The sequence below is a fragment of the Polypterus senegalus genome, chromosome 7 (assembly GCF_016835505.1).
Source record: "Polypterus senegalus isolate Bchr_013 chromosome 7, ASM1683550v1, whole genome shotgun sequence".
NCBI classification, from domain to species: domain Eukaryota; kingdom Metazoa; phylum Chordata; class Cladistia; order Polypteriformes; family Polypteridae; genus Polypterus; species Polypterus senegalus.
In genome coordinates, this window is record NC_053160.1 from 31,951,124 (window position 1) to 32,023,212 (window position 72,089).

Here is a 72,089-nt window from a genome sequence, read left to right on the forward strand (position 1 = left end):
AAATAATCAGAGAAGTGACCGTGTCCGGCTGGTCAAAGCCTGTCGAGCTCCAGCTGCATGATGACTGATGATGGCCGGGCTGTGTATTTGTGCTCCATCTTCAACATTATTTATTTATTGGCTATTCATTGTCACAAACAACAATGCAATCCAACACCCATAGCAACATGATAGGTAACTGACTTCTGGAATTGACTCGTGTGACCAGTTAAACACTTCTAAAACCAGATCAGGGCAGCAAAAAACAAAAATCAGCTGTGGTCAATCGAAGGCCAAGCTGGGAAAACGGGTTCCTGCTTTTGATTATGCAGCAAGCAAAGGAAGAAAAAAAAAGAGAAACAAAAAAAGAAAAACAAATGTTTAAGGAGTGCCGCTTGAATGAGGGAGAGGATCAAAAACAAAGGGAAAATTGGCTGAACTTGTAAAACTCCAAAATCCCATTTGTTTTAGTGTCAAGTAAGTTCAAGAAATTCTTTGTCTGCGCTGTATCCTGTTTGAGATAAAAACAACTGCTAAGCCTTTCTATGCCAGTCTTCAGATGAGCATTTTTAATTATTTTTCTTCATGGCTTGACCAGAAATTAATTTGCTTATGAATGGAGAGAAACGATTCACTTTTTATCTCCTCCAAATGAGCAACCCAAGCCACCCTCATACCCCATCTCAAGTATAACAAAGCCAGGAAAATAATGGTCACATTTACTTTTTTTTTTTTTGAGTCTTGTGATCCTGACCCTGATTGGGGAACACAAACATAGCGATAGGCACCCCCCATTTCCTGCTCAACTCCCCTGCTGCTCTTCAAGCAGGTTAATTATCCCCCACCCAGTCTTATAATTAGTGGCTCTTGTGGAGCGTGTCTGCCTTTGTAACGACTCCAAGGAGAAGAGATGGAAAATCCTGTTCTGGAGGGCTCCACAAAGAAACACCACTCCCTGTGCAAACAGCGCACAATGACATGTGTGTTGGGAAGACCCACTTCTTCTCCTCCTCCTCTGTTTCCGAAAATGGACTCACTGCTTATCTCTCTGTTGTTTAATTTAGCGCTTCTCCAATTCGTTATCCTTGCCTGCATCTGCCTGGGGTCTTTTGAAGTCTTCAGTGCTTTGGCTTTCAGGACCGCCTGTGATGGCTCCTGCCTCTGTATTCAAAGGCTGTTTTCTTTTGAACTGCAATTTGGTGTGCCTCGTAAAGCTTTCAGAAATTGTGCTTGCTGTAATAGGTGCTATATAACACAGAAGAGTTCACTTTATTGTTTATTACAAGTTTTAGATTTGACACAATTGTTTGTGTATTTTTTTTACAATAGGAGAACAGGCAGAGTAAATAAAAATTAACATAAGGTGGATATTGAATTGGGAACTTTGTCTGCCTTAGCTACAACATTATACTGCCTTACCATTGGGTGGCTTTGGGATATGAGGGAATACCTGAGGAAAATATCAAGCAGATACGGGGAGAACATTCAGACACTGGGCAGGCAGTAACAGAAGCAGATTCGTAACCCAATGCAGCTCATTGATCTTCAGTATCACGGTCATTTGTGAAGCCATCTCACAGGTCTAGAATCCAAGGGTTTCAAATCCTGCCCTGGTCACCATCTTTGCGGAGTTTGCACATTCTCTATGTATGTGTATGTGGGTTTTTCCCTCGGTAGTCTTGGTTCTTTTCAAAAATTCCAATGAGTCAGAATTCAAACCAGTGTAATGCATCGCTCTATTGCACCACAGTGATCTGTACCTCTGCCTTACAGCTCTAGAGTCCAAGGGTTGAGATCCTGCCCTGGGGTCTCATTTATAAAACTTTGCAATGGATTTGAGTGGGAAAATATGCGCATTGCAAAAAAACAGGGAAATGCATATGCCAGAAAAAAAATATGATTTATAAAACCTGGTGAATGCACTTTTCTACACAATTTACCCTTAATAAATCACAAACTTGTAAATATGCGTGCGTGAGTGCGTGTCGAATACCGACCTAAAACATCCATATACTGTACACTGCATCCGGAAATTATTCACAGCACATCACTTTTTCCACATTTTGTTATGTTACAGCCTTATTCCAAAATGGATTAAATTCATTTTTTTCCTCAGAAAATCCCATAATGACAACATGAAAAAAGTTTACTTAAGTTTTTTGCAAATTTATTAAAAATAAAAAAACTGAGAAATCACATGTACATAAGTATTCACAGCCTTTGCTCAATACTTTGTCGATGCACCTTTGGCAGCAATTACAGCCTCAAGTCTTTTTGGATATGATGCCACAAGCTTGGCACACCTATCCTTGGCCAGTTTCGCCCATTCCTCTTTGCAGCACCTCTCAAGCTCCATCAGGTTGGATGGGAAGCGTCGGTGCACAGCCATTTTAAGATCTCTCCAGAGATGTTCAATCGGATTCAAGTCTGGGCTCTGGCTGGGCCACTCAAGGACATTCACAGAGTTGTCCTGAAGCCACTCCTTTGATATCTTGGCTGTGTGCTTAGTGTCGTTGTCCTGCTGAAAGATGAACCGTCACCCCAGTCTGAGGTCAAGAGTGCTCTGGAGCAGGTTTTCATCCAGAATGTCTCTGTACATTGCTGCAGTCATCTTTCCCTTTATCCTGACTAGTCTCCCAGTTCCTGCCGCTAAAAACATCCCCACAGCATGATGCTGCCACCACCATGCTTCACTGTAGGGATGGTATTGGCCTGGTGATGAGCGGTGCCTGGTTTCCTCCAAACGTGACGCCTGGCATTCACACCAAAGAGTTCAATCTTTGTCTCATCAGACCAGAGAATTTTGTTTCTCATTGTCTGAGAGTCCTTCAGGTGCCTTTTGGCAAACTCCAGGTGGGCTGCCATGTGCCTTTTACTAAGAAGTGGCTTCCATCTGGCCACTCTACCATACAGGCCTGATTGGTGGATTGCTGCAGAGATGGTTGTCCTTCTGGAAGGTTCTCCTCTCTCCACAGAGGACCTCTTGGGCTCTGACAGAGTGACCATCGGGTTCTTGGTCACCACCCTGAAAAAGGCCCTTCTCCCCCGCTCGCTCAGTTGAGATGGCCGGCCAGCTCTAGGAAGAATCCTGGTGGTTTCGAACCTCTTCTACTTACGGATGATGGAGGCTATTCTGCTCATTGGTACCTTCAAAGCAGCAGAAACTTTTCTGTAACCTTCCCCAGATTTGTGCCTCGAGACAATCCTGTCTCGGAGGTCTACAGACCGTTCCTTTGACTTCATGCTTGGTTTGTGCTCTGACATGAACTGTCAACTGTGGGACCTTATATAGACAGGTGTGTGCCTTTCCAAATCATGTCCAATCAGCTGAATTTACCACAGGTGGACTCCAATTAAGCTGCAGAAACATCTCAAGGATGATCAAGGGAAACAGGATGCCCCGGAGCTCAATTTTGAGCTTCATGGCAAAGGCTATGAATACGTATGTACATGTGCTTGCTCAATTTTTTTATTTTTAATAAATTTTCAAAAACCTCAAGTAAACTTTTTTCACGTTGTCATTATGGGGTGTTGTGTGTAGAATTCTGAGGAAAAAAATGAATTTAATCCATTTTGGAATAAGGCTGTAAAATAACAAAATGTGGAAAAAGTGATGTGCTGTGAATACTTTCTGGATGCACTGTATGCAGCAGGCTAGTCAACCTCAAACATATGCAATCAGGATAATGCAGAACTTCATTGGCTGGTAGAGCAGCTTCCTCCTGACGTGTCGAGATCCTGCCACCTGCATTCAAGAGTATCGGGCTGCGCTTCCCAACTGAGAGCTTAAGATCACGAGCAGTATTATAGCACCTCACCTCTGTGCTCTGGGGGTCCTGGGGTAGCAGAAAACTACTATTACCTGGCGCATGTAATGACACAATTGCTGAGACAATAAATATCATAGGCCGTATGAAACACTGAAGGTTCAGCCAGTTACCTTACCAACAAGCCATTCAAAAGAAAAGTTTGCCTCAAAATAAACGAATCACAGGTTGACCCAGGCCACGGAGACATGACGTTTCTTATCCACATCATGGCAGCACAGATGACTCAAAGTTATTGTCTGCTTTTTCATTTTTTCATTTTTATTACTATTTAATTTAATATTGTTTCTTTGTATCAGTATACTGCTGCTGGATTATGTGAATTTCCCCTTGGGATTAATAAAGTATCTATCTATCTATCTATCTATGACTTGTGCATTAATGGAATGTCACTGATTATAGTTAACAAAATCAGCTTCATTCTCACTATGTGCCTTTATTCCAATGTGAGTGCTGTAAAATGCTCCAATTACATTAGGAGAACCAGACACTGCTGCATATCATCTTTTTATATTTGCAAAAACATGTTATATTTACTGCGCCCCGGGGTTTGTTTCCTCCCTTGCGTCCTGTGTTGTCTGGGTTGGCTCCAGCAGACCCCTGTGACTCTGTAGTTAAGATATAGCAGGTTGGATAATAGAAGGATGGATGGATGTTATATTTAATATATGTGCACAGCCAATCCATCCAAAAACTGTATATAGAGCCTTGCCTGTCAGTTTCACAGTGGGCATAATGGAGTGAAACTAGGTATTTCTGACCTATTGTTATTTCCTTGAGAAGAGAAAACAAGTGGCCAATCTAAACTCAATGCAAATATAATAATAATAATAATAATAATAATAATAATACAATTTATTTTTATAGTGTAGCACTGGCCCTCTTAAAAGAGAATTTAAATACCGTCTGTACATCATACCCAACATATCTGAGGTGTAATGTGTTTGTCACATTATAATAATGGCTTGGCAATATGTATTATATGATGGTTTGTTTGCATTTCCCTACCTGATTAACAGTGTTGTCATCAGAGGTGGCCTTAGGAGTACGCGGGGCCTTGGGCGAGTGTCATATGCGGGGCCGAGAGCCATAAGTGCTCAGGGGCTTGTCCGCCTCTAATGCTGTACGCCTTATTATTGTTAAAAAACATGGTGCCTTATTTCGAAGAAATCCACCACGTACCGTATTTCAGTCTATAACGGATTTGAATGTCTTGCAGAGCCCCCGCATATTTGTATGATGAGTTGACGGTGACAAAAGAATCTCCCATCGTGGGGCCTGGGGCGATTGCCCTAGTCGTCACCCCCAAAGGCCGCCTCTGTCGTCATTTCCCACTTTCTGCAGAATGTTGTGTATGTAGATGTCAGAGTTGCCATAAATATATGTTTTCTTTTATAAATCTCAACTTTTGTGAGGAAAGCTGCATATACACATTTTGAGCCATTTTTTATATATATATACAGTAAGAGGCCCCTAGTCACTGTCGGTGTAGAGTTTGAATGTTCCCTGTGTGTTCATGGGGATTTTTCACTCAGGACTCTCAGTTCCTTTCAAATTCCAATCAGTCATATTCAAAGTTAGTGTAATTCAATGATCTATTGCACCACAGTAATCCGTACTTCAACCTTACAGCTCCAGAGTCCAAATGTTTAAATCCTGCCAGAGTCACTGCTATACAGTATGTATGAAGTTTTTCATGTTCTGTTTGAGTTCTTAAGGATTTTACTCTGGGTCTTTTCAGATCCTGAAATTGTACATTTGGTAAAATGGTGGCTTTGAATTAGAGCAGTGTGAGTGATTGTGTGTGGAAGTGTGTCCTGCAATGGACCAGCGCCCCATTTGCTGTTGGTTGCTATCCTGTGACTGACGATTGTGAATTTTTGTCCTTTTTTGCCCTTCACTTATTACCTTATTTTTGGAATAAGTAGATTTAAACATGGACGGATTGATAGATTTTTACTATGTGTAGTACTTCCGCTTAAAAAAAGCAAAAGTAGGTTCACTGTCATATATATGCTGATTAACTGCATCTCTGTTGTTAGTCATTAGCACTAAAACATAAGTAACATGATAGTTATAATTAAATACTAACCCTTACCTATTCTGTTTCTGTTCTCGATACTCAAATGTGGCAATTGGTGCCACAGCCCACCTGCCAAGTTGTTTGCCTGCCTGTGGTAAAGTCATCCCTGATGGAGGATCACAGGAATCATGGGAAAAAGGGGTCCTTTTATCGGATTGGCTGGCCGAGCAACGTTTCAGCCTTGGAATGGCCAAATGGGGAGGCAGCTTGATGGATGAGGTCTCCAGGACTCTAAAAATATCCAAATCTTATTATGTGATATCATCTACTGTTAAATTCTGCTCCGTACTTCTAAAATTTTTATTATTATGCTGTATTAAGAATTTGTTCTGTTCTGTGTATTGTACTGTATTGTATTGACCCCCTTCTTTTTGACACCTTCTGCACACCCAACCTACCTGGAAAGGGGTCTCTCTTTGAACTGCCTTTCCCAAGGTTTCTTCCATTTTCCCTACAAGGTTTTTTGGGAGTTTTTCCTTGTCTTCTCAGAGAGTCAAGGCTGGGGGGCTGTCAAGAGGCAGGGCCTGTTAAAGCCCATTGTGGCACTTCCTGTGTGATTTTAGGCTATACAAAAATAAACTGTATTGTATTGCATTGTATTGTATATACCGTAGACCATTCATACTAAATTACTACATTTAGTAAAATTTACCTGAAAGTCTTTTTAAAAGAACACAAGCAAAATGTTGCACAACAATTTTGTTTCAGTAAGTACACTGTGCGTCTTATACACCACTTCCAGATTGGAGCACATTACAATTATTTACATGCAGTTTTACATTTGGAGTACAAGTGGGTCACGTCACTGGCTTAAGATCACCCACTGAATCAAATATGGTTACCAAATCAGAATCACTTTTATTTGCCAGAACCTAAGTACAGAAATTTAATTTGGTAGTTTTGGAGCTGCTTATAACATAACACAACAGCACATACAAATAACATAAATTAAACAACATACATTGCAAACAGTTGCAGAACACTGCACATTATCAAGGAGATGTGCAAATTATCATTAAGTGAAAGTGTGTTTGTGTATAAACACAAGTACTGACCCCTACTCTCTCTTCTGTTTCTTTTTCCGGTTTCTTTGTGGTGGTGGTCTGCGCCACCTCCACCTACTCAAAACTTGATGATGCTCCAACAATGATGGACGGATTAAAAGGCAGAAGTCTACGTGACCATCATCATCATCAAGCCCTTCCGTGAGAATCCTAAATCCAAAGAGGACTGTTTAATTTATATTAGGTAGAATGCCCAGAGGGGACTGGCCGGTCTCATGGTCTGGAATCCCTACAGATTTTATTTTTTCTCCAGCCGTCTGGAGTTTTTTTTGTTTTTTCTGTCCCCCCTGGCCATTGAACCTTACTCTTATTCGATGTTAATTAATGTTGATTTATTTTGTTTTATAATTGTGTCTTTCATTTTTCTATTCTTTAATATGTAAAGCACTTTGAGCTACTGTTTGTATGAAAATGTGCTATATAAATAAATGTTGTTGTTGTTGTTGTTGTTATAAGTGTGTATGCACACACACACACACACACACACACACACACACACACACACACGGACATTGTGAACGAACTCAAACCACAAAGAAAAAAGCCACCTGTATACTTGAAATTGGCTGTCAAAATTGGAGAGCTGGTGTTGCAAGTCTTTACAGACATCAGTCCGAAACAGAACTGGTACTGTGAACTATCAATATGAGGTCCAAAGAGCTGTCCTTGCAAGTAAAAACAGGCCATCATTAGGCTTAGAAAATGAAAAAAATTCTTTAAAGAGATGGCAGCAACACCAGGAATGGTGAAATCTACCATCTGCTACATTTTTAAAAAGAAGGAACGCACTGGTGAGCACTGCAACTGCAGAAGGACAACCAAGATGACAATTGTGCTGGATAATCACAGAATTCTGTCCCTTCACAACACTTAGCCAAACCAAGAACATTCTCCGGGGGGTCGACCAATCTTTGCCAAAGTCTACAATTAAGAGAAGAATTCATGGAAGTAAGACAGAGGGTTTACGACAAATTGCAAACCACTAGTAAACCTCAAGCATAGGAAGGACAGATTAGATTTTGCCAGAAAACATTTTTAAAAGCCTTTTAAGTTCTGGAACAATTTTCTTTGGACAAAGAAAACTAAGATCAATATGTACAATGATGGAAAGAGAAAAGTTTGGAGAACAGAAGAAACGGCTCATGATCTAATGAATACTACATCATCTGTGAAACATGGTGGAGACAGTGTTATGCATGATCATGCATGGCTGCGAATGGAGGTTGGTCAATAGTGTTTATTATATTATTCTAGCAAAATACCTGCGCTTCGCAGCGGAGAAGTAATGTGTTAAAGAAGTAAAGAAAAAGAAAAGGAAACATTTTGAAAATAACGTAACATGATTGTCAATGTAATTTTTTTGTCACTGTTATGAGTGTTGCCGTCATATATACAGTATATATATATATATATATATATATATATATATATATATATATATAGCAAAATACCCGCGCTTTGCAGCGAAGTCGTGTTAAAGAAGTTATGAAAAAGAAAAGGAAACATTTTAAAAATAACGTAACATGATTGTCAAAGTTATTGTTTTGTGTATTTGTCCGCAGCGTTACGAAGTTGTTTTCGGCAGCTGCATCAGAAAATGTACCACAACGTCTGACACGCCTCCTTTTTAGTGTTTTCTCACAGCTTGGATTGCTGCTGTCATAATCGGTTTGAGTCTACATATATATATATATATATATATATATATATATATACACATACATATCTTAATATCTATATACATATCTACATATACATACACATATATATATATACATACCTATCTACATCATATATACACACACATACATACACACACACAAATTATATATGTGTGTGTGTGTATGTATGTATGTATGTGTGTGTGTGTGTGTGTGTGTGTGTGTATATATATATATATACACACATACATACATATATATATACACATACATATACTTGTGTGTATGTTTGTATGTGTCTATATGTGTGTGTATAGCTTTGGTCACTGAGTGGAAGGGAAAAATAATAAAATGTAGTCTATAAGTTATTAAACAGTAAAACATTAACGTTTTAAGAAGTAAAGCTACATTGAGCACTACTGGAGTGTTTGCGGGTAAACTACATTTTAAAGACGGTGTAACACAGCAGGTAAATAGTACTAACAGCAGCTAAAATGTATTTGGATCATCTCTCGGTAGTTGATCCCTTTTGAAAGGCGCTACACGACGGCTGTGATATAGAAATTACATTTTCTATGTGAACGTCCAAATTTCTGCTTCTGGTAATGTTCCTTACCGGCATTTAAAGAAAATTAGTTTTGTGTCCTCTGCAGTGTTAAGAGAGAAAGGCTTTGGTTTGGGATAAAAGGAAAAAAGGTGTAAAGAAAGGAAAGTTGCCTTTTTCTTTTATATAGTGTAGAGAGATGTCTTTGCGGACGATATGAGCGCCTTTTGGGGACAGTCGCGGTGGGTCTTGTGTAGACTGGTGAGACGTCCCCGCCATTAACTGGCTGAGATGGCACTGTCGATCCTCCACTCCTGTGCGTGTGTTCATAATCCGAGGTGACGAACTCATAATCGTATACATGCAAAAGAAAGTGCGAAGGGCCTTAATATTAGTTTGCCGCGTTGTAGAAAAGGGGTCCCTTGTTTGCACTTGTCTGGGCTATAGCTGAGGTGGAGGAGGAAAAAAATTAAAAGTGCTCACTTTGACTTAAGGCAAAAGCACAGTCAGCGTCTCAATGGCCAGCACAGCTATGCGCGCGCGCCGGCTGCTCGACTTTTGCAGGGCAGGAGACGCCAGTTTTTGGAGACATGTTCACGTGATCAAAAGTCTCAACGCTCTTTGGAGGTCATTCATATATATATATATATATATATATATATAGCAAGATACCCACACTTTGCAGCGGAGAAGTAGTGTGTTAAAGAAGTAATGAAAAAGAAAAGCAAACATTTTAATAATAACGTAACATGATTGACATTGTCATTGTCATGAGTGTTGCTGTGATACATATATATACACACACACATAAACATATATAATATGCACAGTATATATACATATACATCCACATGTATATACATATATATATGTGCACAAAACCACGCTTTTATCAAGGCTTCCGTCGGGTAGTCTTTTGAAATGAAATTTTCCTCCAATCAGTTGTAGCAACGCACTTTCTTCCGACTGTTATATTTTTGTAGCTCTGATGTGTACATCAATGTAATCGGTGTACCAGGAAATCATGCATTGACAGAAGTTCCTTTGCTTGGAATGCGTTATTTTTAATACATTATGGAGCACATGCATCGAAGCTTCTCAGCTGTGCTTGTGCTAAGAAAAGGAAACATTTTAAAAATAACGTAACACGATTGTCAATGTAACCTTTTGTAAGTAGTGCCTGGAGGATTCAGAGATGTGGACAAACTATAGAGACAGCGTGTGTATTAACTTGTGGATTTTTCTGTGAGTATTTGGTGGCAGCGTGACAAAGTTGGTTCCTCAAGACTGCGTTAGCTGCAGAGCTCAGCTCACAGCGAAATGAGGTGAATGGGAGGGGAGATGATGACGTGACTCTCCCACCCGCCTTAACTGTCAATCCCCCCACAAACACAGTCTCTCAGAATTTGCATAAGCACAGCCCTTCACCAGTAATTTTAACTTAGTTACAAAGTGATCAAAACTCTCGTTTATATCCTGCGTCCTCTCATTAAACTTGTATCCCGCATGACAAACGCCAGCAGCAGTCTGTCTATGAACTTAATTTAAACTTTAGGTTTACACCGTGCTTTGTTTCCGAAGTAGCTGTACTCATGAATATGGTTGTATGTGTGACGCATAGAATTTCGAAATGAAACCTGCCCAACTTTTGTAAGTAAGCTGTAAGGAATGAGCCTGCCAAATTTCAGCCTTCCACCCACATGGGAAGTTGGAGAATTAGTGATGAGTCAGTGAGTGAGTCAGTGAGTGAGTGAGTCAGTCAGTCAGTCAGTCAGTGAGAGCTTTGCCTTTTATTAGTATAGATGACTGCTGGCAGAAGTAGTCCTGAGCCTTTAAATGGTCTCTCAGTCTGGTTCAGTAGGCCAGACAATCATGGGGAAGACTACTGACTTGACAGTTGTTCCGAATTCAGTCATTGACACCCTCCACAAGGAGGGGAAGCCACAAAAGGTCATTGCTAAAGAAGCTAGCTGTTCAGGGTGCTTAATCCAAGCATATTAATGGAAAGTTGAGTGGAAGGAAAAAATGTGTCAGAACCAACAAGGATAACTGAGGATTGTGAAGCAGGGCCCATTCAAGAATTTGGGAGAGATTCACAAGAAGTGGAGTGCAGCTGGAATCTGTGTTTCAAGAGCCACCACACACAGACGCATCTGGGACGTGGGCTACAACTGTCGCGTTTCTTGTGTCAAGCCATGCAGAAGTCAAAAGCGTCTTACTTGGGCTAAGGAGAAAACGGACTGGAGTGTTACTCAGTGGTCCAAAGTCCTTTTTTCAGATGAAAGTAAATTTTGCATTTCTTTTGGAAATCAAGGACCCAGAGTCTGGAGGAAGAATGGAGAGGCACAGAATCCAAGTTGCTTGAGGCCTAGTGTGAAGTTTCCACAGTCATGGTCCACTGTCTACCAAGAAATTTTAGAGCACTTCATGCTTCTCTCTGCTGACAAGCTTCATGGAAATGCTGATTTCATTTTCCAGGAGGACTTGGCACCTGCCCAAACTGCCAAAAGTTCCAATACCTGGTTTAATGACCATGGTGTCACTGTGTTTGATTGGTCAGTAAACTCGCCTGACATAAACCCCATACAGAATCTATGGGGTATTGTCAAGAGGAAGATGCGAGACACAACAATGCAGATGAGCTGACGGCTGCTATCAAAGCATCCTGGGCTTCCATAATGCTTCAGCAGTGCCACAGGCTGATCGCCTCCATGCCATACCGCATTGATGCAGTAATTCATGCAAAAGGAGCCCTGACCAAGTATTGAGTGCGTACATGGACATACTTTTCAGTAGACCAATATTTATGCATTAAAAATATTTTTTATTGGTCTTATGTAATATTCAAATTTTCTGAGATACTGAATTTTGAGTTTTCATTACCTGTAGGCCATAATGAGCAAAATGAAAAGGAATAAACGCTTGAAATATATCATTCTGTGCGTAATGAATCTCTATAATGAGTTTCACTTTTTGAACTGAATTAAAAAATAATTCACTTTTCGATGATATTCTAATTTATTGAGATGCACCTGTAAACCTAATGTTCATGTCAAAGTATTGCATTTAGGAGGATAAATTTGATTGTCCCTTCGTAATTGTGTTTTATGTTGACTATATACATGTACATTTCAAGGATATGTTTAAATACATTTAGAATGGTTTTGCAGCAGTCTGTCTTGTGCTGAACACTAAAAATGAAAACGAGATTGCAGTGTTTGCCATTTATTCCATCAGTGTGTAGCTGGTGTTTAGGCTGAGCTGTTCATTTCATGCTGTGTGTGTAGAATTTTAATGGAAAAATACCATTTTTGGAATATTTCAGATGGTTTTGAATAAAGTGCATGTTTTTGCAAGACATGTCTGAAATTTTTCATGTTGTGTGTACAGTTTTAAAAGAATGAGCAGCAGTTTTAAAAATCATGTGTAAGCATTCAGATAAAAAAAGACTATACTAAAGTACTTTGGGGCGGCACAGTGGCGCTGCCGCCTCGCAGTTAGGAGACCCGGGTTCACTTACTGGGTTTTCTCCCACAGTCCCAAGACATGCAGGTTAGGTGCATTGGCGATCCTAAATAGTCCCTAGTGTGTGGGTGGATGTGTGTGTGTGTGCCCTGCGGTGGGCTGGCGCCCTGCCCGGGGTTTGTTTCCTGCCTTGCGCCCTGTGTTGGCTGGGATTGGCTCCAGCAGACTCCCGTGACCCTGTAGTTAGGATATAGCGGGTTGGATAATGGATGGATGGATGAAGTACTTTGAATCAAAATGGATTTAATTTGGCTTTTATGACACTGAACAACAGAAAAGACACTTTCATGCCAAAGTGAAAACATATTAATTAATTACATATATAAAAACAAAATAATTGATCATATAAGTGCCCACTAACTTCAAGTCAGTATTTAGCAGATCTACCCTTGTTGGCTATGGCAGCCTTGAGTTTGGGTGAACAGGTCACTATCGGCTTTTGCAACTCCACAACTTTTTCCCTGTTCTTTTTCATAAAACTGTTTTAAGCTCTATCAGGTTGTGGAGATCATGAGTGAACAGCCGTTTTCAAGTCCAACCCAATTAGACTGAGATCTGGACTCTGACTTGGCCACTCCAGAACATTGACATCATTGTCTTGAAGCCATTCCTGTGTAGCTTTGGCTTTATGCCCAGCGTCGTTGTCTTACTAGAACACAAATCTTCTCCCAAGGTACAGATTTCTTGCAGACTGCATCAGATTTTCCTCCAGGATTATTTTGTATTTCATTGTATTCATTTTACCCTCACAAGCCTTCCAGGGTCAGCTGCAGAGAAGCAGATCCACAGCTACCACCATACTTTACGATGCGGAAGGTGTATTTTTGATAATGTGCAGTGTTTGTTTTTTTTGTAAATTGAAGTCAAGTGGCAGAGAATAACACAATAACTTCCAGCTTGTGACTGATTGGCTTCTCTTGGCATGAACAAAAAATTTAATTCAGCATTTAATGTCAAACTATATCCAATGTTTTTCACTAGAACACACTGAAGTGGCAGTAAAAGAGTTTGGTTATAATCACCATTTCTCCAAAAGTGTGTGCCCACTGCAAGTTACAATTAGTGACCTGTCAAAAATCACAGAACGTGGTTTGTATTGCATTTATTATATGAAGGCTAGCGTTCTTCCCTGCTTCATCTTTACAAATTTACCGCAAATCCTGACAAAACCTTGCAAACTTTGTAAATGCATTTTTCACAGATTCTTAGTAGGTTCCTTTTTAATTTTTTTTGATGTTTTTTTAATATTCACTGATTTTGCAACTAAGAATTCCTTGCCACAAGACACAAAAAGCAGATGTTACCATCCATCCATCCATTATCCTACCCACTATATCCTAACTACAGAGTCACGGGGGTCTGCTGGAGCCAATCCCAGCCAACACAGGGTGCAAGGAAGGAAACAAACCCCGGGCAGGGCACCAGCCCACCACAGGGCACACACACTGGGGACAATTTAGAATCGCCAAGGCACCTAACCTGCATGTCTTTGGACTGTGGGAGAAAACCGGAGCACCTGGAGGAAACCTACGCAGACACGGGGAGAACATGCAACTACCCACTGCACCACCGTGCTGCCCGCAGATGTTACTCCAAACTTAATTTATTACCGAAACTACCAGGCAAAGACACTAATGGATGTGACATGACCAGTAGTAGAGAAGCCAGACTTGCAGCTAAGCCGTGCATAATACCATACATTATAACATTTTCACGGGGATTCAGAAGAGAGAGTGTCTTGCTTGTGCACCTGTTTCACAAGTGCCGCTCTCATTTGTACGGTTACACAGCTGGCCGCCAGACATTTCTTGTTGGAGAGGACAATATGAATATACGATCTACACAGAGGAGATAAGAAGGGAGGCACCTGTGGGTCTGGAAGGTGGGCAAGTAGTACCAAAAACACAAAGAGGGTGCTCTGCCGTGGTTAACCATGTGGCATGGAAAGGGAGCCACAGAGGTGCTGCAACACTCCCAACTGGAAGCTGCATAACGCAACGCTTGTTACAGGTTGTGTTGCAAAGATGATTAAAATGACTGCCTGGTAATGTAAACCTGATGCGATTAACAAAGTGAGGGGCAGGGGGTTCTTTTTTTAAACAGTTTATTGAGGGAATGTTTACATTTGAATAGCAACTCATCAGAGCACAGAGCTGCCTCAATATGTACTGGACCTGCTAAAAAGCTATTGGCTAGAGATGTGTTTTATTTAAAAATTACCTTTTCCACCAGTGCATTCATTATTTATCTCAGTGAATCCACCTCAGGGTCACTGGGCAGAGCCTATATCAGCGGCATCATGCTGGAAAAATAAATGAGGGAGACAAAAATGATACAGAAAAACACAACTCTTGCAAAATCAAACAAAAGCATTGGGCCACCAAGCTAGAGATGGGCCAAACCCACCACACCATGCATTTCAGTGAAAGTGCAAACTCCAAGATACCTGCTGTTGGGATGAACATACCTGGATTCACAGAATTGATGGCAGCAAGAAATCACAAATATCTGTCTATTCATTGATTAACTCATTTGGCCAGTGTCCATTGTAAGAGATATAGACCAGCATCATGCATCAAGACTTTTCCAGCAACTTTTAGGCTACGTCCACTTTATTACATTTGCATTTAAAAACAGGAATCTCCGTCCACACTAGTGTTTTTACATTGTTTATGACAGTGTATTCATTCACGTTGAAACAACCGAAAATGCATATGACGTAGACGTACGCCTGCACTGGGCATGAGCACAATACTGTAAAAATCCCTGAATGGATGGCAATGACTACAAAAAGCATACTAACTCACAGAGAATTTGTTATGAATTAACAGACAGGGATAGATCTGCAGTGCCTGTATTTAAAATGTAGCGTTAATAACATGACAGAACTGTAACAACCGGTAAATTATTTACCATTTGCTTGTGTATGCAGCATTCAGACTGTACAAAACACAATTTAGATGTATCTAGTTAAGCAACGCAACAAGTACCATGAAAAGTAACTTTTCTATGCCCAGTATGTTGGAATATGTTTTTCTTCCATGAAGGGAGACAAATACAGAAACAAGACTTTATAGTGACCAGAATCCAATCAGGAAAGGGTAACTTAATAAGCAGAAACAAATCAGACCGTGATTAGACCCCGTATTTTTTAAAAAAATTGGCATTTTCACCCATCATTACACCACATTACAACACTGTGTTTTCAGAAGTATATGGTGTTTTCAAAAGTCTTGAACATGCCAGGATAGCGTGGATGAAAGGTAAATATTTAGTCTGTGTTTTTAAAGGAGCCTTACCACACACACTTCAAAATGGATCATCTACCTGAAGCTAAACATGTTTGGGCCCGGCCAGTACTTGGATGGGAGACCATCTAGGAAAAGCTTTGGTTGTTGCTAGAAGAGGTGTTGGTGAGGCCAGCAGGGTGCATTTACTCTGTGGTGTAAATATGGATCCCACTGTAGTAATGGGGATACTGTGCTGTATGAAGGTTGCCATCCTTCAGGTGAGATGTAAATTCGAGGTCCTGACTCTCCTTGGCCATAAAGTATCCATTGGCATTCTTCTCAAAGAGTATGGTATATATCGATATCCTGCCTAAATTGCCCTCCATGGCCTAGTCATTCTTGCCCATTAATCAACCCCTGTCTCTAATTGGCTATTTGTCTCACCACCTAACAGCTAATGTGTGATAAGCATACCATTGCAAAAATGGCTGCTGTTGCATCATTCAGGTGGATGCATTGAAGTGCTTTGAGTAGTGAGAAGAAATGTAAAGAATTACCGTATATACTCGCGGATAAGTCGGGACTTGATTTTATCGTATAATTTCTGGTATTTTATAATGTCGGTCGTATAAGTTGAATCGCTCACACTATTGGTCCAAGAGATTATGATATGCTAGCGCCCACCTGAGAGCGTAACCACAGAGCACACTGCCTTTTTTTTCTATGTGGGTGCGTCAATGCGTTGTATCAGCGTGTGCTCCTAACATCCCTCTCTCTCTCTCCATTGTGCCTACGTGACCACACAGTGATACCCGAACTATTCCGAAGCAACGTTTGCACTGATTTGTGTTTTTTGTATCTCCCACCCTCCTACACCTTTATCGTAAGAGCATCCCTTATCTACTATGGAGCGTTTAATCAGAAGAAATAATGAAGCTGGTTTTAAATTAAATGTCGTTGTAGCAGCAAAAGAAATTGGTAACTACGCTGCTGCAATAAAATTTGATGCGTCTAAGAAACTGATGTGAGATTGGAAGAGGCAAGAAGACGTAAAAAAAAAATTTAAGTCTCATATTTTTGAACGGGCTTATAAGTCGGGGTCTGATTTTATGATAGATTTTTCAGGTTTAAAGACCCGACTTATATGTGAGTATATACTATATTATTATTATTATTATTATTATTATTATTATTATTACAGTATTAATAAAGAAAAATGTACTAGTTTGGATGGGGCCTAAGTCATAGCCTTTATTTACATAAGCGTAAGAAGGATCTGAGTAAGTTGTAGACACTTATAATGCATGTCTGTTACCAGCAGTTGTATAATATGACACTCCAGCAATTCACATATAATGATCTTAACAGCCCTCACAACTTCCTGTGACTGGTTTAATTTTCCTGTAGCAAGTCATAAATGGTAGGGATGACTATTGTGTCTTTGAGAGTTAACAGTGAATGAACAAGCAACCAAGATTACAGAGCAAACAAGCACAAAAGGGGTGACGAACAATGGCGAGCTGCTGACATGCTGCCTCCTCTGACAGACTAATTATAATTCAGTGAGATGAAACATAAGTCAGGGCTAATGACAATTTAAAAAACCAGAGTATCTGTCCAATCTTTCATCTAAATGCAAAAAGGCGAAACCAAAGATCGAAGTCATAACTAGATCTTTACCTAGAGAGTCCTAACCAACAAAAAGCATGCTAGCTCACAGAAATTTTTTTAGGAATTATCAGATAGGGATAGATCTATGGTGCTGGTATTTAAAGCACATTATGGTATTTAAAGCGCATGTCATAAAGTGCGAATTCCAAGATACATTCTCTAACAACCCAGCATTGCATCCAAGCAACACGGCCTCAAGGTGGCGATGTCCAAGGAAAAAACATAAAACCGAACCGACATACTTAGTTAAAATTCAAATAATACATTCTGTGTTGTGATTGAAACTGGGGGGTCAGCGAGCCCCAAACCCCAACACAAACACACACAGAGTCCTGGGTTCAAATAAAGGGTGTGTTTATTACACAAAATACCTCCAAAAGTAGCAAGCACAAGCAGAAAACACAAGTAATTTCTCTCCTCAATTATCTCTCCTCTCACCATGGCACTATCCTCCTCCAGGCGAGTGTTGCTCTACATCCTCCCTGGACAAGGGAGTGCAGTACCTTTTATTAAGGACCTGGGAGTACCTCCGATGTCAGGGCTACTACCCAATCAAAGTACTTCCAGGTCATACGGAAATCTCATATATCATATATCTCCCTATAGTGCCCTCTTGTGGCACCCACGGACCCCAGCAGGGCTGTGCTGCCGGACTATAACTTCCAGCATTCACTGCTGGCTCCCGAATGGGCGTCGATATGGGGAGATACTGCCATCTAGTGCTTTGGTGGAATAGACAGCCCTCAGAAACAATCCTTCCCTGTCTTCTTTTATTTTGGCCAGGGAATATGTTACACATGTGTCTGGTCGGGGCACCTGTCCATCTGCTTGGGGATTCCCGTCCAGGTAAAGAATCGTCCCTTCCATTGGCTGGGATGTCTGTCCATCCCCTTGACTCAAGTAAGTCACCTTTCTCTCTCTCTCTCTCGGTCAGAATGCCTCTCCATCCAGTTGTAGCCACCCATCCAGGTAAGGAACCTTCCCTTCTCCTGGTAGGGATGTCTGTCCATCCCATGTGACACTCACAGTGTATAACAAATTCCTTGAATCCAAGAGAAAAGAATGTTAAAAGCAAGGACAGAAGAAGGGAAAAATTTGCAAAGTAGATATATCATAACAGCTGTGAGGAAAGAAGACAAGCAAGTGTTCTGGACTTTGGAAACATGATGTAAAAGATTTGGAAACATGATGTAAAATCATTAGGGACTCATGTTATCAGGTTATTAAATTATATTTGCCCAGGAGATTGCGTCATTATATCACTCTTAAACCTCCTTAATTCAACCGATGGTCATGGGGTCAGGAGCTTGGGTAACACTGGATGCAAGGTAGGAATCAACCCTGAATGGGGTGCCACACACACCGAGAGGGCCAATTTATAGTCTCCAGTTATCCTACTGTGCACATCTTTGGGAATGTGTGGGAAAAACTGGAGCAGACACAGACAGCATGTTTAAACTCCGCAGGGGCAACAAATGGGCACAGGATTCAAAGCCAGAACGCGGTAGTGCTTACCACTCTGAGGTTTTGATATTTGAAAATGTGTTTTTATGTGTTGCTATGTAATACTTTAAGTTATTTGACAAAACTATTATTTCTATTGTTTCTTCTAAAATGTCATCTCAGACATTTCAACAAAGCTTTACAGCACATGTTTTCTTTTTTTCTCCTCTGTTTCTAAGCTTGTCCTCATCTGCTTTGGCATTACCCCTTAAGGCTTGTGCCTGTAATCATCTGTGTTTTAATTAGAGATTAAGGATCAGATGTGGAGGTGACGATAAGGTTGTTGAGGCTCAGTGCTGCTGACAAAGAAATCATTCAGTTGCCATCATCCTTCTTATGGAAGACTTGAGCGGACAGGTGTAACAAATGGCCTGCCACAGCAGAGAACCATAACTATCAATTAAGTGCCCGGCCAAGGACAAATCAGTAAAAACATTTTTATGAACAAAACTAAAACCAAGTCAAACATTTCACTCAACCCTAATGTTCTGGACAATGCAATGAGTCTTTATATAGTGCCCTTCCCTTCAGAAAGATTCAAAGTACTGACCACATTCACAGTCAAGCTTAAAACATAATTCAATAAACACAAATACGCAAATTTACAGCACATCTTAAAAAATGGACTGAGCTTCATGCAGTTCTATCTATCTATCTATCTATCTATCTATCTATCTATCTATCTATCTATCTATCTATCTATCTATCTATCTACAGCACTGTGTAAAAGACGGCCACTCAAAAATATGATTTGACTGGACATGAATATTTTGCTTTCTGAACTCTTTGGGCTTATCATACAGATTTTGGCTTGCTGATCACAAAAATCACCTTTAAGAGTTCCTATAGTATCGTTTACCACTTAAATGCAATCTCCTATTTTTGTGATTTCCTCTTATTTTATAAGTATATATTTAGATAGACATGGATGGACTGGAACCCTGGCCAGAACAGAAGGGGTTGCTATACCTTTCTGTGAGGTCGCCATTATGGATGGGTAGCCATGATGCATCAACATCCCAATCAGATGGATTCTCCTCTGTATCTCAATTGGGAGGCAGGAAGAGCAGATGGACTCAGGGGATTGCCTTTTGACAGTGACTGATCAACCAGTATGCTAGGTGACATTTGTGAAGGGTGAGTAACCCGGTCAGCATTGTGGTACCTTATGAGATGACTATACAATGGATGGGCAGCAGAGGACTGCTTTTTGGGGTAATATGGTCCTTCAGTATGCTGGGTGGCAGATGTTTGCCAGCAGACATACCATGTGCACTTCAGAAAATGTCATCCACCAACCAGGAACCCTTAACAAGTTTCTAACTGTGTCCCCAACCCGTGTACTTGATGAACTAATTTTAAAATAACAGTCTCGATTCACTTCACTAATTCCCTTTATAGTTTTAAACACTTCAATCAATTAATCTTCTTTTGCTTAAACTGAAAAAGCTCAACTCTTTTAATGTTTGTCATAATTCATTCTCTGTAACAATGAAATCAGCCTAGTTGCTCTTCTCTGGATGTTTTCAAGCTCTGCTATGTCCTTTTTGTAGCTTAGAGACCAAAACTGCACACAGTACTCCAGATGATGCCAGCCATGCTAAAGATCTACCTTACATTTTAAAAAACTGGCTGCTCCAGGGAGGAAAAGAGTAGCATATAAGCCACCTGTCAACACAACAAAGTTATTTTCACCTCCTCTGCATATACATAGATACCTTGGTGGCCTCCCTAACAAGTCATCTCTCACGATCACTCCATTTTTGTGGATAGCCTGCTATAGGCTGATTTACAGCCTTGCCATACTCTTTTCCATCTCTTAATGACTGATTTAACTGGACTCCAAGGGATATTCATCTTGTGTGACACTAGTTCACAGGATAGTGCAGCTGAAAGTCTTAAATGATTACCAACTGGTGGCTCTGAATTAACACATTATGAAGACTTTAGAAAGGCTAATATTAGTTGGTTAAGAGATCTTGACTTTGCTGATGAGGCTCTGATTAGGATTCTGGAGAGGCTGAGCGAGAAGTCTAAATGTGTCTTGGCTTACAAGTGTCTTTTATAAAAAAACAAGATCCAGGCCTTTAAAGACTTCTTAGGCACAACCATCAGCAGTGTGTCTGTCTGAGAAGAGAGTGTCGACCTTATGGAGAGGTTTACTTACCTCTGGAGACTCTGCCTATGAAATCAGTAGATGGATTGAGAGAGTCAGGGGTGTCATGAGGGGTGTGTGGCAATCCCTGTATCTCTACAAAGAGGAAGAAGGTCCAAGTCTTGAATGTTCTGGTGCTCCCTGTTTTGTTCTATGGTTGTGACACATGGATGCCATCCAGTGACCTGAGATGAGGACTCCTTCTGTACTGTGTCTCTTCGTAGAATCCTTGGGTATTGCTTATTTGACTTTATGTCAAACTAGAAGTTCATTGAGTCCCAAATGAGGCACATTACCTCCATTATGAGGAAGCGTCAGTTACAGCACTATAGCCATGTGGCGCAATTCCCTGAGGGTGATCCGGCTCACAGGATCCTCATTGTTGAGGACCTGAGAAGCTGGACCAGGCCAAGGGGGTGCCCATATAACACCTGGCTGCGGCAGATAGATGGTTATTTCTAGAAAGTGGGACTGGATTGAATTTCTTCCTAGGGGCTTGCCAATCAGGATCCTGAGCTGTTTAACTTTGAGGTTGGTGCAGCAATGTGCTGTACCAGTGCATGTTCCACAACTTGACCTGACCTGAATATTGGCTCACTTGGTCAGAACAACACTGGACCTTCTGCAGGAGTACCTATGGGTGGATGATGCAATGATTCTTCAACTGAATAGAGCCTATTCCCATCTGGAAAAATGATACAGCAGAGTAAGGATCTTTTATTTTGACTTTACCTACTGCGTTCAACACCACACTGCCCAATCTCTGGTCAATGTGGGCTGATGTTACCAGAGAGTCCTGGGTATTTTTTTTTTTGGTCTCATCTTTATATATTTAAAAATTCAAACACTAGCTTCTCAAAGACTATGTACAAATTACATCATAGGAGGAAAACAGTTTCTTACATATCAATGTCACATTTTCTTCATCCTTCCAACCTTCAAGACCACATTAATCCATCAATTCCTTCCACCTCTCTATTGCGTCAGCAACACCCCATTTTCAATATCTCTTTGAATCCTTACTCTTATCTCTTTCAGCTCCCATGCCTCCCTTCAAGATACAGTACATTATGTGTAGTCAAATTCACTCTCAATTTCCAGATTCCCGATTTAACCTAACTTATTAGAAATAAACCAAAATGCCTGTTTTTTATTAAGCTTCTTTGCCCTCTTGCCCCTTAGTACTAATTCATAAGACCAATACCCTAACACAAGACTTTTCAAGACTGAAAGTACTTCCATAATGTCATTCCATATACCCAGTACCCAACCATACTACCAAAAAACATGTTTTACTATTTCCTCCTCCTTGCATCCTCATCAGGGGCATGTTTTTGTCCTTATGATTCCATGTGTATGCAATATATTCCTTATGGACAATCACCCCCATAACCATCAACCAATTTACATCTTTTGCACTATTAGTCAAACCTTTGCACCAAATTCTGACCCATATGTCTTGCTTCTCTCACAGTCTAGGGAGATGGACTACCTAACTGGTAGACCACATTTTGTGAGGCTTGGGACCTGTGTATTGGACCAGGTCAAATTTTTTTGTTGTCATCCCCTGGTTTGTGGTTTTCAGTCTTTTCACAGAGTTGCTTAATGTTTTCTTTTTGTCTTCATTGTGTAGTCTAGGCTGCCATACAGATCAGAAGTTGGATCTTCCAGATAAGGAGCATTTATGCTACAATCAACTGAAAGCCCTTGACTATAAGCAGGTGACCTTCACTGAACCAATTCTATGGCTTGTAAGCCAAGTGGCTTTACATTGAATACTTAAGTGATCAATTAGTATGTGTTTTATATTTGTAATTAGGGAGGTGTAGAAGTAGTGCTGCTGTTTTGCAGCATCCTTGGTCTGCTCTGCGTGGAGTTTGCATGTTGTCCATGTGAGTTTCCTCTCAAAGTTCATAGACATGCAGTCTATGTGGATTGGCAATGATAAATTGGCCATAGTTGTGTGTGTGCGTGTGAATGTTCTCATCATGAGTTGGACTGGAGTCCAGTCCAGAGTTTCCCATAAGAATGAAAATCAAAAAAGTGATCTCCTTAATACCTTCTTGGTAAAAAACAAAGACAACAAAGAGACCAGAAAGAAATAAAATGGAGACATTTTCTTGAGCCTTATGCTCCCCAGATTTTTTCCCGAGAAAAAATATCCCAGTTTTCTTTAGTTTCAGCAGAGATCTCAGAAAAGTCACTCAATGAACTCAGATTTTTCAATTTGTTCTTTTTTTTTTTTTTTTGCAGTTTGAAAGTATTTGCATTTTGTGCTCAGTAATCTGTGGTGAAATGTGTGGACAGTTGTTTGTGGTAATAAAACACTTTACTATAATTACAAAACCGTAATCTTAGAGCATGGGAAATGCACTATATAAGTAAAATGCATTATTTATTATTATTATTGTTTCAGAATAATTCTTTTAGTTGCTCTAATTTATATTGCAGTGCTCCAATTAGATCATATTCATTCTTCAAGAAAAGGCAGACAGTGTGGCATAGTTGCCAATGCTTTGGGCTTCAAACCCTGAGGTTGTAGCTTCAAATCCCACTACTGACACCACTGTGTGCCCTTGCTGTGATGTAACTGATTGTAATTCAAATGCTGTAAATGACCTTAAATTAAGGCATCAGTCCAATAATAAATGAACAATATGAAGTTTTGAAAGAGATTAAAATAAGATTAGAATGAGAGCACACAAAATATAACATGTTTTTGATACCAAATTGTCAATTTTTTCACTCTGCTGTATCTCATGTCTCCTTTTTATTTAAAGCTATTTCTCCTAAGGAATTTTAGGATAAACATCTGTGACAAAGTTGATTCTTAAATGAATGGCATGAGCCATCAAAGATCAGCCTTTAAGCAGTAATATTTTTTGATCGGTTTTTCCCGCCTTGCGTCCTATACTTGCCTGGATAGGCTCCAGCCCCCCGTGACCCTGCTCAGGATTAAGTATACTTAGAAAACGGTATGGTATTTGTAATTAATTTAGCCCACGTTACAGAGATCTGGTTTCATTTTGACATAAAAAGGGTCTTTTTATGTTGATCACTGTCAAAAAAAGGCAAATTAAATTGACTGTGATTCACTGTTGTAGAACAATAAATGGCGAAAATGTCTGAGGGGTGAAGACTTTTTATGCATACTGCAATATGTTTGTGGTCTTCTTAAGACATCACCAAATGGCTGTGGAGTGACCAGTATGTTGATTCCAAGAAGGACAGATGCACAGTGGCACCTGTTTGGGGCTTGGAAGGCAGTAAAAGAAAGTCACCTGGAAATTTGGCAGTGGGAGGGAGATTCATCCTTGACTGGTGGACTTTACTGAAGTGGACCAGATTAAATGGTCATTCATCTTCTTCCACACTGGCTACTTACCTATGTGAGGTACATTTAGATGATTATTATTTTATTTTAAAGTACTTTTGTTGCCACTTGTGCTTGCATAGCCCCAAACAAGGGCTCCCCTTGACTTTCTCGTACACTCAGATAAGGGGATGGATATTTGAGGAGTAAACCACAAGACAATGATTATATTTTTATATTATGTACATTAAAAAACCATCAGCAACAAATCAAATCAATTGAATAATATATTGAACAATTATCATAAAAGTGAATAAATCAGACTCTGCAGTTGCATAAATAAAAGGTAAATTATCACTTCCGGTTAACAGAAATAGCTCAAAAGTTGATAGAAATGTTTTGTACTTAATACTTGTATGCAATATTTGGTTAACATTAGTGAAAGCGTACTCAAGTTATTGTGTTTACACACACACAGACAGACACAAAGACATAATTCCAAAAATGGTATTTTCAGACTCAGGGAGGTCTAAAACATCGAATCTCATTCAAATCTTGAAATGGAATTTTTGGAGGATTAAAATACTTTCCCTATGCTTCATATACGAGAAAGTCAGGGAGGTCTAAAACATTAAGATTCATCAAAATCTCGACAATGAATCTTTGGACGATTACAATACTTTCCCCATACTTCGTATACGAGAAAGTAAAAAAGAACAAGAGTTAAGATCCCCCTTTTTTTCAGCAGTTGTGTTAAGTCGAGGGTGAAGATCAAGCACTGCATGAAGCCCTGGGCCTCCAGTTCTCAGCTTTCATTATCCATCTGCCCTTTAAAGAGAAAGTTTAGCACTCCAGTCTCACAGGCTGACCCCTCTGCGCTCCTCTTACCCTGATGAACTCCTCAGGCATGCTGTCTATACCTGTTACACTTAGCTTCACTGAAATGGGAAATGAGGATTAACCAAAGAAGGTGAAAGTCGGCTTTGCCCTTCCTGTGAGACTTTTTAAAGCCTGGAAAAAAAGATTCATCACTTGACATGTTCTTTTAGAATTGCCTGACCCCACCAATTATCTGCACTTGGAATCTTGTAATCTGAAACTATTTTAACATTTATCTTTCAGTGTTGCCTCCCAAGGCAGCCACAGACGGCTAATGATGCGGCTATTTATTTATGGGGTGCGTCTTGGGCAGGCTGGGAGCTGCTCTCGTCTCCTTTGTCATCCTCTCTCTTTCTCACACACCGTGGATGGGACTTTCTTTTCATACTTGACGGCACAGGCGACTTGACTTCTCGCCTCACCGGCCTGGCTCCCTGGTAGCTGCTTTTTCTCGCTCTCAGTCGCAGATGTCTTTGAATGGGCCCTAAATGAGATATTCAAGGGATGTAAAGCAGGCGTCTGACAATCGCGCAAAATCAACCAGCCCAGAAAGCCGCAGGTGGCAAAGTGTCATCTTTCAGCACGTTGAAGTAGATATCACTCAGGGGAGAGAAATGAGTTTGGGCTCTTTTCATGTTTGTTGCATTAATTAATGAGCTAATAAGGAGACTGATGAGAGGGTAATTTGGTTAATTGATGTTGCAGGTGGACTCAATGGGTCACAGAGGTGTGCTGGCTAGCATAATAATAATAGTAATAATAATAATAATAATAACATGTGAGAATGCTGGAAGCCATTTATGCATGACTGGGAATGAGATGACTGGATGGCACAGTGGTTATTGTTGCCACCATGCCTCTGTGGAGATTCATGTTCAATCACTTTGTTGGGTCTTCACAATAAAATCATATTCACCCATAAAAATCCCAAACCTACTTATCCTGAAAAGGTATAGAACATTTGGACAGAATAAAATAAAATGTAAATGTGAGGGACTATGCAGAAAAATGTCTGTCGTTCTTAAACAGCTCATACAATATTTTTGGTAAGCCCCTTAAATTAAAGCTGAAAGTCTACACTACAATCACATAAGACTGTTTTGTTTCAAATCCATTGTGGTGGTGTACAGAGCCAAAATGATGCAAATTGTGTTACTGTCCAAATGGTTCCCAATTGTAGAGATGTCTTCACAGAAGTGAGTTCAGGACAGAACTACCTCAAGAAGGCGGGTATTCCGGTCTAAAGCCCATTCAACCTGAAGAGGCGGGTCCAGGAAGGAAGAGAAAAGGTATTAAGATACAACGTTAACTCCTAAAGTGATGGGTAAGCATAATCACCAGAGCCCTAACGCTGTTCCCTATGCACACGCGTGTGACAGGGTACTTATAAAACTGCCTTTGCAGCTATTAATGATGAACTTTTTAATTTTGTTACACTTGTACCTGTTGTGCTTGTGTTTTCCCTTTTCTCTTGTTCATAAAGGCATTAGTGCTATGATGCAGTGGTCTAGGTCACTTTATCCCATGTTCTGTGTTGTAGTCTCACGCCTGATCTGAGTTACAGTTTTAAAAATAAAGTGTTTCTTCAGAAGGGGAACCATCGTCATGAATAAACCAGAATGAACCTTTATTTATTTAGATCACAAGTAGATGATTACAGATTTGTGAAGTACTTGTGGGTTCATGATTTTAAAAGTACCCTTGCATCACACAATAACACAGGTCTGCCAATATCTTGATAGGTTGCCAACTGCATATTAAAGCTTTCTGTTTTCCATCCATTATCCAACCCGCTGTATCCTAACTACAGAGTCATGGGGGTCTGCTGGAGCCAATCCCAGCCAAAACAGGGCGCAAGGCAGAAAACAAACCCTGGGCAGGGTGCCAGCCCACCACAGGGCACACAAACACTCGGGACAATTTAGGGTCGCCAATGCACCTAACCTGCATGTCTTTGGACTGTGGGAGGAAACCCACACAGACACGGGGAGAACATGCAAACTCCACGCAGGGAGGACCCTGGAAGTGAACCCAGGTCTCCTAACTGCGAAGGCAGCAGCGCTACCCACTGGGCCACCATGCCACTGCTTTCTGCTTCATATTTCCCCACACATTAGGAAACTTGCCACTTGTCAGAGTACAAAAAGCCAATTACATATACTAAAAACTCTTTCTAGAATAACACGGTTCTTTGTTAAGGTCTATGAGGAACCACACAACCCAGTAAAGTGCTATTGAAGAACCAGTATTTTTAAGAGAGTAACATTTGCAGGCTTTCTCAATGCCTGTGTAGTTTTCCTCTATTAACCTATAAACCTACCTCTGCAAAGTGGTACTTATTAGACAGACTAGTGAATGGGCACTGCCATTGACTGGCATCTCTTCTGGGTTGATTCCTTCACTGTCCTGATGCTAGGGTAAATTAAATCACTTTTAATTAAACTGCTTCAAAATTGTTTTGTCAGACTTTAATATCCCATGATCCTGTGAAATGTGCTATGTACTATATAATAAATTGCTAAAATCTCTGTGTGTGTGTCCATTTCCTGTAAGCAATCTGATTGGTCAATTTGCCTTTGTTGAAGCAATTGAAAGAAGAAGTGCATGTGTGAGACACACAAGGATGAGTAAAGGCGTAGGAGCCACGGTGAGAGTCGCCTTCAAAGATGGGAGAGGATTTATGAAAGGCGCCTCGAAAATAATGTCTGAGAAGCAGGCTTTATGGGAACATGCTTGAGAGGGATTCAGACACACAAGTAAACCGAGGAAAGATGCAAAAAGGCATGTGTAGAGCAAGAGATATTCAAATTTTGAAATTTATTCTGTTACCTATCTCTGACAGATAACATGTAGTATAAAATAAAAGTTGATTGAATTCTTATTACCACGTGTTTCTTTTTATTCCATTCCAACCCGTGTGGACTTGTAGCTGCTGCTTCATGGATCCAACATTTGGGGTTGAAACCCCTTGCCCAATTGTAGATGTGTGTTAATTTGTAAATCCAAGTGTGGCCTGCACCAGACAGACACCTGCCTTGTGTTCGATGGTGTCGGGTGAGGCTCCAGATGTCATCGTGACCCTGACTTGGATTAGGTCAGGTTGGAAATGTTCTGTAAATGACTGCATTTTTTGTTTGTGATTGAATATGTCATATCCATAGAACATGACAGATATTGAATGATATTTGCGAAAGTCTGTATGTTCTTTCTTTCTTTCTTTCTTTCTTTCTTTCTTTCTTTCTTTCTTTCTTTCTTTCTTTCTTTCTTTCTTCACTTTAATGAGGAGAAGCCTGAAGCTGGCCGTCATTAAACGAACTCCTTGTGGGTCACACTGAGGTGTTTCCTGTGACATTCATTCCCTCAAAGCCTTTTGTCTTTGTCATGAAAACATTCAGCTGCCTCAGTGCACCGCGGAGCAGTAATGGGGTTAACTTTTATCGCCTCAGGCCAGAAGATTATTCTTTCTCAGGAATGAAACTATTAGGTCAGCTCTATGGTTTCAAAACCCTTTATTGTGTTTAAAAAAGTCTCCCAGGTTTCTTTGCTAAGCTAATTTGCCTTTTGAGCCACAGTTAAGTTAACAGTATAAGGGAGCATCTTCCTTGCCAAAGGTTTGTCCTTTCAATGAGTTCAACATGAAAGTTTTTGTACGAGGAGAGAGCTTAGTTTAAGCATTTAAGTGAAAGGGATTTCGATCAACAGGAAATCTAGGAGATTAAAAGCTGAAAGAAAAAATAAAACACTTAGTGTACTTCAGAGGAAAGAAAACAAGAGATGTAGCATTGATGCACTTTAGGTGGTCTGTATTTACTCACAAAGGTGGGATGCTTTATCCACTGAACTATTCATTTCCACATCAGGAAAGCAGGGGAGCTGGTGCAACGTGGGAAACAACAGTGGATGGGGTGTCCGTGTGTGATAAAAATGAAAATAAATAACTGTCACATAATAAAATGATATGGTTTAAGTTTGACATGATTGTATGGAATGTGGACTTCTTCAAATACAATCAATAAAAAAAAATACAAAAAAATAATAAAATGACTCGGAATTTGAAAAGATCAATCAATCCCAATCCATCTTCAGTGTTGTGCAAGTTCACACCTCACAAGAGCTAGCTCAAAGTTCAGTTCACACAGATCAAAATGAATACATTCGCGTTCATAGTTCACCACTTTAATGTTGAACTAGTTCATGTTCAGTTCATTTTGTATTTTTTAAGGAGTGAGAATAAATGACCCATGACTTTATTTTCTTCAATTTTGCATGCCTTATATTAGGCTATTACAGTGTTCTTGAATAAAATAAAATATTTTATTTTATTTAAATACACTTTATTGAGTTATACTCAGCAACAAACATGTATAACCTGTGAGACATGCCTGAACACCACCAGACAGACACCGCCTCTTTATCAAATTACACGTTTTATTTTCTCCTTTATACAGTCCCGCATCACCGCAGCATCACCGCAGCATCACCGTCCCTCCGGGCTTCTCTCTTTTTGTCCTCGGACCGCCTTTCCTTTCTCCACGGGAGCCTTGTCCCGCTCCCACTCCTGACTCTAGCTCCCAGACTGTAGGAAGGCGAGCACTTTTATTCTCACCCAGATGTGCTCCAGGTGCTCTCTCTGACGACACTTCCTGGTGTGGCGGAAGTGTCGGGAGAGCACTCGGAAGTACTCCGGGCGTCCCTGAAGTAGATAGTTCCCGGGCCCTCTGAGATTCGGGGCACCCCCTGCCGGTGGCCACGGTCCCCAATGGGCTTGAGCCTCCTTGCTCTTCTCCCGTGGTCCTCCTCTGATCCATGGCAGTTGCCCCCTTGTGGCCCGGAGAACGTACATGCCACCTCCCGGGCTTCCAGGTGTCCCGGCTGGGTTGCAGTCCCAGCAACTCGCCACAAACCATATATGCTAATATCCTCCCGGTCCAAAAAGAAATTAAATAGATGCAAGGACAGTCAACCCTCGTTTATCACGGTTAATCCGTTCCAGACTCTTCCACGATAAATGAATTTCTGCGAAGTAGGATTCTTTATTTATAAATCGAATATTTTCACAGAGCATAGAAAACCTGTTTACGACGTTCTAAATACATTTTGTAACATTATTAGAGCCCTCTAGACATGAAATAACACGCTTTAGTCAAATGTTTAAACTGTGCTCCATGACAAGACAGAGATGACAGTTCCGTCTCACAATTAAAAGAATGCAAACATATCTTCCTCTTCAAAGAAGTGCGTGTCAGAAGCAGAGAATGTCAGAGAGAGCAAGAAAAGCAAACAATCAAAAATCAATAGGGCCGTTTGGGGTTTTAAGTATGCGAGGCAGGCACCGCCGGACAAAGCAGCTACAAGGAAGGCAGCAATGTGAAGGTAGTCTTTCAGCATTTTTTAGAGGAGCGTCCGTATCCTCTAAGCAAACAGCCTCTGTGCAAACAGCCCCTCTGCTAACACCTCCTCCGTCAGGAGCAGAGAGCGACAGAGACAGAGAGAGAAAGAGAGAGAAAAGCAAACAATCAAAAATCAATATGTGCTGTTCAAGCTTTCAAGTATGTGAAGCACCGCATGGGAAGCATATCGTATATCATTGAGGAGTTTTATTTAATATGTATTACATGCTCTGATTGGGTAGCTTCTCAGCCATCTTGCAATAGCGTCCCTTGTATGAAATCAACTGGGCAAAGCAACTGATGAAGCATGTACCATAAATGAAAAGACCCAATGTCCGCAGAAATCCATGAACCAGCAAAAAATCCGTGATATATATTTAGATATGCTTACATTTAAAATCCGCGATAGAGTGAAGCCACAAAAGTCGAAGCGCAATATAGCAAGGGATCACTGTATACATATAAATTAGCGCTCTATTTCCAACCGTGTGACACAAATGGTGACTGTGGAACCAGCGTGTAGGTGAACCTACGCTGCTGGTCAAAATTTGCGTCACATATTGCATGTCCAATGGGGAAAAATATAAAGCGGCCTCGGGAAGTACAACGTTTTCCTAAAAGCATGCTCGCATTAGTGGGGGTGCAGCTTAAGCACAAGCAGGTGGACACAGACAGTGCCTATTTGATTTGACCTTATTTTTTCTGAATACAAATAAATGGCAAACAATTTGTACGAAATAAAAATTTGTAAAAATCCACTATTTGTGCTTATCAAAATACCATATTTGGATTAGGCTTCACCCCAACATTACAGGGTAAGGCAAAACGTTTAATTTGGACCTAAACCAGGTCCAGAATGTCACATAAAACAGAACTAGCTCACGTTCAAGTTCTTCACTTACAAATATGTTACGTTGAGTTCACCGTTGTTAGAAACTGAGCTTGTTTATTTTCTTACTGTGTCTTTTATTTTTCTATTCTTCATTATGTAAAGCACTTTGAGCTACTTTTTGTATGAAAATATGCTATATAGATAAATGTTGTTGTTGTTAAATGAACACGCTCTTTTGAACTAGTTCATGCACAACACTGTCCATCTTTATATTTATTACTAGCAAAATACCCGCGCTTTGCAGCAGAGAAGTAGTTTGTTAAAGAAGTAATGAAAAAGAAAAGGAAACATTTTGAAAATAATGTAACATGATTGTCAATGTAATTTTGTCACTGTTGTGAGTGATGAGTGTTGCTCATATATATATATATATATATATATGACAGCAACACTCATGACAATGTCAATCATGTTACTTTATTTTTAAAAATTTTCCTTTTCATAAGTTCTTTAACACACTACTTCTCCGCTGCGAAGCGCGGGTATTCTGCTAGTGTATATAAACTTGAATGTATAAAGTCAGCGTCAGAATATATAAAGTCAGTGTTGGAATATATAAAGTCAAAAGTTGAATATATAAAGTCATTCCCGAATATATAAAGTCAAAAGTTGAATATACAAAAGCGTCGGTATCTATAAAGTCAAACTTGTTTCTGAATATATAAAGTCAAAACCTGAATATATAAAGTCAGCGTCGGAATTTATAAAGTCATTCCTGATTATATAAAGTCAACATTGGAGTATATAAACTAACTCCTGAATATATAAAGTTAAAGTCAAAATCTATTGATTGAAACGACTCTGAACTGAACTAAGGTAACAAAAACATATTCAGAAAAATAAATAAAAAAAACACTGTTCGTTTAATGTTTTGAAAATGATGCATGTGCCCTGCCTAGGATTGGTTCCTGCCTTGCGCCCAGTGTTGGCTGGGATTGGCTCCAGCAGACCCCCGTGACCCTGTGGTCGGATTCAACGGGTTGGCAAATGGATGGATATTCCAGCGCTGACTTTGTATTTCCGACGCTGACTTTATATATTGAAGTTTTGACTTTATATATTCCAGCGCTTACTTTATATATTCAGAAATATTTCAACGCCGTCTTTATATACTCAGGTTTTGACTTTATATATTTGGGAATGACTTTATATATTCAAGTTTTGTTTTTATATATTCCAGCGCTGACTTTATATATTCAAGTTTTGACTTTATATATTCAGAAACAAGTTTTGACTTTATATATACCGACAGTGACTTTATATAATCAAGTTTTGACTTTATATATTTGGGAATGACTTTATATATACAAGTTTTGAGTTTATATAGTTAAATTTTGTCATCATTGCATAACTTTTTTTTTACCATAGGAATTTAGTCATAGAAATTTAAAGACTAAATTCAACTTCCATTCCTAACAAAGATATTTCTGGCGACTAAATAGAACCTACTTATATCCAAATTCGAGCTACTGAGCCGTCGCCTGCCTGCCTGAATAAGTCACCGTCGCTTCGCTCTTACTTTTTTACCGTTCATTTAATCATGGCTAGTGGCGGAAAAATTATAAAATGGAAGGAGGATTACACTGAGTATGGCTTTACCAAAACAATTATTGATGGCGAATCGATTATTCATAAAGCTTCAATTGGTGATCTGTTTTTCTGTGTTAACCTCATAATTTTTCATACTTCTTCTCAAACCAAGGGGGTGCGAGGGTAAAATGAATTGGAAAGCGCTGATCAATGTAATCGGTGTACCAGGAAATCATATATTGACAGAAGTTCCCCTTTGCTTGTATTGCAAAGTGTGATTAAATGCGTGATTTTTTAACGCGTTATGGAGCACATGCATCGAAGCTTCTCAGCTGTGCTTGTGCTAAGAAAAGGAAACATTTTAAAAATAACGTAACACGATTGTCAATGTAACCTTTTGTAAGTAGTGCCTGGAGGATTCAATGTGGAGAAACTGTAGAGACAGCGTGTGTATTAACTTGTGAATTTTTCTGTGAGTATTTGGTGGCAGCGTCACAAAGTTGCTTCCGTAACACTGCGTTTGCGTTAGCTGCAGAGCTCAGCTCAGAGCGAAATGAGGTGAATGGGAGGGGAGATGATGACGTGACTCCCCCACTCGCCTTAACTGTCAATCCCCCACAAACACAATCTGTCGGAATTTGCATAAGCACAGCCCCTCACCTGCAATTTTAACTTAGTTACAAAGTGATTAAAACTCTCGTTTATATCCTTTGTCCTCTCATTAAACTTGTTTCCCGCATTAGCCGTGGGCATGACAAACGCCAGCGGCAGCCTTTCTATGAACTTAATTTAAACTTTAGGTTTACACCGTGCTTTGTTTCCGAAGTAGCTGCACTCATGAATATGGTTGTATGTGTCAGTCGCTCAGTTCTTATTGTTTCGCTGCGTTCTCAATTATATAATGGATGTTTTCTTCAGCGCTTTTTGGAGCTCTTCCTGGTTTTCTATGCACTGTGTTGACAGTCAGTTCACGTGATTACGTGGGAGGCGTGACCATTACAGTAAATGGAGAAAAATAACTTCCAGTTATGACCATTACGCGTAGAATTTCGAAATGAAACCTGCCCAACTTTTATAAGTAAGCTGTAAGGAATGAGCCTGCCAAATTTCAGCCTTCTACCTACACAGGAAGTTGGAGAATTAGTGATGAGTCAGTGAGTCAGTCAGTCAGTGAGGGCTTTGCCTTTTATTAGTATAGATTAGTATATGTATTCATTAAGCTTTCACTTTCTTTCCCAGTGACTGATAAATTATAAATCCTACAAAGCATATTTCTGGAATTCCTAAAGGCTTAGAAATGGGATCAGACTTGGCAACTTTTGGTTTGCAGTTCTAATTTTATGTTCTAAAATGAACATTATTCCAGCGTGCCTCCCTGAGCATTGGATTGGCAGATTAATCCTTAGAAGTCCATCTACTCTCAATTTTATCTGTTCAGTGTGAAACTCTGTGACTTTTCCTACATATCCTCCTATGATCAAATAGTAGATAAAATGTATAGATCCTATAATTTTGTAGTTTCTAAAAATATTTTACCTGGCCATGTATTTTTGGCCAGTTTATTATATAGAAGATTATTCATGCTGAAATTAAATGCAATCCAACATGTTACCTACATTGAAATGTAATACATATGCAAGTGGGGCATTTGATTTTGGCCCGGTTTTATAGATAGATAGATAGATAGATAGATAGATAGATAGATAGATAGATAGATAGATAGATAGATAGATAGATAGATAGATAGATAACTTTATTAATCCCCAAGGGGAAAATCACAAACTCCAGCAGCAGCATACTGATAAAAACAAAATTAATTAAAGAGCAATAAAAGCACAGTGCAAGTTAAAAAATGCAAGATGGAGTGTGCAAGGCTGGTATAACAGTCTATAAACTTGTATAGTGTTAACTTTTACCCCCTCAGGTGGAACTGAAGAGTCGCATAGTGTGGGGTCTCCTCAGTCTGTTAGTGGAGTAGGATGGTGACAGCAGTCTGTCGCTGAAGCTGCTCCTCTGTCTGGAGATGATCCTGTTCAGTGATTGCAGTGGATTTTCCATTATTGACAGGAGCTCAGTGCCCATCGCTCTGCCACACATGTGACATTAGAGCGACACTAGGATGTGATACCTTTGGGACTGGGATGATGCAAGATGTTTTCCAAAGCCTCGGGACTCTCCCCTGTTCCAGGCTCAGGTTGAAGATGAGCTGTAGAGGACTCCCCAGCTCCAACGCACAGGCCTTCAGCAGTCGTGGTGATACTCCATCTGGACATTTATTGTGTCATAATTAAAAATATAGCAATTAAATGATCGATTGCTCTTCAATATGGCATGCAATTTTATTGTTAGTTTAAGATGTAACACAAAAGCGTATTGCATTTTAATCTGTGTTCATAGATCGCATGTCGTAACTAAAAATAAGGCACACGTATTGCATTACTCTTAACGCTAGATCTGCGTGTATTGCATTTCGATTCAAGACCATGGCAAAACCAAAAGTAATCAAACGACCAATCAGTGTCAAAAGGTGGGGCAAGGGGTGTCAACAGTTGGGACAGGCGCTCCACTTCTAAAAGTTCATGTATTCTGACTGTGACCATAAAGTTAGTCATTATGGACTGGTCAGTGATTAACTGAAATGGCAAAAGGTACGTTTTAGGCCTTGCTGAAAACGTTTACTCTTATGTTGATTTGTATAAAGTGGTTTCTTTGTATACACGTAAATTAAGCAGTGTTGTTAAATTTTTGAGGTTGTTAGTGAGGTTGTGGGTTGTTAGCGATTTTGAGTAAGCCTTGCAGTGACAGATTGGCCCTATAGCTCTGTGAAGAGGATTACTTGTGTTCTTTTTTGTATGTTGCATTTACTCCATTTTTTGACACACATGCCTGACCAACCTGGAAGGGGATCTCTATCGGAATTGCCAATCCCAAGATTTCTTCCATTTTTTATTCACTACAACAGGGGTCCCCAACTCCCGTCCTGGAGGGCTACACTGGCTGCAGGTTTTTATTGTAACCCTTTTCTTAATTAGTGACCTGTTTTTGCTGCTAATTAACTTCTTTTGAATTCATTTTAATTGACTTGCTATTGAAGACTCGGACCCCTTAATTGTTTCTTTTCCATAATTACCAGCCAAACAGTAATGAGATACAAAACATGACCAGCAAACTGTGTCCATCATTCAATATCTGAAAATGAGATGAAGGTCTCAGGAATGCTGATCTGCTCAGGTCCCCAAAACATTTTAGCAGTTGCTCTTAGAAAAGAGAAAATCAACAATTTTGGAAATGTTTGCTATTACACAATGAGGGCAGCAACAAGCCATGGAATTAAAGAACGGGTTTAATTAACAACGAGAATCCGAGCCTAATTAAGCAACAGGTTGGAGTGAAACTAGTTGGAGTTTGAAGCCCCTACTTAGCTGGCCATCTGTTGGCTCACTCACTTCACATTTAATTTCTGCTTGGGTGCCATTTAAGGAAAGAAATGAAGAAATTCAGGGGAACAAATTGTAAAAAACGAGTCAATTATAAAGTTAAATCAAAAGAAGTTAATCATCAGCAAAAACAGTGCACTAATTAAGAAAAGGGTTAGAATGAAAACCTGTAGCCACTGCGGCCCTCTGGGACTTGAGCTGGGGACCCCTGCCCTATGAGGATTTATTTGGGAGTTTCTTCTTGTTTTCTTAGGAAGTCAAGGCTTAGGGCCTGTGAATGGCCAATGAGGCATTTGTTATTTAATTTTGGGCTATACAAGAAATAAATTGTTGATATTGCAGTTGAATACAATAAAAAAAATTCGCTAGTGTCACCAAACTTGGTCTTTTTGTAGCTTTTTATTCACACCATCTGTGATTAACAGGTACAAAAAAGAATGAAATCATCATTTAGATCACCAGCTTCCACTCATTCAATGAGACAGCAGACCCCCTTACTTAATCAACTCCCAGTTCACTTTCTGTCCAAGTACAACACACTTGTGATTAGTACCCCTCTCTCTTTCCCCATCTGTTGATGCCCCTTGGTTATTTTTACATTTGGTATTGGCACAATTAAAGCGTGTTCTTGAATCAAAATGCAATACACACGGAGCTGCCGCTAAGCAAAATCCTTTACTTTTAGTAATGAAATGAATCAAAATGTAATGTGCTTTTTTATTGTATTTTAAACTGATACAAAAATAAGTGCTGTGGTGAAAAGCAACCATTTGCTGGTTGTTTTTTTTAAATTATGACATGATAAAGCCTTGCGAAAATTAAATAGCTCACTTGCATACAGTATGTATTGCATTTCAATGTAGTTAAAATGTTTGCTCACACACGCACCGGCTTTCAGCTTCCAGCTTTTCCTTCTTCCTCCTCTAACCTCCATTCACTTTTTCGATCTTTCTTCTTCCCTCCACATTTGCGCTTCTCCTATTCATAATGGGGAATGTGCCACACACGTGGTGGTTAGCAGCTCTCGGCATCAATTATGGATACGGACGATTCCTCACCTGTGCACTTAAGCGAGGAAACACCTGCACCCCATCTTGTCTGAGAACCGCTTTGGCCACACTACTATTATTTATTTAAAAACTGGCCTTTTCTTCTAAGCCGTGGACCCGCTATACCACATGCACTTTCCCATAAGCGGTGACTGATGAAGCACCCAGGCGGTAGTCATTGCCTGCACAGTTTCTCTCCTGTCTTATCCACTGTTGTCTTGTAACACCTTCAGAATTATTGTAGGCCTCTTGGTGGCCTCCTTCATTAGTCTTCTTCCTGCACAATCACCCAGTTTTTTAAAAAATGTTTATTTCTAATAAATTTGCAAACTTTTCTCAAGACATGCTATTGTGTTTTTATTGTGGGTTATTGAGAGTAGAAGGATGGGCAAAAAAGACAACTTTATCCTTTTAAAATAAAATCAACAACATAATAAGGTGTGCAGAAAGCAAAGGGGGTTGAATACTTTCCACTGTATCCACTGAATTTTTTTCTGGGAATGTGGGAGCAAAACAGTAGAAACTGGAGAGAAATAAATGCAGACATAGGGAGAGCATGCAAACTCTACACAATCAACAGGATTTGAACCCAGAATGGTACTTTTGTGAGGGAACAACCCAAACCAATGAGCTCATCTTTGTTGGCAAATGTACTGTATAAAATTCACAGAACCATAAACAAGCGATTCAAAGCAAGGATCTGTGATGGTCTGTACCTTCCACTGGAGTGCACTAACTGAAAAGACCTCCTTGTACTTACATTATTAAGATTGGCTGCCCACAGTAACTCAGCCAACTTCACTGGGAAAACAACAGCCTCTCCATGAAAGGGAAAGACAAGGAGAGCGAGAACAACAGAGGAGTGTGAGTTCCCCTCGGCCCCCCACAAAGACCAATTAAAAAACAAAACACGCAAATCCTTCATTTAGGGCTGTAATAAATTGTAGAGCTTTTACAATGGGAAATTGGTATACCCCAGGGAGCAAAATGTCATTTGTGGATGTTAGATTACATTCCAGGACTGGGAGAAAGAAAAAAATAAACCATTAAGAGCTTCCTGTGTCATAGCATAAGGTGTATGTGACCTGTGATGTGGAGTAGAAATGTGACGGAGGAGCACAAAGCCTGCTAATTTCTACTTTTGTGTGAAGTTATTTGTCAGTGAGATGGTGGGCTCAGAGAGGAGGATGTGGATATAATTTTAAATATGGTCATTTCAATAGTCAAAGCTGAGTATTCCAACCTGAAATATTTTAAAATTCGAACCAATGGAAATTTAATTGGCCAGTCTACATGTGCTTTGTAGATTCACCACGTGTAGTGAGAGGTTCTGCAGGAATACAGAGGAACACAGCCATTGTTGTGTGTTGTTTGCTCCCTATATGAATGTAGTGAAAGCTATATCTGAATTCTTGCTGTTAAGTTAAATTCATTCACTGTTGGTGTTGCACTCCATCAAGGCTGTGTCTTGTCACCACTGCCATTTGTGATTTTCATGAAGAGGATATCAAAGCACAGTGGAGAATGTGAGGGGGTCCAGTTGGGGAAGCTAGGGGTAGCATCGTTTTTTTATGCAGATGATGTTGTCCTTTTTTGCCTTATCTGACTGTGACCTTTAACACGCACTGAAGCGATTTGAGGGGCCGAGATGAGGATCAGGCACCTCCAAGTCTGAGGTCATGTTACTCTTGAGTAAAAGGATGGATTGTTCTATCCAGGCGAGGAATGAAAAACTGCCCTTACTAGAGGGGATGAAGCATCTCAGAATCTTGTTCACAAGTAATGGAAAAAATGGAGTGTTCTATGGGAGCAATCTGGTCAGTCTACACCCCTGTCCTCACCTATGGTCATGAGCTGTGGGTAATGACTGAAAGAATGAGATCAATATTACAAGTAGAGTTGCTGCTCCTGCAGATTAAAAGGAACTAGTTTAGGTGGTTTGGGTAACCATCTATGGCTTCTCTGGGTACATCCTGTGGTGTTATGGGTCCACAGCTCGCTGAGCAAAGGCCATTTCTTTTTAAATAAATAATCACTGCACTCGAGGCGGCTTCATGAGGGGGCGTAGTGGCCATAGCAAGCCACGGGGCGATCTGTGGTGTGGGCATTTCTCACCGAGTGCACAGGTGAGGAACTGCCCACATCCATGATTGTTCCTGTGGCTAATGTGCTGCAGCTGCTATGGCCCCTCGCAATATAAAGAAGCGCGAGTCGTTTGGGAGAGGGAAGAAAAAGAACGAGAGAAAAAAAGGAAACGAAAAGGACGGAGGTTACAGGGAGTGAGAGAGGAAGCAGGTTGGTGCAAGAGAGACACACGGAGTGTGTGGTGAGCGAGCGAATGAGTGCTCGTGGGCAGCTGCGAGTAAGCTGGGTGTTAGGCCGACACCCAGGCGTTGGAGTTGGAAGGCGCTCCCGCTGAGCGAACAGGTACTGGGAGTGACCAGGGAAAGGCGACTGGCTGCAGAAGGCCGGAAAAGCAGTGGGAGTCACGAGGCTTGGTGTTACAGTCCTTGGTGTAGGCGTCCTGGAGACTAAGGAGTCCAAGTCTCAGGCCTGGGATGAGTGCCAGACTGAAGCCAGGATCGGGAGGTCTCCAGACCTGTGTGTGAGGGTTGAAAAGGGCAGCTGCAGAGAGCGTCTCGCCTGTTGCATGGGCCCGTATGGGAGAAGCAGGTGAGATGCCAGCATAGAAGATCACCAAGCTTGTTGTTTTTTAAAAACTGCTTCCTGTTGAACATTTTAACCTCATTTTAAAAGGATTGTTTTTTTTTGTAGTATTTTTTAACCTCCATGTTTGACTTTTAAGGATTATTTATTTATAAGACTTTGGATCACTGCACTATTTATTGGGCACTTTGTTGATTTGGTTTTTAATAAAAGCACTTTTGCACTTTTTATACCATCCCCTTGCTCAATTTGTTATTGCTTTCACTGTCTAGCTCAACTCGGCGACATTATCGACGGTGTTGGGTTCAAGGGCTTCCAAATAGCAGATGGGAACGTGGAGCCGAACCCGCATCGTCACACATCCCAGTTGGTGGAAACCATATAGCAGACCCAGGATGCACTGGAGGGACTATATCATACAGGAAGAGCTAGGGACAGGAAAGTCTGGACTGACATGCTGCTGCTGCAACCGTAACCAGGAAAAGTGGTCGAGAAGCTAAGCATGTTTGGGCTCGGCCAGTACTTGGATGGCAGACCAACCAGGAAGAGCTTGGGTTGTTGCTGGATGGAAGAAGCAGGGGAGCCACCAGCTGAAGAAGGCACCAGGTTTTGCTTTTAAAGGACTGCTTCCAGCCATTGTTTTAACCTCGTTTTAATGGATTCATTTATTGGATTTTAGCTTCCACATTCTCACTATTTTTAGTGGATTTTTTATTTAATGATGTTTGGAGTACTGCACTTTCTTTTGAACACTTTGGATTTGTTTTGTTCGTTTTTAATAAAAGCTCTGTTTGTACTTTGCACCTTTCCCCTTGCTTTGTTTTGGTGTCCTCATTGTCCACCTCATCCAGTTACATTAGCGACAGTGTCAGGTTCAAGAGGCTTCCTGAAAGAGACCCACATTGTCACAAGGCATAGAACTTGTCCGATAGAGTTTGGCAAAAGGCACGTGGTAAGGAACAGGATGAATCACATACTAGAGGAAACAAGCGGAAATTAGTGGAAAGTTCATTTAAGGTTGATGCCAGGAAGTGCTTCTTTATGCAAATGATTAGGAAGCTTGAACAAAATACAGTGACATGTAGTTGTAGCCCTGACAACCTTTGAGAAGAATCTGGTAGAGATATTCAGAGAGCTTAGCTATTAGCTAAACAGACAAGCCTGAAGGACTGAATTTTCTCCATCTGTTTGTCAAATTTCTCATGTGTCTTATAACATTGTCCATCAGCTACTGTTTGAACAAACACTTTTTTTAAAGCTTTTCTCAAGCCTAAGAAAACCTGCAGACCAGACTATTCATTGTGGACCACCAGTGGGCATAAGCCCCCTCAGTCCTGACACAGACAAGCTAAGACACAAGTTCAACACAGCATAGCAACAGATGTTTATTGTTCGGTGGGTAAGCGTTTTTCCTTCACTCTCCACTACAGAGCACAGTACAAAGCACCGATATATAAATAAACACACTCTTTTCTTCTTCTTCCTCTGCTTTCTCACTCTCTTCCTTTCCTCCACTCCTCCTCACAAGCTTTGGCTCTCTGATTGGTGGTGAGGCGGCTCCTTTTATAGCACACCCAGAAGTGCTCCAGGTGTTTCTCTACCTTCTTTCAGCTGCGCTTCCGGGTTCCTCCAAGGACCCAACAGGACCTGCAACACCCCCTGGTGGCACCCACAGAGCCCAAAGGGGCTGTTCCAAACTTAAAGTCCCAGCATGCCCTGCAAGAATTCCGTGGTGCTGTAGCAACCCAGGGGGGGCTGCCCTTTAGTGTCTTTGGGAAGATAATGTCCTGAAAGCTGTCTCTCTCTTCGGTCCTTCCATCCAGTCGGCGTCCCGGCCTGGTAATGCTCCTTATCATCCGTCACATCATCTTAACCATTCAGTGAAGCTTACTGTTAAGTGTGTTCTCCCATTGTTTTTGTGGGATCATCACTCCAGCTTTCATTCCACTTCCCAAAGACATCCATGTTAGGTTAACTGGCAAGTCTACATTTTCCCTGTGTGAGTGTGCCCTGTGATACGCTAGTGCTCTGTTCAGGGTAGGTTCTTGCCATGTGCCAATTTCTGCTTGAATACTGTTGTGTTCAGGAGTCTCAAACTGAGCAAAAAGGTGTGGGGCCTCCCAAATGAGCCATGAGACATTTACTGGCCTGACTTAAAGTAAACTCACTCCTGGGCAGCCAGTCCTCAATTACTACTTGCTGGCTTTGGCCTAAGCATGCCCTAAAAAAGTGGGCTCTAAAGTTCAGAAAGTAAAAATCCCAAAATATATTCTGCAAGTGAGAGAAAAGCACAAAAATCTGGCTTATAGAGGCAACCCAAACCAAGACTTTTTATAAGCTGAAGATTTATTCACAAAAATAGAAAAATATGAAAAGAGGCACAAAATGGGTCAAAAGGATCTGTCTAAAAGGCAATCCAAAGCAAATAAGCCCCATTTACAATCAAAAAGGCAGAAATCTAATAAACAGAGAAAAAAAAAGGCAAATAAAGGCACTCACAAAACTCCTTACATGAATACATCGATTTCTCTTTCTGACTGCAAATATAAAGCCTAAGGGAAGACCCAACAGTAGTACTGTCAGGGTGGCTCTGCCTCCTGGGGCCCAATCCAAAAAGTACATGGAATGGTGGCTCAATTAAAGTGACAGAGCATAAATAACAAATAATAAGTAAAACTAACAGAAATAACATAAAAAATAAACATGAGAAATAATAAATCAAATTTAACTAAAACAACAATAAAACAGAAAATAAGGGAATAAACCCTGGATGTAAAACAATAGACAGGCTTTGGCTGCCTACGACTATGAATTGGATTGTGTGAGCTTCTGAATGGGTCCTCCCTGTGTGGAGTTTGCAAGTTCTCCCAGTGTCTGTGTGGGTCTCCTGCGGGTGCTCCGGTTTCCTCCCACATTCCAAAGACATGCAGGTTAGGTGCATTGGCGATCCTAAAATTGTCCCTAGTAAGTGCTTGGTGTGTGTGTGTGTGCCCTGCGGTGGGCTGGCAACCTGACCAAGGTTTGTTTCCTGACTTGTGCCCTGTGTTGGTTGGGATTGGCTCCAGCAGACCCCTGTGACCCTGTAGTTAGGATATAGCAGGTTGGATAATGGATGGATGGATGGATGGATGGAGCGTCTGAATGTTAGAATGAGGGTGGCTGTGCAATGCTTGCTTTGGGTTTGATTTGTTTCTTGCACCTGTTACTGGTAGAACAGACCTCTGCTCTCCTTTTCTCTTTGTCTAATGTGAAGAAGTTTGTCCATGCTTTTATCACATCCCACATCAACTATTAGAACTCCCTCCTGGCCGGTGTTCCTTCTAATTTTCTATCACACCCCCAGTTGATTCCAAGGTCTGATGCAAGAGTTCTGACTCAGGGAGCACATCGTACCCATTCTACCCCACCTTCATGGCCTCCCTGTGTTTTATGGGCTTGAATAAAAAATTCTGTTAATAAAACAACAAAGCTTTACATGGCTTTGCACCGGATTACATCAATGACCTTCTCCATAGGATGTAGAAGGGCTAGAAAAAGTCCAGAGAAGAGCAACCAGGCAGATTCCAGGTCTACAGAGGATGGGTTATGAGGAAAGATTTAAAGAGCTGAGCCTTTTCAGTTCAGGCAAAAGTAGTTTAAGAAAAGATATGATTAAATGGTTTAAAATTCTGAAAGGAATTAGTCCAGTGGATTGAGACTGTTACTTTAAATTGAGTTCAGCAAGAAAACGGGGACACGGCTGGAAACTTGTTAAGGGTAAATTTCACACAAACATTAGGAGAACCATAGACACATGGAATGAGTTACCAAAGTAGTGTGGTGGACAGTAAGACTTTAGGAACTTTCAAAACTCGACTTGATGTTACAGTATTTTGGAAGAAATAAGTGGACGGAACTGGTGAGCTTTGTTGGGCTGAATGGCCTGTTCTCATCCAAATTGTTCTATTGTTCTAACTCACTCTACTCCTGTTTGACCACTAAGGTCCACTGATTCTGGCAATCTCGTTGTGCCCCACACTAACCTGCACTCTGTGGGTGACAAAGTCTTCAGCTGTATAGTGTAAAGACTTTGGAATGGCCTCCTTAAATTAATGAGACCAGTTAACTCAATTTGTCCTTTTAGACAACTTCAAGCTCATTTTGTGACTTACCCTAACATTCTGATCCTTGTTATAGTTTACTCAGGAAAATTTGTGTGTGTTATATCACAAATGATGGTATTTGTTCAAGGTTCCTTTGTAGAATTGTACTTAGTATTTTACTCTGGTTTATTGCCTTTATTGTTATTAATGCTTTGAATATCCTGTTTTTATCTGTCCTCAGTGTTCTATGTGGATATTATTTGTATCCAATGCTGTCTAAACCCTGCGTGCTTTGAGCATGGGAAAGGTGCAATATAAATAAAATGTATTATTATTATTATTAACTAGATTAAGTCTATTAACTAAATAAATAGATGGATGAATAACACCTAAATAGTCTCAGAATTGTATCCAGTCTCTGTTGACTTTATTGCTGACTGTGATTAGAACATTGGAACAATCTAGACAGGAACAGGCCATTCAGTCCAACAAAGATCACCTGCCCTATCCACTTAATATTTTGTCTAATATGAAAGTTCATGGTTACAGTAACTAAACACCATCTTATCAATGAAATAATTTGAATCATAATTAAATTCTAACATTAGAGAAGTCTAGACGAGAACAGGCCATTCAGCCCAAAAAAGCTCACCATTCCTGTCCACTTAATTCTTCTAAAATAACATCAAGTCGAGTTTTGAAAGTCCCTAAAGTCCTACTGTCTAACACACTGCTTGGTAGCGTATTCCAAGTGTCTATGGATTTCGGTGTAAAGAAAACTTCCTAATGTTTGTGTGAAATTTACCCGTAACAAGTTTCCAACTGTGTCCCCGTGTTCTTGATGAACTCATGGACTGTTACCTGAGCCATGACTGGTGTCTGTGCTGTGACTGCTGCTACTGTCGTTAAAGTCCACAGGAAAAAGAAGGGGCTAGAAAATAAATGTCTGCATTATGCAGAGTGGACTAGCGTTAACCAAAAATGATACTATCAAATAAAGAGTAACATATAAATCACTCGGCCACTTTCTTGACTTTATAGCAGTTACTCAAAAAGGGTGCTGGTCACAAGTGTGCCAAAATATTTAGCCACGTTAGGCTGACCTTTTGGAGCTTCTATAACAATTTAGCCAGAGTAAATCCCTGAAAAGAGGGTAAGCAGAATGGGCAACTTCTTTATGTAGTTACCCATAAATGAAGTGTTGCTGCTCTTTGATCTCCTGCCGCTAACCTGCTCAATGTCAGCCTCACCGGCAGAAAATATCTTTTGTAGAAATACCAGGCAACAAGAGAGGCATTCCATTCTGGGTAGACACCCAACACTCACACGGGCCTGCTGGGCTGCATCAAAGAGATTCAAGTTATGAAGAGTGGGCCACAGGCACACCTCTCAAGGCTGCCAACAGAATAATCAATCAATAATTTAGATAGCTCCATTCACAAAGCACTTTACATGGGGAATAAAATTACAATAGAATACTGAATTTGAAAACTTATGCATACAAAAAGTTGTAGTCTTTATTAGGTAATAGCTGAAGTACCTGGCATTATCCAGGGAAATGACTGATAAAAGTAACAAAGCAAATATTTATATGTTTTTAAATGTTGTTGCTTTGGTCATTGCTGGCAGTTCCATCCACGTCTGTTAACTATCAATGTGTCTGTCCTTATGAGTCGAGAATTTGTTCTTTGTGTGTATGATTAGATTCTATAATTGCTGTAATTCTTCGCTGAGTCAAAACCATAAATGCTACTGAAAGTAAAAAAGCAAACATTTATTTATAAAGAGTCACAAAGCTTGGAACAATAAAACAGAGAAAAAAATGAATTAACAAAACAACATAAAATACAAGGTGTGACCAGTAGGGCCCCAAACACACCAACACAAACATAGGTCCCGAGTTCAAATAAAGATGTTATTTTTCATAAATACCTCTCACAAGCGTCTCTCAAAGGTCACACAGCACAACTACAAACAACAATCTTCTTCCCTTTCTTTGTTTTTCCTCTCCTCCAGGTGAGCTTCTTCCCCTTTCACCTGACACTGACTCCCTGAGGTGAGGCGTCACAGGCCATTTATACTTTCACTGTTACAGCACTACATATTGCAAGCAATTCCAGGTAAGGTGGAAGTTTCTTAAATTAGGGACGGTCTGTCCCTGAAGATCCCCCTGGCGGCACCCATGAAACCCAACAAGGCTGTCTAATGGAACTGCAATTCTCAACTTTCCCCAAGGGTACTCATGCAGGTACCATAACCCAGGGAGACTACCACCTTTTGTATCGGGGGAGTAAATAGTCCATGTGAGTGATCGTTCCCTGTCCTTCCATCAAACTGGTTTCCCTGCCAGGTAAGGAACCTTGAACGATCTAGGCCGGGATGCCAGTCCATGCTTGGTGTCCATGATAAAGGACAATATAAAAGTCACGCACAGACAACAATGCTACCCAAATGCCTGTCTGAATAGATGCATCTTAAGTTGACACTTGAACAATTCAATAGAGTCTGCTGATCTCGACATCATTGGAAGACAGTTCCATAACCTTGGAGCAATGGACTGCAATGTGCAATCCCAGAGATCTAACTGAGCAGATCTCAAGACACGGCCTAAAGTGTAGCGCTGAAGGAAGTTTGTGATATATCAGGGAGCTTGACCATGCAGAGCTCGGTAAGTGAGTACCTGAATTTTGGACTCTATCCTAAATTCCACTAGGATCCAGTGTAGGGAGAATGAAATTGGGGAGATGTGGGTAAATTTGTGTGGACTTGTAAAAAACCAGCTGCATTTTGAACATTCTGAAGATGAGACAAACCAGGTTTACACAGACAGGTAAAAAGGGAATTGCGATATTCCAGAAGTGATGAGACGAAAGGATGGATCAGCATTTCCACCTCAGCCCTGGTAACAACAGATCTCAGCTTGGATAAGTTTCTTAAATGAAAAAAAAAAAACAAAAAAAACATGAGTGACTGAGACACGTGACATGAGCATCAAAATTCAAACTTCTTTCTGTGTCTTTGTTTAGTGTGGACTAGTGCTTGTGCTTGAACTTTAAAATGATTTATGTGGATCCATTAGGGTTATAAACTACTAAGAGACATTCCACTAAGCCTAGGAAGGCTTTATCAAGAGCTACTCTCTGAGGTTTATGATTTCTGATGGCAGAGGGACCTTGAGATATTTTGAACAGGGAAAATAAATGTACTGTGCCCATAAAAAGTATTTAGCCATTCCTCGGAAGTTTCATATTTTATTATTAAACAAAATTACAATGGGGTGGCATGGTGGCGCAGTGGGTAGCACTGCTGCCTCACAGGAGACCCAGGTTCGCTTCCCAGGTACTCCCTGCGTGGAGTTTGCATGTTCTCCCCGTGTCTGTGTGGGTTTCCTCCCACAATCCAAAGACATGCAGGTTAGGTACACTGGCGATTCTAAATTGTCCATAGTGTGTACTTGGTGTGGGGGTGTGTGTGCCCTGCAATGGGCTGGCACCCTGCCCAGGGTTTGTTTCCTGCCTTGTGCCCTTTGTTGGCTGGGATTGGCTCCAGCAGACCCCCGTGACCCTCTAGTTAGGATATAGCGAGTTGGATAATGGATGGATAGATGGATTACATTTGACTTTTTTGACACTAATCAACAGAAAAAGACTCTTTAATGTCAAAGTGAAAACAGATATCTGCAAAGTGGTCTAAATTAGATAGATAGATAGATAGATAGATAGATAGATAGATAGATAGACTCTTTACACTATCTATCGATCTATATTTCTATCTATCTAATTAATACAAACCACTTTGCCGAGATTTATTTACACTTTGACACTAAAAAATCTTTATTCCTGTTGATCAATGTCATAAAGGGCAAATTAAATCCACTGTGATTCAATGTTGTATAACAATAAAATATGAAAACATCCAATGGGGTGAATACTTTTTATAGGCACAGAACTTTACTTTTTTATTACAACAGAATCGTTCAAGCATGAGTTCCCTCTCTGGCTGTCTAAGGACCCCACCGCAGTCACACTCCCTAATGATTACAAATTAAGTTTTCTCCCTTAGGAAATTCTTTATGATTGCTTCACTCTGCCTGTTAAATTGTAACTGATTCAGTCTAGCATTTTAACCAAACTTCAAAAGAAATTACTGGCACATATTTTATTAATGGTTAGACGTGCATGTCGGTCACACCATCATGCAGCGAGATTCTTTTCTTTCCAGAAGCTTCTCTGGTGCCCTTCTTGTGGGGAACTTTCAGGAAAAACAAATGTTTAATTTGTAGCCTTATGTGAAAAGCAAATCATTTCCCACTAAATGTTAAAATTAGGGCACCAATTGTGACCTTAAGAAAAATGTTGTCAGAATAATCTCTGCCCCATATCAGCTCAAAACTGTTTTAAGCAAGTTTGATAATGGATAGATGGACTAAATGGGAGGTCATAGTGAGTTATGAAGGGGAGGTGGGCTCTGTTTGTGTACTTGTAAATTGTTAATTAAAACAAAGAACTGAGTCTGGTTCAGGTCAATCAGACCTTCTTGCCCATCTGGGTTGATATCCATCTCGTGTTTCATTAGTGAGTATAAATTTAACAGTACAAATAAGAGCAAGACAAATAAATGTGATGGAGTCCACTGGCCACCTCTGTCATCTGAAAGCCAACAGAGGGAGCTTTCTCAAAGATTAATTACTGCTTAATCTTTTTTTTTCTGCATCACCTCTAATGAAATGAGATTAAATGAAGCTCAGCATTAAAAAGCACACAAAGTTTAATCATATCCAAACTGGTTTATGGCAACTTCACTTTTTTTGTTCTATTTAAGGCTGAGTGCTGTACTAAATGGTGCCATGACATGCCCACCCTGATCTGACACAGAGGGTCTGGTGCTGGTGGCTCAGCAGGTTAAGTTACTCATTACTTATCTCCTTGGTTGGTGGTCTCAGGCTCAAGTTGAGAAAAGCGACCACCTTGTGTTAGGTACAGTGCAAGCTCATTTGTTTAGGGTCAGAAGCAGGTAGTCCTTTGAGTTGACATCAATCATAAGCTGGGGAGAGTGGTAAAGTGATGCCATCTCTGTCACACCCAAAAAGAATGACTGCAGCCTTCTGCATGAGATGAACATTCATTAAACTGAGCGGCCGTAGAGGCTCCTTATTCTTCTCTGATCTGATCATCACAAAGTCATAAGTTCAGTCTCATTATTGTCAAAAATAGCTTGTCGATGCAACACAGTGACTTAAATGGATGTGAAAGTTAATTTATTGTGGATGCAAATTTGAGAGACTTCGTTGCTTATTGATATTGTCCGTCTTATTGTTATGTAAGTAGTATGCAATGCCATTTTGTTTGTCATTTTATCATGTTCACCATTTTGTGGTTTCTTTTTATATGGGCGTGACCATTTCGTTTTGTTAGTTTGTAAGGACACCCATTGTCAGTCACATGACACATGCTTTGTGTATAACATCACTGTGCAAAGGCTACTTAAGAGGCTGGCGTTCGTTATAAAAGCTTTTCTAATCCTAACAAACAAAAAATTCGGACATGAGAGTCAGTAGGCTTTGCGCCCTAGGAAGCAAGTTACCCAAACTATTCTATAACATTTCAGTAATTATTTACCGTTCTGATGCTCATCTTTCTCATCATAAAACAGCAACTGACGAGAAGAGTTGTATTTGAGGGTTCCTCTAGAGTGCGTCTTTCTCTTGCACAATTTGGCTCAAAAACTAATCAGCACATTGTCATCTCATCAGACTTAAGTTTCATGTTTGTTATTTTTCTATCCAGCCGTTTTAGCTCTGGACCATCATCAAGAAACAAACACACACACACACAGATAGACACACTCCCATCTTCGAGATATCCATGTTTTCGGTATCAGGAGACTCTAAAACATTGCGATCCATCAGAAACCAGAGATCGATATTTCTGACAAATCTAAAGCCTTCTGTCTTCCCCCATAGACAATACATTATGGTGGGTGAGGGCACAAAGCAAAAAGGAACACTCTTCTCCAATTTAGTTTGGGAAGGCACTTCCAGTTTTTGTTAAAACCTTTTCTTTCCAATCTGTAAATGGTGATAAAACACAAAGAAATGAGTATTGGGGTGCTGTATGCATGCCCCATTTGATAGTAATGACTGAAGGATGAAGTACCTGCACAATTGTGCCAAAACAAAACAATTAGCAGTTGCCATTTTATGGATGACGGTTCTTACAGTTGCGGAGCTCCAATCTCCTTCAAAGATGGTCCAAGTCTGAACGTGGACTTCCATTTGTCAAATGGCTGATACATTTCTGTAGAAGGGGTGGGACTTCATGACTCCGGAAGTGACCTCAGTGATCTTCCAGGCTTTTCTCTTCTTCCATTCTAAGAAAACAGATGGAACAAATGTTAGCCGCAGTGTCCAACTTAATTCTTACCCTGAATTTGTCCAGCACAAACCCATAACATGCTCCTGAAGCCCATGTGTGTGACAGATCTCATTTTGGTTTTGCCATGCTGGGCTATGTTAGTTCTTTAGGCTTTTTTTGTTTAACCCCTATCTGGCTACTTATTTTCTGGTCTTCTTACTATTTTAGGGTGGGCATACAATGTATTATTTTTTCATGTATTAAATTATTGTGAATTTCCCCTTGGGATTAATAAAGTATCTATCTATCTATCTATCTATCTATCTATCTATCTATCTATCTATCTATCTATCTATCTATCTATCTATCTATCTATCTATCTATCTGTCTATCTGTCAAGTCAATCTCACACTTAAAGACTCAGTTTTACTGATAGCTGATTGGAAGCAGGGATTCACTATACAATTTAATGGGCTCATGAATTGTTTGAAGTCTTGGACCATTGGATGAGATTATGTTACCCAAGCAATTTGTCACAGTGAAGAATGAAGATGTACCTGTGGTTTTACAGCAGACTTAATTCAACTAAGCTCACAATCAGCAATTGCTTAATTAGCCCGTATCTTATAACTTTGGGGCAGCAAAGTAATTTACTAAGTGAGCTTATTGAAGAATTTATGTTTATCTGGTTATTGGATTGCGCTACTTCTGTCCTTTATGTTAATAAATATTTTGAATATGGACCTTGGCTATATGTCTCATCCCAAAGACAGCACAATTTTTTACACTGCACTGGGGCATTGGGGTCCACACGCAGACCACAAGGGTGAGCGCCCACTGCTGGTCTCACCAACACCTCTTCCAGCAGCAAAGCCTGCTTTTCTAGATGGTCTCCCATTGAAGTACTGGCCGGGCTCAAACATGCTTAGTTTCAGGTGGATTATGTCACATACAGGCCAATAATTTGTCAGTTGTGGAAACGTTCACATTTCAGGGCTGTACAAGCACCCAGAAATTGAAATGGAAGACTCACAGAGAGTCCATAATAAACAAGACACAGCAGCAGATGTATTTCCTCCAACAGCTGAGGGTGCTCAATCTACCACAGGAGTTGCTGATTCAGTTTTACACAGCAGTCATCGAGTTCATTCTCAGCTCATCCATCACAGAGTGGTTGGGATCAGTAACTAAACAAGTCAAGAAAAGGCTACAACGGATAGTCTGGTCTGCTGAAAAGATTATTGACACTATTCTTCCCACCTTATAGGACTTGCACTATTCAAACGTGAAGAAATGGGCAGGGAAAATACTTGCTGACCCCTCATATCCAGGCCAAAACATCTTTTAGCTTCTCCTATCTGCCATGCTTTATAGAACAAAGTACATTAAAACAAGCAGAAATAAGAACAGTTTCTTTCCGCAGGCCATCAAGCTCACAAATTGTTAATTTGGCTGCCCTTGCTCAGTATGGGTACCCTCCCCATTATTGTTATATATTGCTAATGTGTAATATATATATATTTCAGTATTTTACGAGCTTTGTATGAATATATTTACATTGTATGTTTTGTAACTATTGCAGATGTGTACTCATTAGTTGTGTATATGTCACGTAACTATACCTAAAACTGGAGTCAATTTCCTGGTAGCTGTGCATACCTGGGCAATAAATGTGATTCTGACTACCTGTTCTGGAGTGGAGGTGGTATGGCTGATGACATGCACTTAAGAAGTAAATTGATAATAAACTAAATAATTCAGTTGTAAATGAAAAGGGGGCTTTTAAAAAATATAAATACTTGTACATTGTTCATACAAACTTAGGGTGTTGCACGTGGTTTAAGGAGTGAAGAAAGCTCTGCATTATCCTCAAGACTGCCACGTTTTGTGTGTTGGTTGTTACAGAACTACAGGCTGCTAGGTATGTGAAGCCACACACTGTGTAACGTGAGGCCATGTATGGCTGGTTATTTAAATTGGGCCGCATCTAAAATGATGTCAGAACTTTTTGAAAATAAAGAACAAACTAGCAAAAGACACCTTCTGCCTCTTTAACTGAATAACCAGCCTCCATAGAGGAAGTGATCATTGTGGTCATCCAAGGTAATGTCAGTCTCGACAAAATAAAAATTGAGGTGCCAACCCAGCCAGCCCAATTTACTTCAACAGAAAATGAAAAGAACAAATGCTTGATGGTGTCAAAATGGAACAAAAACAAGACTCCAGTTAATAAAAGGGTAAAAAAATATTATAAAGGATCTCCATCTCTCTGGTCACTTGGTCAGGAAGTGAACCCTCCTTCTGGGCGGTCATGCTGTTATGGCTGAAGAACCAGAAGGGGTAGAGTCAGTTGCTCACACTGGGAAGTTTCTCAGTACTGTGGAGGGAGAGGAAGGCAACACAGTTAGTGGCAGCGCCCCCTCTCTGTCCGGGGTGGAACAACATACCTGGGAGAAACTCTGACGTGTATGCATGACACCATTCATTTAGGACCTAGCTTCCAAGGAAGATATGCCTTAATGTATCTGATTAAGAAGTCAGATCTATTTCAGGTGAGATGCTTTTTCTCCTTTTGATCTTATCAATTTTTCTACCTGGACATTAAATGGGGTGACCTTCGGATCCCCAACCTTGATTTTGTCTCATTCTGATCTCTTTCCATTATTATATTATGAACAGGGTGAATTGTGAGCTTTACATCTCCTATTCTTTTAGTTAGTGGTAGTTGGAAAGACCCCAGAAAACCATTTGCTCTACAGAGATTTGTTTCATTTGCAAGTACAAAGAAGATAGAACAGGTGCAAGAGATCTTATTTCTTTTTTTTATAGGAAGAGGAATGTTACTCTTGTGCCTCATTTAAGTGATTTAAGCGCTTGCTTCTTCAAAAAGAGGCATATATAGTATAGCAAAATGGTGTCCACCTGCGTGAAAAATAAGATTTTTTAATTGAATCTCTCGTTCGCAGCCACTTGAGCGGCCAATGTCAGTTTTCAGCAGCTGTTTCATGTACTTGGTAACCTCATATGGCTCTGCTTCAATTTTCTACCTGATTTAGAACAAAGTAATTAAACAACCAGCTGAAGCATGTCTTTTTATTTTTCTTTTTTATGCCTATGACATACACATTGCTACTTTTTTTAGCTAAATCTGGCAGGAAAGACTGAAGTTCAATATTTCAAATTTTTGTTTAATGTAACTTCAAATGCCTCTCATGGAGGATAAAAGATTTGGTCACACACATATTTGAGCCCTTACCAAGATTTACGCTGACACTTTTTAAGAGAAGCAGCATTCTCAGGACCCCCAAATAACCATTGTACTGTCACTCTGCAATTAGTTTCAGAGATTTGAATTACATTAGCAGCGGAAATCAATTAGCTTTGTTTAAGGGTCTCGTAATTTTTTTTTCTCAGATACCTGCCACTTTCTAAACATTTCACATAGTTAACTATGTGCTTCCCCTTACCAGCTAATGTTTCCCTGTAAGACTTATTTTTAAAATTCCATATCATTTTAATTAGTTCATAAATCACACAAAATGATAAAAATGCTAAAAATTACATCCAAAAACTGCACTCAAAAAAACACTCAACATACAAGATATATAAACTGCTCAAAAAAATTAAAGGAACACTTTGAAAACACATCAGATCTCAATGGGAAAAATAAATCCTCCTGGATATCTATACTGATATAGACTGGGTAATGTGTTAGGAACGAAAGGATGCCACATCGTTTGATGGAAATGAAAATGATCAACCTACAGAGCCCTGAATTCAAAGACGCCCCAAAAATCAGACTGAAAAAATTATGTGGCAGGCTAGTCCATTTTGCCAAAATTTAATTGCAGCAACTCAAAATTGTACGCAGCACTTTGTATGGCCCCTGTGTTCTTGTATACATGCCTGACAACATCGGTGCATGCTTCTAATGAGATGACAGATGGTGTTGTGGGGATCTCCTCCCAGATCTGGACCAGGGCATCACTGAGCTCCTGGACAGTCTGAGGTGCAACCTGGTGGCATTGGATGGACCAAAACATAATGTCCCAGAGGTGTTCTATTGGATTTAGGTCAGGAAAGTGTGGTGGCCAGTCAATGGTATCAATTCCTTCATCCTCCAGGAACTGCCTGCATACTCTCACCACATGAGGCCAGGAATTGTCGTGCACCAGGACCCACTGTACCAGCATAGGGTCTGACAATGGGTCCAAGGATTTCATCCTGATACCTAATGGCAGCCAAGGTGCCTTTGTCAAGCCTGTAGCGGTCTGTGTGACCCTCCATGGATATGCCTCCCCAGACAATCATTAACCCACCACCAAACTGCTCATGCTGAATGATGTTACAGGCAGCATAATATTCTCCATGGCTTCTCCAGACCCTTTCACTTCTGTCACGTGCTCAGGGTGAACCTGCTCTCATCTGTAAAAGCACAGGGCACCAGTGGTGCATCTGCCAATTCTGGTATTCTATGGCGAATGCCAATCGAGCTGCATGCTGCTGGGCAGTGAGCTCAGGGCCCATTAGAGGACATGGGGCCCTTGGGTCACCCTCATGAAGTCTTTCTGGTTGTTTGGTCAGAGACATTCACACCAGTGGCCTGCTGGAGGTCATTTTGTAGGGCTCTGGCAGTGCTCATCCTGTTCCTCCTTGCCCAAAGGAGAGATACTGGTCCTGCTGATGGGTTATGGACCTTCTATGGCCCTCTCCAGCTCTCCTAGAGTAACTGCTTGTCTCCTAGAATCTCCTCCATGCCCTTGAGACTGTGCAGGGAGACACAGCAAACCTTCTGGCAATGACACGTATTGATGTGCCATCCTGGAGAAGTTGGACTACCTGTGCAACCTCTGTAGGGTCCAGGTATCGCCTCATGCTACCAGTAGTGACACTGACTGTAGCCAAATGCAAAACTAGTGAAGAAACAGTCAGAAAAGATGAGGAGGGAAAAATGTCAGTGGCCTCCACCTGTTAAACCATTCCTGTTTTGGGGGTCATCTCATTGTTGCCCCTCTAGTGCATCTGTTGTTAATTTCATTAACACCACAGCAGCTGAAACTGATTAACAACCCCCTCTGCTACTTAACTGACCAGATTAATATCCCATAAGTTTCATTGACTTTATGCTATACTTTGATTAAAAAGTGTTCCTTTAATTCTTTTGAGCAGTATAGATAAAATAAATAAAGCTTGTGACAGGTTAGCTGGGCTTGCAAAGGGTTGCCAGGGCAGGATGGGCATAGGGAAAAGTGCCAGTGAGTGCTGAGTTTCATTTTACATACAATTTTGACACGTCTGATATACACTCACCTAAAGGATTATTAGGAACACCATACTAATACGGTGTTTGACCACCTTTCGCCTTCAGAACTGCCTTAATTCTACGTGGCATTGATTGAACAAGGTGCTGAAAGCATTCTTAAGAAATGTTGGCCCATATTGATAGGATAGCATCTTGCAGTTGATGGAGATTTGTGGGATGCACATCCAGGTCACGAAGCTCCTGTTCCACCACATCCCAAATATTGCTCTATTGGGTTGAGATCTGGTGACTGTGGGGGCCATTTTAGTACAGTGAACTCCTTGTCATGTTCAAGAAATCAATTTGAAATGATTCGAGCTTTGTGACATGGTGCATTATCCTGCTGGAAGTAGCAATCAGAGGATGGGTACATGGTAGTCATGAAGGGATGGACATGGTCAGAAACAATGCTCAGGTAGCCCGTGGCATTTAAACGATGCCCAATTGGCACTAAGGGGCCTAAAGTGTGCCAAGAAAACATCCCCCACACCATTACACCTACACCACCACCACCAGCCTGCACAGTGGTAACAAGGCATGATGGATCCATGTTCTCATTCTGTTTATGCCAAATTCTGACTCTACCATTTGAATGTCTCAACAGAAATCGAGACTCATCAGACCAGGCAACATTTTTCCAGTCTTCAACTGTCCAATTTTGGTGAGCTTGTGCAAATTGTAGCCTCTTTTTCCTATTTGTAGTGGAGATGAGTGGTACCCGGTGGGGTCTTCTGCTGTTGTAGCCCATCCGCCTCAAGGTTGTGCGTGTTGTGGCTTCACAAATGCTTTGCTGCATACCTCGGTTGTAACGAGTGGTTATTTCAGTCAAAGTTGCTCTTCTATCAGCTTGAATCAGTCGGCCCATTCTCCTCTGACCTCTAGCATCAACAAGGCATTGTCGCTTACAGGACTGCCGCATACTGGATGTTTTTCCCTTTACACACCATTCTTTGTAAACCCTAGAAATGGTTGTGCGTGAAAATCCCAGTAACTGAGCAGATTGTGAAATACTCAGACCGGCCTGTCTGGCACCAACAACCATGCCACGCTCAAAATTGCTTAAATCACCTTTCTTTCCCATTCTGACATTCAGTTTGGAGTTCAGGAGATTGTCTTGACCAGGACCACACACCTAAATGCATTGAAGCAACTGCCATTTGATTGGTTGATTAGATAATTGCATTAATGAGAAATTGAACAGGTGTTCCTAATAATCCTTTAGGTGAGTGTATCTTTAGGATAAAATTATCATCATCATTGGCAAAGCTGGCATCGTGCTACCAGAAAAACCACAACACACGTCTTATGACTTAACTAAATGTCTACTTACAATAGAAAATGAGCCCGGTGACTTTTTAAATCTTCATATAAGCACTACATAACAGGCAGATGTATGCAGGAAAATGCTTCTTGATAGGGACTAAACACCTTCAGTTATGATTAGGATCATACTAATTATTTAGTATGATTTTATAATTAAAGTGAATTATAGTGAAGGTTATTTAGATTGAGGATTCTATTTCTTTTAATATTTGCTTAAATTTCGTACTGATTCAGATATTGTGTTTTATTTTCCAATGTCTTGGACACCATTTTAGGTCCTCAATTGTTGCCATTTTGTAATCCCATCATTCAGTCCACTTCTTCATGTTTCTAGTCGCATGGCCTCTGAGGTTGTGACCTATTGTTAATCAAAGCTACAGCATTATAGGACAGCAGGGTAGTCATTTCCACATCCAATCAGAAGATACCAGAACTATAAAAAACTCTTGTGCAAAACTCTATTTGTGTGTGACTTTCAGTTTTGCCGCTTTGGTTGTTCTCTCAACTTTAATTCTTGTCTCTTCTTTTAGCTGTAGTATCCTTTTGTTCTTGATTCCTTTTTTGTTATTCTACATGAATTTTCCAGTTTGTGCTCAAATGATTGTCTGCCAATGTGCTGACAGAACACCTTTATTTCTGTTTCAAAGGGATGAATTTCACTGGCTGCTAAATGCAGCTTTGAGTTACATAAATCGTTTCGCTCATCACTAATCGAAATTCATGGACAATGACGGAAGACAGCAATCATGGATGATGGGAACAAGGCCAGAACAGTTCTGTTTTGTTAACGCAGTATCAGAATGACAAAAAAGTGAACAGGTCACAAAATAAACAAGCACAGGGCCAGGACCTCACTGATCTACCTCAGAAACAGCCCTCACCCCAGAACACCTTGTCCCAAACTGCACAAGCACAGGATGAAAACAGTGCTCACACCTCTTCAAGTTCAAAATATGCAAATACTCCATTCAAGTGAGTGGGTAAACATGAGCCTTCTAGCTTAAAGGACAAAATAAACTGATGTTAAAACAGACACATTTTGAAGAAAACAGGAAATTCTGTCTGGGGCTATTTTTCAGGGTTTGGGTTAGGCCCCTTGGTTCCAGTGACGGGTACTGTTAATGCTACAAACCACAAAGAGATTTGAGATACTTCGTGCACTTCCAACTTTGCAACAGCTGTCTAAGGAAGGCATTTTTCTGTTCCATTAGAAAATCAGAACATTAAATTCTGATGAGAACAGACCACTCAGCCCAAACAAGCTTGTCAATCCTTTTCACTTAATATTTTGTTTAATGTGAAAGTTCATGGCTATAGTAACTAAACACCATGATTGACAATTAAATTATAACTTTAGAATAATCTAGACGAGAACAGACCATTCAGCCAAACAAAGCCTACTAATCCTTTCCACTTAATTCTTTTAAAATAACATCAAGTCTGCTTTTGAAGGTCCATAAAGTCCTACTGTCTACCACGATACTTGGTAGCTTATTCTAAGTGTCTATGGTTCTCTGTGTAAAGAAAAACTTCCTAATGTTTGTGAGAAATTTACCCATAAAAAGTTTCCAACTGTTTCCCCATGTGCCTATTAAAGTAATAGATGGGATCCATTGTTCTAATTCCCTTGCGAGTGTGTATTTGTTTCTGTCTGTCCGGCCCGGAAGTGCAAGGCTACAGTATGAAACTCAAAGAAACAGACTCTGTCGCCAAAGAGAAACTGACGAAAAAAGAGAGAAATTCGCTTAGCCACTAATACACAAACGAGGCAAGCACATCGGTAAAACAAAACCTCTGTGGAAAGAAAACCTCACTTAGCCGCTAATGCACAACAGATGTGATTGATTGACTGATGTGCCAGAATCCATATTTTCTAGGAGCCCGGACTTTTTACAGGCACGGGCTTACGCAGCTAGTATTACTGTATAGATATTGATAGTCAGACAAGCACACTTCAGCAGTACGAATGGTAGATCTGGTGAGTAGGAGACAGTTCATGGGAAACACGTGAAGAGCTCTTATGTCACATCTGTTAAAGTCCTGTTAGACCATCCAATTCTTCCTTGCCAGCTACTTAAGAAGACATCAGACCAAAAGTCAGTACTTAGTTTTGAGCCTTTGACTGTAGAGGACTGGGCTCTTTCCACAGCAGCACTTTAATACACTGACAGTGTATCATCCTATTTTTCCTGTCTTGATTGTCTTGCTTTTATCCATTAAACAGAGTTACCAAAGTGGTCCCCAATTCTTCATTCTGTTTTGTATTTTTGTTAATATATGTGAGTCTGTGCGTGTGTTTATAATTATAGCTTACTCTGTATCTTTGTGGTTTCTGTTCTTAGGGCAAATGGAGAAACCTGTTTCTAGTAAAAGGTAAAATCTACTAATTCTCTCAGGGACAGTACAAAGGTGGCCATGCCAAGAAAGGTCTTGTTGACATTTAGCAAGAGGACATGTCTCAAATGTTACATAAAAATTCAAAGTAAGACCAGCTTGTCTCACCACATGACCAGAAAGAGACCTTTAAACAGAGCTGCAAGAAGAAAGGTCATCTGTCCTTATCTTGTTGCTGCCAAAGATGGAACTTCATCCTTTGATGGATGCCTGATTTGCTTAAAATGAGCCCATAGGGAAAAGGAATTGAAAGTAAAATTTTCCATTAATAAAGAGACTTTGAACTGCTTTACAAGGGCCCTTATAAAAACTCTAAAGAAGCTTTATAGGTTCAAATACTTGTTAAGACTAAATTAACCCATTTCCTTTATCTTTTAAATGCTGTTGTTGTGGCATCATTTTACTTTCTGGTGATCAGAGCATGCCTTACTGATCTTGGAATAGAATACATTTCTATATTGATTTATATATTGTGTCAATGCTCTGAATTCTGTATTGCTTAAAAACATTCACATGTATCCTTAAAATCAGTGTCAGGGATTGGCATCATCTGGTGACTTTCTGAAAGAGAAAGAAGGCTGGCAAGATGAGCCAAAATATGCAATTATCCATTGTAAAACAAATAGCAGGCACAAAAAACATTTGGGGCATGTCTGTGACCCCATATAATGAAAATAAATCAGAAGAAAAAGGTTCTTCTTTACAAAGATAACATCTTTTTCAGACAAGAGTCAAATACAGAACTAATTTCCGAATTTCTGGTCATATGGGTTCCAGGCAGGAAAGGGCGGGTCCAAGAGGGCAGACAGTGGAAGTGACATCAGCAGCGGAATGGCTGTCAGTCTTAGATAAAAGGCATTTGCACACAGCGCCAACCCCTGGTATTACATGTAACTACCTCCACCAGAGCTCTTAATTTGCCTGCCACCATTTATATTCTTAAGACAGTTCTAATTCTGTGCTCTATGGCAGATGTAGCAGAACTATGAAATTCAACTTCAAAATTCAGACTCACTATCTTAAATCTCAAAAAGTATGCAGCACATATTCCCAGACATTATTTTTCATTCATCCCTTTGTAATGTGACTTTGCCCATTTATATATTATGTAATAATGCCATTTGCCTCTCCATTATGTTAACTGTTATTTAAAAATGTAAGCAAATTTAATGCCAGCACAGTGGTTAGCACTGCCAACTCTTTAGATAGATAGATAGATAGATAGATAGATAGATAGATAGATAGATAGATAGATAGATAGATAGATAGATAGATAGATAGATAGATAGATAGATACTTAATCCCAAGGGGAAATTCACATACTCCAGCAGCAGCAGCATACTGATAAAAAACAATATTAAGTTAAACAGTGATGAAAATTCCCCATGATTCACAGGAGCCTGATTAGCGTCTGTTGCTTTGCAACAGATGCCTCGATAGCAGTGTCATAAGCGAACTTTTCCACGTGGCAGGACTATGAGTTGTATCGGAAGTCTGATGTATATAGACTGAACAGGACCAGAGAAAGTACAGTCCCCTGTGGCGCTCCTGTGCTGCTGACCATAATGTCAGACCTGCAGCTCCCGAGATGCACATACTGAGTTCTGTCTGTAAGATAGTCCATGATCCATAGCAGCAGGTGTGAATCTACTCCCATCTCTGTCAGCTTGTCCCTAAGGAGCAGAGGTTGGATGGTGCTGAAGGTGCTAGAGAAGTCCAGAAACATAATTCTTACAGCACCACTGCCTCTGTCCAGGTGGGAGAGGGATCTGTGTAGCATATAGATGATGGCATCCTCTGCTCCCACCTTCTCCTAGTATGCGAACTGCAGAGGGTCAAGGGAATGGCGGACCTGTGGCCTCTGGTGGTGAATCAGCAGCCGCTCCATGGTCTTCATCACATGTGACGTCAGAGTGACAGGCCGGAAGTCATTCAGCTCACTAGAATGTGATACCTTTGGGACTGGGATGATGCAAGATGTTTTCCAAAGCCTCGGGACTCTCCCCTGTTCCAGGCTCAGATGGAAGATGCGCTGTAGAGGACTCCCCACCTCCAACGCACAGGCCATCAGTAGTCGTGGCGATACTCCATCTGGACCCACTGCTTTACTGGCACAAAGTCTCCTCAGCTCTCTGCTTACTTGAGCTGCTGTAATTGTGGGTGGGGGGAAACTCTCTCCTATCCTGGTATCAGCAGAGGGATGGGTTGAGGGTGCAGTACTCCGAGGTGAGAATGGGTTAGGGTGGTCAAACCTGTTAAAGAAGTTGTTCATCAGGTTTCCTCTCTTCACGTCTCTCTCGATGGTGGCACCCCACTTCGAGCTGCAGCCAATGATGATCTTCATCTCATCCCACTTCCTTCATGCTGTTATTCTGTAACTTCTGCTCCAGTTTTCTCCTGTACTGCTCCTTCGCCGCCCTGAGCTGGACTCGGAGTTCCTTCTGCATGCGCTTGAGCTCATGCTGATCACCGCCTTAAAAAGCCCTTTTCTTTTGGTTCAAAAGGCCTTTGATGTCACTTGCAATCCATGGCTTGTTGTTAGCATAGCAGCGTACTGTTCTTACAGGAACTACAATGTCCATACAGAAGTTGATGTAATCAGTAGTGCAGTCAACACCCTCCTCAATGTTCTCACTATATGATCCCTGCAGGATATCTCTAGAGTTCTGGGTTCAAATCCCATATACAGTTGCTGAGTCACAGAGTTCTTTCTTATTAGAATGCATTATGACAGAGAAGTTGAAAATTAAAGATATTATTGCTTTGTGAAATGTGTTAGGCTACATCTTTGGCTTAAGAATGCTGGATGATCTTTTCCATAAACAGAAATGTGTTGTTTTCTCCCCTTTTTTCAGGGTGTTTTAATTATTTTGGCTTTGTACTAATTGAAAACATCTTTCAGTTTCCTTTATGACGTTCATGTTCACTTTTACACTCTGTCCTTGTTCAGTCTAATTCTAGGTTTGCAGGGGTCCGAGCCCATTCAGGTTGCATGTGGAAACAAATTCTGGATGGAACAGCAGTCCTATACAGGAAGAGCTCAAACACTCGCCTGTACTTGAGTTTATCTCACTTTTTATCCCCCACAAGATATCAGGAGCTCTGAGCAGAACCAAACAAGTGAAAACATTAGTAAGCAGTACATCAGGTAACCATCTTTGTATTTTCTATTAAAATAAGGGTCTGCATTTTCATATATTCTTGGTTATTTTGGTACCAGGGAGCGGTGACATCTTACATGTTGATATTAAATGCAAGTAAGAATTTCATTGTACTCTGCAAAATACCACTTCTGTCATGAATGATTTTGAGATGAGGGAGGAAAACTGGAGGAGCCTAAGGAAAAAATCACACACGTGAGGAGGATATGCAAACACTACATAGGCCGGGTCCAAACTGGGATTTGAACCCGGGATGATAGAGCGGTGGGCTCTCTTATTGTTTACTCTCTTCCTTCATGATTTGCATGTCATGTTTTTTTTCTGTCAGGGATTATGCATGAGTTTCTGCTCTGTGTAATTTATTCCCAGCTGTCAAAACTAAAGTGAAATTGAGTTTCATGTCCAGCTACAGCACAGGTGCATTACCTGCAGCTGAAGGCGAATCATTATCGCTTCACATTCTGTCATAATAATGAATGTTTTCAAATATCTTTCACAGATTTTTATCATAGCTACTGACTTGTCCTAAGTAAGTGGATCTGCTATAAAACTTATTTGATTTCTTGAGATGTTTTCATCCCTGTTACCCTAAATTGCAAAAGTGTGACAGAAAATGAATGGATGGATTAGTGTTCATGGTTTTGGGGTAATTTTGGGTCTCCACTCATCTGAAACATCCCAAAGCTGAAATGAGGGCCGAGCCACCATTAAGGTGAATAAGGCATTTGCCTAGGGCACAGATCATAAGATGGCAGCGCTGTGGGGGGTTGGTGGCCCAGCCACATGGGTTACCTACCAAACATTCGGTTGCAAAATCACCTAGCACCGGTTCTGACCTTTTACTTTTCAGTAAAGAAAAACACATCTTTATAATTGTGGTAAGGACGAATACTTTCTGATCTATCGTAAGGTGTGCCAGTGGTTAGTGTTGCTGCCTCATGCCTCATGGGATGTATGTTGTCTTTGTGAAATTCACATGCTCTGCCTGTGTCCACATGGAGTTGGTGTAGATGATCTGCTTTTTTCTTACATCCTAACAAAAAGTAGTTTGGTTAAATAGCAACTCAGGTTTAGTCTACATTCACACTACTATGTTTTCATTTTAAACAAAAATGATCTCTGTCTATACTAGCAATTTCACATCATTTATGAAAGAATCTTCTTCCACACTCAAATGACCAAAAACACATAAGACTTACAAGCTTACACATATACACATATATATATATAAACACACACATATATACATACATATATACACATACATCCACATATATATACACATATATATATACACATACATACACACACATATATATACATACATATCTACATATATACATATACACACACACACACACACACACACACACACACATATATATATATATATATATATATATATATATATATATATATATATATATATATACTCTTTGGGGTGCGAGCAACTGTTGCAGGGGGTGCTAGAATCCATCAAGGAAGAAAAATGAAAAACATTATTTGTACAAAATCTTAATTTATTTATCCATTCCTAAATAATTAAATGGGCAGGCTATTTTGTAAAAGTGCAATACGCTGCTTGTTAAAACGGATGACTCCCGCTCTTACGTGCAAGTCTGCATGGATATTATGAAGTATCGTATCTGTTCAAGTTCTATTTAAATTTTAAATAGAAGGAATTTTTATTTAGTCAGCAGAAATGTCTTTGGTAGGAATGTAAGTTAAATGTAGGCATCATTGCATACATTTCTCTTCACCATAGAAATGTAAAGAGTAAATTCGCCTTACATTCGCCAACCAAAGATATTTGTGTTGACTAAATAGAACTTGAAAAAATATATTTTTTCGAATGTGATCGCGCAATTCAGATCGAGTTGACGCGCACTACATCGAGCCAGTGTGCTATTGTGGTTTCGCCTGCATGCCTCAATAAGTCACCCTCCCCTCGCTCTTACTTTTTACCATTTATCTAATGATTACACTGAGTATGGCTTTACCAAAACAATCATTGATGGCGAATAAAGTATCTATTTTTCATAAAGCTTCAATTGGTGATCTGTCTTTCTGTGTTAACTGCATATTTTTTCATACGTCTCAAACTAAGGGGATGCGAGGGTAAAATGAATCGGGAAACGCTGATATATATGTAGGTGTGTGTATATATATATATTGAAATAGTTTTACTGTGAAATAATGCAAAGAGTACGCGACACGTGTTTCGCCCTAATTTTGGGGTCTTCAGGCATACATACTCAGTCCACCCCCTCTCGTGAATTGAACCTCGGACGTCGGTGCTAAAGGCGAAGACTCTTCCATTGCGCCACAGCGTGTGGTTTGTCTATTTGAGAGTATGTAGATCGGGGTATATATATATATATTTATATTGTGGACGCTGGCCCGGACACAGACAGACGGACATCGTTCTTGCACCCAACACACTGTTTATTTACAATATATACAATTAATAAAGTCACGTGCACCACAAACCCCAGTGCCTCTTGTACCGATTCCCCCAATGTCCAGGCCTCACAGTCCTTGTGCCTTCCTGGCCGCCTCCAGTCCGCTCTCCAGCTCTGTCCACTTCCACCCGACATCCACCAATGACTGGAGGGAGGCGGCCCCTTAAATAGGAACCCGGATGGGCTCCAGCTGCTTCCCGGCACTCCTCAGAAGACACGCCCCAGTGTGGCGGAAATGCCGGCTGCGCACCCGGAAGCCCTCCGGGTGTCCCCTGTCTTCTTCCCCCCAGCACTTCCTTGTGTGGCGGAAGTGCTGGGCTCCAGACTTCTACAGGCACCGGGGCAGTGCCTGGCGGTGGCCACTGGTCCCTACAGGGCTGGGCTTCCAAACCCTTTACCCGAGGCCCCCAACATAACCAGGGCGGAAGCCCCCTCACGGTCTGGAGGAGGCACAAGCCCTCCTCCGGGCCTCCTGGGTGTCCCGGTCGGGCTCCAGCCCCAGCCGGATGCCACAATATATATACTGCTCAAAAGAATTAAAGGAACACTTTTTAATTAGAGTATAGCATAAAGTCAATGAAACTTATGGGATATTAATCTGGTCAGTTAAGTAGCAGAGGGGGTTGTTAATCAGTTTCAGCTGCTGTGGTGTTAATGAAATTAACAACAGATGCACTAGAGGGGCAACAATGAGATGACCCCCAAAACAGGAATGGTTTAACAGGTGGAGGCCACTGACATTTTTCCCTCCTCATCTTTTCTGACTGTTTCTTCACTAGTTTTGCATTTGGCTACAGTCAGTGTCACTACTGGTAGCATGAGGCGATACCTGGACCCTACAGAGGTTGCACAGGTAGTCCAACTTCTCCAGGATGGCACATCAATACGTGTCATTGCCAGAAGGTTTGCTGTGTCTCCCTGCACAGTCTCAGGGGCATGGAGGAGATTCTAGGAGACAAGCAGTTACTCTAGGAGAGCTGGAGAGGGCCATAGAAGGTCCATAACCCATCAGCAGGACCAGTATCTGCTCCTTTGGGCAAGGAGGAACAGGATGAGCACTGCCAGAGCCCTACAAAATGACCTCCAGCAGGCCACTGGTGTGAATGTGACTGACCAAACAACCAGAAAGACTTCATGAGGGTGACCCAAGGGCCCCATGTCCTCTAATGGGCCCTGAGCTCACTGCCCAGCAGCATGCAGCTCGATTGGCATTCGCCATAGAATACCAGAATTGGCAAATGCACCACTGGTGCCCTGTGCTTTTTACAGATGAGAGCAGGTTCACCCTGAGCACGTGAAAAAGGGTCTTTAGAAGCCATGGAGAACATTATGCTGCCTGTAACATCATTCAGCATGAGCAGTTTGGTGGTGGGTTAATGATTGTCTGGGGAGGCATATCCATGGAGGGTCACACAGACCGCTACAGGCTTGACAAAGGCACCTTGGCTGCCATTAGGTATCAGGATGAAATCCTTGGACCCATTGTCAGACCCTATGCTGGTACAGTGGGTCCTGGTGCACGACAATTCCTGGCCTCATGTGGTGAGAGTATGCAGGCAGTTCCTGGAGGATGAAGGAATTGATACCATTGACTGGCCACCACACTTTCCTGACCTAAATCCAATAGAACACCTCTGGGACATTATGTTTTGGTCCATCCAATGCCACCAGGTTGCACCTCAGACTGTCCAGGAGCTCAGTGATGCCCTGGTCCAGATCTGGGAGGAGATCCCCCACAACACCATCTGTCATCTCATTAGAAGCATGCACCGATGTTGTCAGGCATGTATACAAGAACACAGGGGCCATACAAAGTGCTGCGTACAATTTGAGTTGCTGCAATTAAATTTTGGCAAAATGGACTAGCCTGCCACATAATTTTTTCACTTTGATTTTTGGGGCGTCTTTGAATTCAGGGCTCTGTAGGTTGATCATTTTCATTTCCATCAAACGATGTGGCATCCTTTCGTTCCTAACACATTACCCAGTCTATATCAGTATAGATATCCAGGAGGATTTCTTTTCCCATTGAGATCTGATGTGTTTTCAAAGTGTTCCTTTAATTTTTGAGCAGTTTATATATATATATATATATATATATATATATATATATATATATATATATATATATATATATATATATATATATATATATATATATATATATATATATATATATATACTCAACAACAACAACATTTATTTATATAGCACATTTTCATACAAACAGTAGCTCAAAGTGCTTTACATAATAAAGAATAGAAAAATAAAAGACACAATAAGAAAAAAAAATAAATCAACATTAATTAACATCGAAGAAGAATCGGAGAAGTAGTGTGTTAAAGAAGTTATGAAAAAGAAATGGGAACATTTTAAAAATAACGTAACATGATTGTCAATATCCAGTAATTGTTTTGTGAGTGTTATGAGTGTTGCTGTCATCAAGGATTTGATTATCATTATTTCTTTCAATCAAGTTCGTATTTGTAGGATGTGTTGTGTTCAAGTTACATTCCGTGTTTGTCAATCGTTGTAAAGATAACAGGTTTCATTCATCGATTCGTTTCTTACTGCATCAATAAACAGCTCGTCTTCCTCTTTATCTGAGACCTGACACACTGCATGCACGGGTTTTTTTTTTACACTGTCTTCCTTTAGCGGGACATTGACTTTTTCCACCGTGTGCTTTGTTTCCACAGTAGCTGCACTTATGAATATGCTTGTATGTGTCAGACGCTTCATATTTTTTTTGCTGCCTTCCCAATTGTGTAATTCGGTTTTTGTTCAGCACTCTTTGGAACTGTTGCTTTTTGTCTGTGCACTGCGTCAGTTCACGTGAGCCGCTCGGTGTACATGCATCGAAGGTTCCCAGCTGTGCTGGTGCCATCTCGTGCGATGTCCATAACTGTATTTAATGTTAGCTAAGACCCGGCACTTAAAAGTTTCTCTCGCAGTTTCGCCAAGTTTGTGCCAAACACCACCCTGACCATCTCATCTTCGTCTGCATAAGCACAGTCCTTCACCCATGAATATTTAGCGTCAGTGTTTCTATTGGATTGCCGCTGACAGACGGCCTTATATGGGCAGGCACTAAATTATGTTAGTAATTACGTTATGACCATTACGCGTAGAATTTCGAAATGAAACCTGCCCAACTTTCGTAAGTAAGCTGTAAGGAATGAGCCTGCCAAATTTCAGCCTTCTACCTACACGGGAAGTTGGAGAATTAGTGATGAGTCAGTGAGTAAGTGAGTGAGTGAGGGCTTTGCCTTTTATTAGTATAGATATATATATACTGTATATATATATATATATATACTGTATAAAGCTATAACAGAATAAATTATTAAACACAAGGAAAAGGATTTAGTGTAACTCAAGGGTTAACTAAGTGCAATTTTAAACTGATAGCTCAAGAGGTCCCTGCCTTGTCTTAGAGACACTGCCAATGTAATTTTCCAATGTTAGAATGAAATAAATGAATAAGAAACACCCCTCCTATGAAGTGGTGCTAAGATCAAAAGGACAATTCGCAAAACAACCCCTTGATAAAATGTTATTTAGGATAATGGGAGAATCGAAATGAGTCTGAAAATACTGGTAGTGTTAGTTGATTGGAGGAGGTAATAAAGTTCTGCATATTAAGAGTTGGATGATGTGATGTATTACATAGGGTGACACAATCAGGAAAAAAGTATAAAAACAGATGACATTTGTGTAGACCTCTGTGCACATCTAGGCTCCGCGACTGCCTTCTTTGAGGTGGTGAAAAGATTTTTCCACGACAGTAGTCATGCTGCCGGCAATGGGAGTAATCAGAAAACATTAGTGAAAAGTAAATGATTTACCTTTTGCACGTGGCTGCAGCACTCTACAGTATAAAACACAATTAAAATACATACAGGTAAGCAACATAACAAGTGCCATGGAAAGCAACTTTTCTAATTCTGTTGTGTTCTAATATGGTTTTCTTCTGTGAAGGGGTGACCAGTCAGGGAATGAGACGTTGCAAAGAGCAGGACCTAATCAGAGAAGGGCCACATAATAAGCACAAACCAATCAGAGTGTTATTTAGAGCCTGCATTTTCACCCATCCACATTACAATGCTGAGGCTACATTTTGGAAAGTCTCCATTTTCAGGTGTTAACAATGCTGGAGTGGTGTGGATGAAAGGCAAAAACGAGAACTAATGTATGTGTTTTTTTTTTTTTTATGAAACCATGCAGTAGTATTGTGTATGAGGCATTAGTGAGTGTGGATGTGTGCATGACGTTTTTTCCTGTCAGGACAGGCTCTAGCTCTTCGTAGCCCTTAATGGTAAGGGAGGTTAGGAAAGTTGATGGATAGGTGGTGATTGAAAGTTAGCAGCATGACAGCACAATGTTTAGTGCTGCTAATGTTTAGTGCATTTTAAGAAACTAGTACCCCGCCACCACAGATGAGGCAAGTAGAACTTAATGTAAATAAATCAAAACTGTTTCAGGTAGGAAGGAAAAAGTTAAATGTGGATACATACTGACCACCAAATACTGGTCTTAAATGTGAAAGTACATGTTATGGGAGGTATTTAGGAGTCATAATAGACTCATGACTGTCCACATGTAAATATTCCACAATAACGATTAAGATGGTTAACATCTTATTGTATGACTTTGTTGCTTTCTCACAGAATTTGAGTATATTAATTCAACTCAGTTTTCCCCACCTGAATCCATTTTGACTGTTCACTAAAACTCCTGCTCTTGCCATGTGTTGCTTAATCTTTTTATTATTATTTCTTTCCATTAATTTCCCTGTGATGTACATTAAGCTTACTGGTGTATAGTTAAATAAGATCTGCCAAATCAGACTTTTTATATAACGGAATAATATTAAAATAAAAAAATTACATTCCAGGGCTAAATTGCATATCTTTACATTGCCAAAGTTTATTCTGAGAGAAGAAGGGACTCCATGATAGCTCCACCTTTTATATTGCTCTGCGATTTTACCATAGCAGGAGCCTCTGGGGCGTGGCTGTATGAATATAAAATTTATTACTACATGATAATGAAACAGAGCTCTGGTGGGTGTCAGTTGCAGGAGGTATGTTGGCATGGCCATGTGCACCCTCAAAAGTACAAAAGTCTTCCCTGGCCACAGAAATGCTCCTTTTACTCAGTTCATTCAATTTGGGTGACAACATGACACTGTAGTGGGGTCCTCTTCCAAAATCATTCCACCATTCAATTTCTGTTTCCAATTTAAGTGTTCAAGGAGCCAGTGACTCTCTTGAAAACTTTAGGGACAGGGTAGGAATGGCTTCTGAATAGGAGTGAGTGAGTGAGTGAGTGAGCAGGCTATGTCATTACACTGTAGAGCAAATATTATGTGAGATGACTGAAGAAGCCAAGCGTTTCCCATGAAAGGGTAACTTTACTTTGGACTCTTATGAATGAGTAGGGTTGTGTGTATGCATGGCTCTTGTGATGGACCAACACCCCAGTCCAGGAATGGTTCATGTCCTGCATCTGAAATTTTCCATTTTAGCCTCTGGCCCCAGGAGCTATTTTTCAAATCCTTAGGAATTTCCCCAATGCTCAGTAACACTCAAAAAATATGTATCGAGGGTTTATATGTGCATTCTCTAACCTCAAGAAGCACTCAAGGATAAATGGTGTTTTTTTTAGATTTCAGCCTATTTACCGTAATCTATATTTAATCAGTAATTCTCCCTGTGCAATTTCCAAGGCACTAAGTACCTCCTTAGTAGTCCCTGATACTACTGGGAGGTTATCCACTTCTCCACATGTGATAACTTCAGAAAAATACAAACTGAGAGCAATTGCTGTGTCACTGTCTATTGTAATTCTCGTTTGGTACTCCTAATGCTCCTGATCTCTTCCTTGATCGTTCATTTACTACTAAAATATGGAAAGAAATTTTTAGGTCTTCTTTTTTTCCTTTTCCACAATATTTCTCTATAACTGCCTTTTAGCATCCCTAATATCTTTTTTTAATGGTGGTTCTTTTACACTCATACACCCTACAGTAAGCACTGGATTTATTATACTTCCTTTCTAACTTTCTTCCTATTTCCTGTTTTACTAATGGTATTCTTCTTCATTATAAATGAACTGTTATTTACACACTAAGGAGATATGTTTAGTATATCCTTGACCGCCACTGTTGTCTGAAACATCTTTCTTTACCAAATGCCCACAAATTCGGGCTTTCTAAATAGAACCGCAACCATTTGTGTCACTTTTGTGTCTCTATTACAGCTGTTTAAGATGTTTAATGGAATCAGATAAACCATAGTAAAAGTTTGGGGGAACCGCCGAGGTGAACTTCATTTAATAGGCATGACTATAAATAAGTAAAACCAAAAGTAATTGAGAAGATGATACAGTGGATGTCATAAGTCTGTCCTTTTCTCAGTTGTGACTGGAGCAATGTCCCTGCGAAGTAGCTGTTTCCTAACTGAATGTCGACCTCCAGGGGTCAGGGCAGAAGAGTTTGGAGTTTTTTATGATGTCAGAGGATGTGCTGTTGACGTTCTTCCATCTGGCATTATCCATTCTGAAGACAAAAAGGAAGAGGGTGTTAGTGACAGCATCAATCTCTGGCTGG